Below are 71,729 nucleotides of genomic sequence, written 5' to 3' on the forward strand. Positions count from 1 at the left end.
GCCGCTGCCTGTGCTCTGCTTATTTCATGTCCCCTGTGGGGGCTGGGGGTAAGGGGAATGTTCCGAGGCCGAAAGACGCTGCTGCTCATCACCACCACCGCCTGAGAGGTGGCCGCCTCTGCTCTCCGGTATCGCTGCTGCAGCTTCTTCTTCTCCAGTAGGTGAGTCTTATTTCTGACTGCACAACAACAAGTGGGGGAGGGAAGGAGGAGAGAGGGAGGCTGCATGGAGAGGCGCAGGCCGCGGCCTCCGCTCTGGGCGCTAAGCTGGGCAAGAGCCTCGCAGCAGTGTGTGGATAGCGAGCTAGTTAAAATCCCACTGCACCACCGGTGGGAGCGGCACTGTGATCTGCCCGGTGCCAGCCCGTTACACGTCAAGGGGATCACCACCTCCTCCGCTGCCACCTGCCTTCATCTCTGCGCCTCTGCTGTCACATTCCCTCTGTGCTAGGCAATTGCATGACTAGCAATCCCTGACATGACCGGCTCCATTGTGACACCTGACAGCAAGTACCGACCTCTTTAGTGACCTGTGCAGAATACAGGCCTGCAGGGGTCACAGGGTATAGGTTGTCACCATGCCTGTGAAGATGTCCTCATTCCTCGTATTTCTATGATTCCAACGGATATGACATTTCAATTTAGGAGATTGCAATTCCCAATTCGATTGGCGTTTACAATCACCATCAACAGCAATGCGTGGCCGGGTACTGCTAGTATAAAATAAAATATAAAAAAATAAAAAGCAAAATAATAAATACATAGATTTCAAGCCATTAAAGATGAACAAATTGATTTGATAGGGCAGCACGGTGGCTCAGTGGTCAGCACTGCAGCCTTGCAGGGCTGGGGTCCTGGGTTCAAATCCCACCAAGGACAACATCTGCAAGCAGTTTGTATGTTCTCCCCGTGTTTGCGTGGGTTTCCTCCGGTTTTTTTGCACTCCAAGTCAATAACACTTCTGTGAAATCTACCTGTCCGGTTATGAAGCAACACTGATTGTGAATCAATTTCTTCTGCTGTTGTGCAAATGGGACAGACAACTGGTAGAAATGATCGGCAATTAGCAAGATACCCCCTATAAAGGAGCGGTTCTGCAGGTGGTGACCACAGGCCATTTCTCTGTTCTCATCCTTTTTGGCTGTTGGTTTGGTCACTTTTTCATTTTGCCATTGCTCTTACCCCTAGAAGTACAGTAGCATGAGGCGGTGTCTATAGTACAACTCACAAAAGTTGCTCAGGAAGTGCAGTTCATCCAGGATGGCACATCAGTGTGAGCTGTGGCAAGAAGGGTAGCTGTGTCTGTCAGCACAGTGTCCAGAGCATGGAGCAGATACCAGGTGCTGGTGCGGTTGGCCGTGGGTTCCTCCTAATGCAGGACAATGCCAGACCTCATGTGGCTGGAGTGTGTCAGCAGTTCCTGCATGATGAAGGCATTGAAGCTATGGACTGACCCGCCCGTTCCCCAGACCTGAATCCGATTGAGCCCATAATGGCGACGTTTCATTTTAGAGATGTGAAGAGGCTTGAAGAAGTATCACGCCTCTGAACCGAAACAATGCCATTATGGGCTAAATAAACCACTGTTTTTGCCACTGTGCTGCCTCCAATTGTGGCTATTTAGATAGATGATAGATAGAAGATAGATAGATAGATAGATAGATACTAGATAGATAGATAATAGATAGATGATTGATAGATAAATAGATGATAGATAGATGATAGATAGATAGATAATAGATAGATGATTGATAGATAGATGATAGATAATAGATAGATAGATGGATAGATATTAGGTAGATTAAATATACAATCGTTTCACCTTCTGTCCACACATTGTAACATCCTAACGAGCTGCATCACATGCAAAACTTCAGCTCTGCTACATTTCTATATGGTTTCTGTTATTTAGTTGCTTTTCCATATTAATTCTGTCACCCCCTTAAGCATCCTGTTTCATGTTTATTGTTATCTTTCTCCAGCACTTCAGAAATTAATAATTTAATGTTCTAATATCAGCTGTCATTTTAGCTCCGATCAGATTAATAATTCATCAGAATGTTATCAAGCAAATGGGGTTTGCAATTTTTTTTTCTGCATCTAAAGTCTCAACTGTGTCATTCTGATGCTCGGAAAAAAAATCTCTTTTTATTACTTAACTTTAAAGGCGTCTTAATTGCAGATTGTTCATTTTCAGCATCATAAAATGAATCTATTTTTATAGGGACTTCTAACAAGTGACCTGCGAAGTCTCCGGCGCTGATGTGTAGTACTTACTAAGTAATGAATATGATGGGCTGATACTTTATAAATTGACGGGAAGTTAATTACTTCTGTTTAGTACTTTCTGCGCATCAACTTGTGAGTGCAAAGTAAATGTGGCTTAAAGGAACAGCAAACTTGATGTATGTTTGCTGCACTATTTACACCCAACCCTTGTGATTGCAAAGGAATAACATTCACATCTCCAGTCTTCACTTTCCAGAATGCAACATTTCAAAATTAGAACATCCCCGAGGACCCCTGGCTAGAAGGGATCAATAACCCCCTAGTCTCATTCAGTGCCATCTTAAGATGGGTTTGTCCTTTTTGCAATACACCATTAAAATTGATGACTCTTCCCCAATAACCTATAGCGCACTGATAAGGTGTGAAAGCCACTTTTCCTTTTGACAATTGCATATCGTTAGTAACTTCAGATTTTTGCATATTTATAATTTGTTCTAGGTTGTAAAATGTTATTATCAGTGTGTCTCATTATTTGGGTATAATTGATGCTTCCCCCTTTAAGTCCCAGTAGTCTCCTATTATATGGGTGGCATCTTTGGAGGCTACTGGCAGAGACAAGCAAAGCTCCTGAAGTTTATTTCCTGCAGAATTGCTCTATTCAGCAGGTAGATTAGATTCCATCTGAATAAAAAATAAATTAAATGTGCCCCAACAAAGCCATTTTTCTCTCCAGACCCCAAAACATAATAAACTGAGTAAACGAAAGAGATTAAAAGAAGAAAAAAAAATAATAATCACCTGTCCTTGTCACCCACCTGATAACTTACGTAGCAGCACCCCCAGTCTTTGCATGGGTCTTCATTTGTTTAGGCATTGTGGTTTATGCAGTCATATGGGGGTGACAAATGTCATTGACATCAATATCATGCATGTCCCCCATGTGACCATGTGGACTTCACCAAGGGAACAACCAAAAACCCATTAGGAGGATTGGGGAACTGAGTCAGAGGCAGCGTAAGGAGTCATGTGAGGGTTTAGGAGAGGTGAGTATAACATTTTTTTTTTTATTACTTTAACCCCTTCCTGGCCTTCTAAACCATCCAACAAAATGGCAGTGGAAGGATGAAGACATATAAAATAGTCAGCAAAAACATTAACAGAGGCAAAACAACTGACGCTTGTGATAATCCATCTGCTTGTTTCTCAGTTCCCCACTCTGCTCCAGCTCAGCTCACAATCTGCTTTGGACACAATTTGTCTCACAGTCACCTCTCCATGGCAGCAACATCCTGCAGCAGCTCATCTGGTCCCACCATCAGTCCCCTAGCCATCTCTTACATACCACTCCTTTTCATACTCAGGAATCAGTTTCCAGATTCCTTTGGTGCACCTATCTTCTCTCTCTTTACAGGCAAATTCATTCTTCACAAAGAATAAAAATCCTCACTGCTCTCCTCTGCTGTGGCAGTCCTTACCCTTCAAATTGGATTTCTCTCTCATGAGGATGAGACGGTCTCCATCTTGAGCAAAGCCCACATGACTTCATCTCATGCCAGAGTTGCATTGCTCCTCTGTGGACCTAAACCCCAGGGTGGTCTACCTTATTTTTCAGTGCTTATTCACCCCTACTGCTAGCTAGCTATAGTGCTGGCATTGTTTCAGCACAACCTCCTCCCGTGCCTGTCTGCACCATCTATAAGTCTGACTCCTATGCTCTCTAAGACACTACAGGGGGACATAAGGATGCCTCTTATATCAGATAAGCAATTATCAGATAATACAATTCTAATCTATATAAGATAATCAGTCGGGATCAGGTCAGGGCACCCCCTGGAATATGTGTTCAGTGTGACTGGACTCGGTGAATAAATATCTTGCATCCTGTTTACCAAGATTGTATATTTCTATTTCCAAAAGCAAAGGATTCATACAGTAAACTCCAAACATGGCCGGGTGCCATTGACTAGTGACATCTTCCAATGTAACACATCATATCACAGGCTTCTAACTGGTTTCAGTAAAATCCTGATACAACATATTAGCATTTGACATAACACATCATATATCTGTGACACTAATGAAAGTCACATATGCTCTGGTTGCTACACACAATGCAGAAATTTACTGTCCTTTCACTGTAGACCTGCCAGACTATGCACATCATCTACATCCTGAGAAACAGAAGTAAATGTTGGACTTCTTCTGGAGCTTTCTTGTCAGTTGTTCCACAGGGATCTAGTGTGACTAAAAACACCACCACAGCTGTTTTAGTGATTTGCTGGTGCTACTAGCAAAAGGTTCCTGACCCTAGTGTTATACTCACCAGCCGCCATCTTCAGCTGTTTCCGGCGCTTCTCCGGTCCTGTGCCGCCATCTTGTGACCGCAACTTTTGACTGACCAAAAGTCAAAGGTAATGGTCAGAAGTTCTCAGTGTAAGTCTATGAGACCATTGTTCTGGCCTCGTTTTGGCTCTCATAGACCTACATTGAGATGTGACTTTCGGATCGGCCAGCAAACACTGGAGCGATCCAACAGGTCACAACCTACAAGAGACCATTCTGAGAGGCACCGGGAACAGCTGAAGATGGTGAGTGGAAAGTATAAGAGTCAGTGCAGGGAACTTAAAATGGTAGCACCACTCCAGCGCTGCAATAAAAAAAAATGCTGGAGTGGTGCTTTAAAGCAGCACTCCAGTGTTACAGATTATGAGACAACTCCTGGACATATTATACTGGTGTATGTACTAAATGCATTATTAATGGGTTGTGAGGGTTAAGGACAGTAACACCACAATTTTCTACATGTTTTGCGTAAAATGATAGGTGCAATTTAAATGTAACATTTCATAAAGGAAAATTCTGGTTAGATAAATGCCATGGTATTACTAATCCTCATGGGCTGTGGACACAAGTCTTCACCATCTAGTGACATATGAACCCTACATATCGTGCACTCTGGCAAAATTGCATATTTTTTGTTGAATGCGTTACTGGTCATTGCCAACTGCTTAAAGAAGCACTCCTCCTCCTCCCATCAAAGTTTCTATCCTATTAATATATTGCAGTCATCATATTATACAGCATTATGTATTTACAATTGCTAATTTTTCTCTTTTACCCAGTTATTTCTTCTCCTTTCTCTTCTCTATGTAGAAGCAGAAAGTCCCTTTTTCCTGCATGAGTCATCTCCGTTTTCAACTCCTGACCCAGCTGCTCCTCCTCCCCCTTGCAGTGACTTTTGCAGTGAATCATGAGTCATGCGGAAAAAAGACTTCCTGTTCCTACATAGAGCTTAGAAGGATTCAGATAGTCTTTTTCTAATCATGTGATGTCATAGACCTAATGGAAAAGAGAAGAATTAGCGGCCACCTGCTAGCTAGGCGAGACAGTGTGATACCAACCGGCACAGGAGGAGTTGCAGGGGGACGAGTTCAAATGCGGCACCCAGTCAGGTGCCTTTGATGACGAAGTTTCCGGATATAAAGGTCCTGGGCGCCAGACCGGAGATGACGCCAAGAGAGAGAGAGAGGTGCAGACATGGACCAGGGACGATGCAGAAGCCAGAGTGACAGGCCTCAGTGGAAAGAGTGTGCCAGCAGGGTTAAAACTCAAGAGCCAGATCTACGCCGATCAAGTTCCAAAGCCCATCCGATGCCAGCCGAGAGCCGGAGCCCAGCCGTATTTTTCCCCACACTGATAACAGCTGATTGGTGGGGGTGATAACAGCCAATCGGCGGGGGTGCCAGTTGTGAGACACCGGCTGATCAGACATTGATGACCTATCCTAAGGATAGGCCATCAATGTAAAAGTAGTGATTAACCGCTTTAACTGAGTGATGTTTATGCTATATGTGTCTATCTGTGGACAACTATTGGTTGTGATAGGTCCTTGTCTGTACAAACATATACACTCATAGTAAAATAAACTTTATAAGAATTCATCTCTGTTAATCTCACCTGGTGAGGTGGATACTCCAAGCCCAAGGTCCAGGTGGTCATACAGGTCACTGGCATCAGTACAGCAGACGGGTAATCCACACAGGACACCTATAGCAGAGGAACTGGAAGCTGCAGACAGGTATCTGAGGTACAGGAAGCCGCAGACAGCTGAGGTGCTGGAAGCCGCAGACAGGAGACATCCTGGAGAACTATGCACAGACAAACTAAAAGTCTTAATAATAAGACTCAGGTGTGTGTCTTATTGAGCCTTATATAGGTGCAGGCAGATGATCACAGTGGATTACACCGGACCTTCTGAAAAGTCTTACATAGAGCCCAATCTTATAAACTCATAGTAAAATAAACTTTATAAAGAATCCATCCCTGTTAGGCTTGTAGGGGGTCAGCCCCTGCTAACAACTAAATTACACTGTTACTTTAAGAGACAATGCTCCCCTCTGATTTTTGTGCACTTGGACTAGTCCTTTCTCCCCTGCAGCTTGCTGTGTGTTGGTTTGGACAAGAAGCAGGAAGTGCGAGTTCAGGAAGTGTCTGTCAGAGATTCTTTCTGCCCTGTGAGAGACTGGTGCCTGTGAGAGACTGGTGTCTGTGAGAGACAGGCAGGACAATAAGTGTGTCCTAACAAGGGAGAAGATAGTGCCCCGTTACCGCAGGATTGATCTCCAGGACCGTGTCACAAGGGAAGAGGCACATTGCACAGCCAGGCGTAGTTCTCCCCAAGCACCTGTAACCTGAGGAAGGAAACAACTCTATGGTACCAGTAATTCCTCAACATTGAAAGTGGGAACGAGACTTGCTCGGATCCAGAATGAAGACGGACTCGTTAACCTGAAGGAAAAGCTCAACACAGCAAACTCGGCTCAACTACATCAGGACCAAGCAGAAGCTAACAGACCTTTTCCTGCTCTGCAGAACTATGAGTGTGACACCGGTGTAGAGCAGATTTCTCTAGTTAGGGCACTGTAGTGGTGTGGCCTGATTATCGGAAGCCAGGTAGGAATTTAGCAGAAAGTAGTTTGAAGAAATTGTTTATACTATTTTTATTGAACTTTACATTGCCGTAGCTGGAGCGCAGCTTGTGTGACACGCTCCAGCTATCTCTCTTTGTATGTACTATTGCTGTTACCATTATAATAACCGTTAGTCTAATTTTCTTTCAAATAATCCTCTGTCTTTTAATAAAGCCTTTGTTTTGTTTTTGCCTACTCGTCTACTGTCCGTATTTGAGTCCTGCCCGGCAGTGTCATTCAGGCACCGCTACAGGCTCACCTGGTCAGGTGGATCCTTCAAGTCCAAGGTGAGGGTATACACAGGGGCCACTGGCATTGGTGCAGCATACTGGTAAGGCACAAAAAACACAGATGGCAGAGGTACTGGAAGCCGCAGGCACACAGGGAGCTGAGGTACTGGGAGTCACAAGCAGACAGGTAGCTGAGGAACTAGAAGCCGCAAGCAGAAAGCTGAGATACTGCAAGCTACAGGCAGACAGGTAGCTGAGGTACTGGAAGCTGCAAGCAGACAAAAGATGTCCTGGAGACCGCAGACAGCTAACTGTGCACAGACAAACTAAAAGTCTTAATACCTAGACACAGGTATGTATCTTGGTGAACTTTATATAGGTCCAGGCAGATGATCACATGGGATCACGCCAGGTCATCTGCAAAGCCTGACGTGGAGCACAACAGAGTTTAGCTGACCGGGATGAAGGAAGCAAAACCCGAATCCTGGACAGATGCATATGCATAACAATCTCATTTTGGGGTCCCAGAACCCAGATGTGTGAATAATGTTCTCCAATTGTCTTTTGAAATAGTTTTCTTCCTAATTAACACTAAAATACATATAAACAAAGGAAGGCTTATAAAAAGTGTTTGCATCCACCATTTAGGCACCCTCTTAATAAATGCTTTTTGGGAGATGGCTACCAACAAACTAAAAGAAGTTCAAACTCTGTTTTAATGTGTTTAGATTGAATCAACCAAATTTCCATTCCCATTCCCATTCACTCTGTGTGAGAACAGTAGACTCTTGGGTTTTGCCAATAATCTAGAAAAACATGAAACCTCTATGAAGACATATAATTAGTGATGGAGTCTCCAAAAGGAAAATTTACTTTGAATCTCAAACTTGAACTGAGTCCATGTAGAGAACCATAAGAATAATATTGGGTCCATGGAACATTATACAAAGTTTTATTGCGATTGGAGAATAGTAGAAGCAACTGATACTTTTTCTTAGATGCATTTAGAAGAAAAGGATTCATCACCTTATTAATATTAACAGCATTGCTTTCATCTTAATGCAATATCCCTTCTCTGTCAAAAGAGCAGGAAACATAGATAAACACTGTTGTGACTTTCCAGAACCTGAAAAGTTGCGACTTGTGCCAACCATACCCGGTGCCGACCTCAACAACAGGGGGGTGCCATAAATTAATGCAAAGGTGCTGCCATAGAAATTGAATAGTGACGTGGCCACTGATCTCTCCATTCAGGTATTTTTGGGTAATGTAAAGCCGGCCAAACACATTAGATGGCTGGTGGACGAATGATACTTTGGCCGATCGTTTGGCGGTCAGCCACCTTAGCCGACTGTCTCATACACTTGTTTGGCCGAGTGCTCCTGTGTTCTCTGTGATAAAGCTGCCAACCAACATGTTGTCCGGTGAGTTTTCTCTAGGAGAAAAATGCGATTGGCAGTCCAAAATTTGACATTCGCTGTTGATATCTCTCCCGACCATCAATCGGCCGGTGCCTCCATACACATTTGACAGTCGGCCAAACTAATGGGATAAAACCTAGGATAGAAACAAAATGAACATATACCATGCTATATGTTAGTAAAAAGCAATAGTGTATATAAATAACATAGGGTACTTAGTAGTGTTGAGAGAGCAATAAAATGCTCTGGTGCTCGAAGCTTGGGCCGAGCTCACCGTGATACTCGGGTGCTCGACCAGAGCAACGAGCCCAATGTTAGTCTATGGGAGACCCGAGCATTTTTGCGGCGGCACCTCCAGCAGTCTGTAGAAAGCCTAAAAAGTGCCCAAAACGATATTGACAGTGCTCAAATGACATTGGAACAGCATGGGGATCGCCCCAGGAAGCATTTATGACCCCCAGGTCACTGCTGTCAACAACGTGGTCAGAGGTATTAAGCCACTTTTACGGGCTCACAATAAAACGTTCAAAAACGAAACTGAAAGTGCTTTCCTGTGAAATATGTTAAGGAACATAATTTCCAGGGTAAAGACTTGTGTATAAGGTAAAATAAATAACCAAAAACAAAAATACTCCTCCACACCTTGGGCTATGTTCACAAGTAGCATATTTTATGCGTTTTTGCACTTTTGTATTGCTTTCAACCGTGACAAATGCATTCACCGGGAAATGTCATTTTAACATTTTACAACCTTATCTGCCCATGTGCTGTGTGACACATGCATATAGTGCTGAAAAGACATGGGAACAGCATGGGGAAGACCCCTGGAAACATCTCTGACACCCAGGTCACTGCCTAAAAGTGTGCCCATCAGAAGTGATTCTTGCCGCATCAGACTTGCAAGTCCTTGTCCCAGGGCAGTGTTCAATTGTGCCTCCCCCATTCCTTGCAATGCAAGCGCAAGTATGCAGCCTGCCACCCACCCACCCCCAGGCTGCAATGCCATACTACTTGCTTGCACTTGAAATTGGGCCTTTTAGGCATGTTGAGGCGGAATCTGGCCACCACGTCATGGCTGCGTCAGCGGCCTGGTATCCATACTCAGTCCCCAGCCGCCCGGCGGCCGGGTGTCTACGCCCGGTCCCCAGCCGCCAAGGGGTGGCCGGGTGTCCATACTCGGTCCCCAGCTGCCCCGCGGCCGGGTGCCCACACACGGTCCCCAGCCGCCTGGGGATGGCCGGGTGTCCATAAACAGTCCCCAGCCGCCCCTATTTGAAGGACAGCCTAACCACAAACACGTGGACAAGTGAATGTGGCCAGAGATGGTCCATCTGACTGACGCCGTCACACTGGGTTAATATTGTAGAAGCCGGGACACAGTTGGACACTGGGATGCAACACGTCCTCCAGACAAAGAGGATTGCGGGTCCTGTGTCAATCAGGCTTCAACACAAAGTTCAGAAGGTAGACAGCAGCAGTGGTCGGCCTCCTACACAATGAGTAAATTATTCATGATCATGAGGCCATCCATCTCCTCAGCTTTCTGTTCCTGGGAATGCAAGCGCATGTATGTAGTAGCGGCTAGGCCTGAGGTGGTCAGCGTTTTGGCGCATATCCTTCCTCCTCCGAGGATTGCCGGATGTTTTCCTGCTACTATCCCCGTTCTATGACTCTTGTTAAAACAAAGCTTCAGGTGATGACTGATGGATGAGGTGGTGGCAAAGGAGAAAGAGTAGGAGGAACAGGGACCATTCACATCAATATCAGGCCAGTCAACCACACATGTCTTGTAGGATATGTTTCTGTACCAAAAGGAGCGGTTTGGCTACACAGTTATAGGGCATACAGTGAGTGCAATGCCTACCAAAAATTTCGAGGCCCTCCAATGCCCATTGGAAAAGACATGGAGGTCAGAGGTAGTGTTGAGCCACCCCCGTAGTGTTCGAGTTCGGTTCGGTTCGTCGAACACCCGTGTGTTCGCCGAACTGTTCGTCGAACACCTTCGAACACCGTTAAAACCAATGGCAGGCAAACAAAAACACATAGAAACACATAGAAAACATCTTCAAAGGTGTCCAAAAGCTGACAAACTGCTCAGAAGACACAACTAACACATGGAAAAGTGACAAGTACATATAGTCATGCGAAAAGAAAAGAGGTGGAGGAGTAAAAGGAGAGGGAGACACAAATATAGGCATGTCATGCCCTTCTAAAATCCAAAAAGTGAGAAGCCGACACGTTCAGTCCGCTCCTGCCCGTGCCACCTCCGTGTCGCCGGGTTTGTGCCAGAGCCGCGGTGAACCCTGACGGCCAGCCCCCCTCTCCCAATACTGGTGCCTGTCCGCTGGTGGGTCGAGCGAGCCCCCCTGTGGTGGAGGCAGCTCTAAGCTTTTTAATTTAAATTGTCTCTCTAATTTGAATGAATACACTTTAAATCCATTTACAAGGATCTATTGGAGGGCAAGTCTCATGCCAGCAGCCGCGGTAATTCCAGCTCCAGTAGCGTCCACTAAAGCTGCTGCAGTTAAAAAGCTTTTATAAGGATCGAGCTCGGCTGTCCACCGCAAGGCATCCTACTGCCAGTCCCAGCCCCTATGCCTTGGGGTGCCTCCTGATGCTCTTCACTAAGTATCCCATGGTCCCGAAGCATTTCCTTTGAAAAAATTAAGTGTCTAAACTACAGGTGGTGTAGCTTGCTTAACAGCCGGGATAATCCGCTGACTAGCAGACACTGCTACTAGGCACAAAGTATTTCCTGGGCTAGATGCAGTTAAAAATTTGTAATTAGATACTCTCGTTGGATGCTGAGAAAGCATTCCATAGAGTCTCCTGGCACGCCATATATGATTCTCTTAAAAAGCTTGGGGTAGGGGTCTAGGGGACCCTTTTATAGCCAAAATCACGGCCCTGTATCGCAATACGTCACCTAGGCTGAAGATAAATGGAACTGTAGCACCCTGAGGGCTCGGTTGCTACAGACGTATTGCACCTCACCCAGAGGTGTGATATCTCACTCTCAGGTAAGGATGGAGTGTGGATCAGGACCCGACACCTGCATGCATTACACCACATTGCCGTGGGGCAGGGCGACCAATATGCCCCTGAGATGGGCACGACAGTCCCTGTCCCTGGCTGGAGTGGGGGGAGGGAACACTGAGGAAGGGGAACCCTGTAGTGCAGGAGCAGGGAGGAAGCAGTTCCTGGGTGCATTGAGAAGGGAGTATAAAAGGTGGGCACCATGTTAGTTCAGTGCAGAGAAGTCTGAGCAGAAGTGGCAGGGAGCAGGGGCTCTGCATGAGCTCTGCTCCGGAGGCGGGCCTAGTAACAGAGGCCCAGGCCTGGAAGAGGGAGAAGGAAGGAAGAGGAGCGGAGAAGGCTCCAGGAACGAGGAATGAAGGGATCCCAGGGGTGCGGACGGGCGAGTCGCCACCGCACGCCCGAATCCACCTGCGTGGAGGGGTCAGGCCAAAGGGGGAGACCGGTCCCCGAAACTAGTGGAGGCAGGAAACGACCCTCAGCTAGAAACCGGAGGCTCTGACATTTTATGTGGCGCAGCCCCTCGCTACACCCGCTAGGAAGGCACCACATAGGGTCATGGAAACTGGCGCCAAGTTTACCAAGAGGAGGCCCGAGGCAGCCGGACAGAAGTGTTGGTAAGAAAGGCCAGACAAAGGACACACAAAGGGGGTCCTGTGAAGTGCTCCAAAGTTATCTGGGAGTTGTCTGAGCCCCTCACCTGGTGAGCACAGTACGACGTGGGCAGCCGTTACCTGCAGACGTGGTCTGGATAATAAGAACTGTGAGTAAAGGCCCTGGACTGCATCACTGACTCCGTGTCGTTACTGCTGCTGCCCTGCACCATCACCCCCATCCTCCGCATACACTGCCCTGAGGCTCTACTCCTCCCTTGGGGAGTTATGCTACGCTCTGCTGCACCCACAACACCAGCCTCAGCGGTCTGCCCTGTAGCGGCGGTTCACTCTGACCGCAATCCACGGGTGGCGTAGTCGGACATTTAAACATCAAAACCACATAAATAGTTCCGCCACTGGTTTGACCGCCCTGAGCCACGGAACCGGGTCGCCGCCACGAAGACTACAACCACCAGCATCCACCAAAAAGGGTCCGGCTCCGGGTGTCCCAAGGCCCAGGGGGTGCGTCAGAACATTTTCATCACCTTTCACAATCACCAATGGGACAAGGCAGGGATGTCCTCTGTCCCCTCTCTTATACATCCTAGTGACGGAGCACCTGCTCTCATCAATTCGCCATAACCCCAATATTAGGTGGATTGAGGTGGGAGGCACCGAGTACAAGTGCTCTCTATTTGCTGATGATGTCCTAGTATATATCACTCAATCACATATATCCATCCCTGCTGTTATGGCTGAAATAGATCACTTTGTTACATGGTAAAATTTTAAAATCAATGCAGCGAAGTCTGAGGCCCTCGATGTCTCCCTCCCCAAATCCATATAGGATTCCATCCAGTCCAACTTTGCCTTTGCCTGGCCCTCACAGGGTATCAAATACTTAGGAATTCCTATTCATAGAGACCTCTCCCATCTATGTTATCTTAATTTTGGGCCCTTTATTGAACAATTCCATACAGACCACGGTTGGCAAGTTAGAACTGTAAGATTCACTACGTGAACCACTGGTGTTTTGTGGAAAAGCACATGTACACTGCGTTCCAAATTATTATGCAAAAAGTGTTTAGGAGTGATAAGGGAAGAATTTGTTTGTTTGTCAGTTAAACTCATTGATGGTGATGTGTGTCAGGGCTCTTTATATCACTGTAAGCAATTGCAGACACCTGTGCTAATTAGTTTGGCAGGTGTGTCCAATGAAAGGCAAGACTACTTAAGAAGGCTCTCTCACATTATTAAGCAGCCTACATTTTCTGCCAAAATGGGAAAGAAAAAGGATGTGTCGGCTGCTGAGAAGCAACAAATTGTGGAGTGTTTAGGTCAAGGCATGACTACAATCAACATTGTGCGATGATCAGGATGAAGTGTCTTGGCAATCAAGAAGTATGTAGCTGATTCACAGTACACACGTGTGCGTGCTGATAAGGGCAAATTGAGGACTCTTTCCTACAGGCAATTACGTCAGGTTGAAAGAGCAGCGGCAAAAAAGCCTTGTCATAGCAGCAGACAAGTTTTTGAAGCTGCTTGTGCCTCCAACGTCCCCCGAACAACAAGATGCAGGGTCCTTCAGAGGTTTGCAGCTGTGCATACGCCATCCTGTCGACCTCCTCTATCCACTTCACACAAGCAGAAACGGCTCCAGTGGGCCAAACATTACATGAAGACTGATTTCAAAACTGTTTTGTTCACGGATGAGTGCCGTGCAGCGCTCGATGGTCCAGATGGATGGAGTGGAGGATGGCTGGTTGATGGACACCCCACGCAAACACGGCTACAGCGCCAACAAGGAGGAGGTGGAGTAATGTTTTGGGCTGGAATCATGGGGAGAGAGATTGTCGGCCCCTTTAGGATCCCTGAAGGCGCTAAAGATGAACTCCATAATGTATGTGGATTTTCTCAAACAGCACTTCCTGCCATGGTTCAAGAAGAAGAACCGTGTATTTCACAGCAAGATCATTTTTCTGCATGATAATGCACCATCTCATGCTGCACATAAAACATCTGCATCTCTGGCTGATATGGGCATAAAAGGGGACAAACTTATGGTGTGACCCCCATGCTCCCCTGACCTCTACCCCATTCAGAACCTTTGGAGCATCATTAAAAGGAGTGTCTATGATGGCGGGAGGCAGTTCACATCTAAGCAACAGCTCTGGGAGGGTATTCTGTCCTCATGCAAAACAATTGAAGCAGAAACCATCCAAAACCTGACAAATTCAATGGACGAGAGAGTTCAGAAGCTCCTTTCGAACAAGGGGTCCTATGTGAAAATGTAACATCACCTAGAATAAAGTTTTGAGTTGAAAACTGTTTGATTTCAGTTTCTAACAACCTGCTAATGCTTATAATTTCAAAAATGACCATTTTTTTGGTCTTTATTAAAATGAAAAGGTTGATAGAAAAGTTTGGGGGATCTAAGAGTGTGGCATCCCAGTAGTCATGATTACTTAGAATTCTGACAATATGAGGGTCATGCTGCAGGTACTGCAGCAAGAAGGCACTTATGTGTCTTGCGCATCTCGGAGCCCCAAAATTATTTTCCGGGCAAGATGCAGCTAAAAATTATTTTTAATTTTAAATCTGGTGGAGCTTATTATAGATGGCCTAATAGGATCAGTGCTGCACACTGCTACAAAGCCCAAATTATTTTCCAGTCAAGATACAGATAAACATGATTAGTAATTTGAAAGCTTAAAACGGTTGGTAGGGTGATTTTAACCAATCATCAAGCTTTTACTCTCCCCAGGATGACACAGGGGTAGAAAAGTCGTTTCGGATCCATGATTTGTTCATCTTTATGAACGTGAGTCTGTCTACATTATCAGTGGAGAGCCGCGTGCGCTTATCTGTCAGCACACCACCAGCAGCGCTGAACACACGTTCAGACAGAACGCTGGCTGCGGGGCATGACAAGATCTCCAAGGCGTAAGTGGCTAGCTCCGGCCATTTATCCAGATTGGAAGCCCAAAAAGAGCAAGGGTCCAGTGACACAGTCGTGGCTTCAATGTTTACTTGGAGATACTCCTGTACCATCGTCTCTAGGCGTTGACTATGTGTCAGACTTCTTGTCTCCTGTGGCCTTGCAAAGGATGGGCTAAAAAAGTGGTGAAATGATTCCGAAAAATTGATGTTACCAGCAGATACTGTGGTTCTGTTACGGTTTGAGTGCTGAACACTTGAAGGTCCCACGGTTGGCAAGTTGGAACTGTGAGATTCACTACGTGCACCACTGGTGTTTTGTGGAAAAGCACATGTAAGATTCTGCAACAGTCTCTGCTGATACTCCTGCATGCATGCATCCCTTTCTATGGCAGGAATAATTTCGGCAAATTTACTTTTGTACCGGGGATCTAACAGTGTGGCAACCCAGTAGTCAGGATTATTTCTAATTCTCACAATTCGAGGGTCATGTTGCAGGTAGTGCAGCAAGAAGGCACTCATGTGTGTTGCGCATCCAGGAGCACCAAGTCCCTGTTGTGTTGGTGGCGAGGTAACAATCATGCTTCCTTCCTCTGTCCTCTCCCCCCAACCTCGCACAACAGAAATGTGATCAAGGTCTCCCTCATCTGATGAGTCTTCCATCAGTTCGTCCTCCACTTCTTCCTGGGCTCCTGCACCTTCCTCACTAGTTTGGCTGCTACCATGCGCCCTGGTAAAACCATCTCCCCCACCCTCACATGCCTGCCGCCTTGGTGCTGCCGACCGTCTGGACCTTGCAGATGTTAGCCCTTCCGCATACAACTCCTCCTCCTCTACTTCCTCCACCTCCTCTTGTGCCACCACCTGACTCCGAATTCTGTTTAACATGTGCTCCAGCATGTAAATCACCGGAATAGTCATGCTGATAATGGCATCATCAGCACTAAACATCTTCGTCGCCATTTCAAAACTGTGCAGAAGGGTGCATAGGTCCCTGATCTGAGACCACTCCTCCAGCGTGATTTGCCCCACCTCTGGATCTCGTTGGCCCAGGCTATACGTCAGAACGTATTGCACCAGGGCTTGTCGGTGCTGCCACAGTCGCTGCAACATGTGCAGAGTTGAATTCCACCGGGTAGGCACATCGCATTTTAGCCGGTGAAGTGGCAGGCCCAACGACTTCTGTAGAGATGTAAGTCGCTGAGCTGCGGGATGCGAACGGCGGAAGTGAGCACACAGCGACCGTGCCCTCTGCAGAAGGCCATCTAGTCTGGGATAGTGGGCTAAAAATTGCTGGACAACCAGGTTCAACACGTGAGCCATACAAGGCACGTGTGTGACATTGCCCCGGCGAAGGGCCGCACCCAGGTTTGCAGCATTGTCGCACACGGCCTTCCCTGGTTTCAGGTCCAGTGGAGACAGCCATTCATGAAATTGGTTCTCCAGAGCTGACCACAACTCCTCAGCTGTGTGACTCACATTTCCCAGACATTTCAAAGTAAAAACCGCCTGATGACGTTGAGCCCTACTGCCAGCATAGTAAGGAGGTGTGCAGGATCCCTTCTGCGCAGTTAGAAAGCTTGTGGCATGACCAGACAGGCTTTGGGTGCAGGTGGAAGACCAAGAGGAGGTTGAGGAGGCAGAAGCAGTGGAGGAACTTTGACATAAAGAGGATTGACGCACAACTCGTGGGGACGGCAAGACTTGGACAGCAGCCCCTTGTCCTGCTGTCACCATAGTTACCCAGTGCCCAGTCAGCGACATGTAACGCCCCTGTCCATGCCTACTCGTCCAAGTGTCTGTGGTGAAATGCACCCTGTCACACACAGAGTTTCTCAAAGAAGCGGTGATGTTGTGTGCGACATGCTGGTGGAGCGCAGGCACACCTTTCTTTGAGAAGTAGTGCCGACTGGGCATCTGGTACTGGGGCACTGCGACGGACATAAGGTCTCGAAAATCCTCTGTGTCCACCAGGCGGAAAGGCAGCATTTCTGTAGCCAAGAGCTTGCAGATGGTGAAATTCAACCTCTTAGCTTTCTCATGGCTAGGAGGAAATGGTCTTTTACTTGTCCACATCTGAGGGACCGAGGGCTGGCTATTGTGCTTAGACGGGGTTGATAAGGGTGTCCCCGGCAAACTGCCGGTCTGTGAGGAAGATGCAGGCGGACATGTTAGGTTGCCTTGATCCAAAGGTGGTGCTATCGATGTCGGACAGCGCTCAACACCAGCTGGTGTTACCACCTCCAAAGAAAATGATGACCTGCCAATCACGCTGGCTGTTGCGGGTAAAGAGGTGGCAGGTCTGCGCCCCAAAACAGGTGTGACTGCTGTCCCCCCAGTCACAGAGGATGAAGAGGCCGTGGATGCACAAGATATGGCAGACGGTGGTTGGCCCGGCCGGCTAGGCCGCATTGTAGCACACTGAGCTTCCCACTGCAACTTATGCTTCATGTCCATGTGCCGGTTCATGCATGAAGTACTCAAACTATGTATTTTTTGGCCTCTACTTAGCTTTTGCTGACAAATGTTACAGATAACACGAGTTGGGTCATCTTTATCGATCTGAAAAAATGCCCAGGCTATGCAAGGCTTAGCACCCATGCGACCTGAAGAGCCACCACGACTTGTGGTGAGAGGCAGAGTTGTGTTTGAGGATGCAGTTGTTGACGTGCTTCCAGTACTACGTCTCTGTCCAGGAAGGCGCAACCTGACCTCGTCGTCACTAGCATCTTCCTCCACCTCCTCTGCTGACCTCATCTCTTGGCTGACTGTGGGTTGACAGTAAGTGGGATCTCCAACCTCATCATCATCACCCTGTGTGTTATCACACCCGTCGTCCTCAGAGCCAACCTGTTCCTGCCCTGACAAAAAACTAAAGTTGTCGCTCCAATCAGGTATTTGAGTCTTGTCATCGTCTTCCTCATTGTCTCCACCAACAGGAGTTACAGTTTGGGAATGAGGGTCTACATTATGGTCAGAACCTTCTGCGTCTGGTCCTGGATCCGACTCATAAAGATTCTGGGCATCAGTGCAGATCATTTCCTCGTCTGGATTCACAGAAGCGCTGGAGTCGACCTCTGATTCCCAGGCTATAGTATGAGTAAACAGCTCTGCAGACTCAACCATCTGTTCTACCTCATACTCAGACGGGCAGCTGGAGATTTGGGAGCTGTGAGGAAGCAAGTGCGATTTGGGTGACACCTTTGAGGACTGGAGTATTTGTGATGTTGAAGTTGATGTGGAGGAGAGCCCACTTAAAGGAGCACTTGATATCCGTTGAAGCACCTGCTGTTTTTGTGCCTCATCTGGAATTTGTAGCGATTGGCGTGGCCGTAAGAAAGGGATCTTATCACATTGTCCGCTATAAGAAGTAGACATTTTAGTTTGGCTGGAAGATGGTCTTTCTTCTGCAGATGTTACTGTTGCTTTAACACCTACCCCACGGACACAACCTTTTTTCCCCTTCCCAACACGCCTATTCCCCTTTCCACCAGCAGCAGGCCTTTTTCCACTCATTTTGGTGGTTAACTAATTCACAACTCTGGAGTTGTTTGCACAAAAAAACAATGGATGGTAACCGAGCAGAGCTGAGTGGCCAAACTGTGGTATTAGGCCAAAACTATTGGCTGGGTTAGATGCAGAAAAAAATTATATTCAATTTGCAACCTGATGGAGGTCAGTATAGATGGACTAATAGAGAAAGTCCGACACACTGCTAGAAGGCCAAATATTTTTTCAGAGCTAGATGCATTCAAAAAATTATTTTGAATTTGCAACCTGATGGAGGTCAGTATAGGTGGACTAATAGAACAAGTCCCACACACTGCTAGAAGGCCAAATATTTTTTCAGAGCTAGATGCAGAAAAAAATTATATTCAGTTTGCAACCTGATGGAGGTCTGTATAGATGGATTAATAGAACAAGACCCACACACAGCTAGAAGCCCAATATTTTTTCAGAGGTAGATGCAGAAAAAAATATATTCAGTTTGCAACCTGATGGAGGTCAGTATAGATGGACTAATACAACAAGTCCCACACACAGCTAGAAGCCCAATATTTTTTCAGAGGTAGATGCAGAAAAAAATATATTCAGTTTGCAACCTGATGGAGGTCAGTATAGATGGACTAATACAACAAGTCCCACACACAGCTAGAAGCCCAAATATTTTTTCAGAGGTACTGTAGATGCAGATAAAAATTATTTTTAATTTGCAACCTGATGGAGGTCAGTATAGATGGACTAATAGAGAAAGTCCGACACACTACTAGAAGGTCAAATATTTTTTCAGAGCTAGTTGCAGAAAAAAATTATATTCAGTTTGCAACCTGATGGAGGTCAGTATAGATGGATTAATAGAACAAGACCCACACACAGCTAGAAGCCAAATATTTTTTCAGAGCTAGATGCAGAAAAAAATTAGATTCAGTTTGCAACCTGATGGAGGTCAGTATAGATGGATTAATAGAACAAGACCCACACACAGCTAGAAGCCAAATACTTTTTCAGAGCTAGATGCAGAAAAAAATTAGATTCAGTTTGCAACCTGATGGAGGTCAGTATAGATGGACTAATAGAATGATGCTATGCCCAAAAGATTTTACTTCACTAGGTGCAGTAAAAAAATTGGTATTCTATACACAGGTGGTATATCTTGCAACACAGATAGGCTACTCCACTGACTAACACACTCTGCAATAGGCCAAAAAGGATTAGCTTTGCTAGATTCAGCCAAATGCTGTGAAAAAAAACTTGCACAGCACTGGCACAGACCTGCCTGGCAAAAACAGATAGGAACTGATGTAACCTAGTCCTGAAAAGGACTCCAATTACAATTAGTCTTTACTCCCACAACCTATCTATTTAAGAGCACAGACCTGCCTGATAAAAGTCGTAGGAAATGCTGTAACCTAGTCCTTAAAAGGACTGCAATCACAACTATTCCCTACTCCCAAGCTATCTGTATATTTGTGCGAAAATTGGCTTGAAATTAACAAGGTATAGCGCACACAGCAACAGCGGTGCCGTCTAACACGCAGCTGCAGCAGTGAGAAAATGGTGGCGACGGGGAAAATGGCTTGGTCTTATAGGGCAAGGACATGTGACATACACTGCCAATGACACATGCCCTTGCTTGTGTGAAAAAAAGCACTTCGCTCCGTGTGTGCGCTGCTGATAGGCTGACAGATTGCACCTCCCCACTGTAAATGCGGGAAAGAGAAAAAAAAATGGAGATCTTCATTGTTCCTGCAGAGATCCATCCCCTGCCCCTCCCCCCACCCCGCTGTACACTCAAACTGCGTATTAACATTAATTTTCATCATTACTGAGAAAAAATCCAGTTATGATTTTGGTGCACGAACAGTTATCGAACATAACCTCGAACAGCCGAATTTTTCTCAAATTGTTCGTGTTCGCCGAACGGCTCGAACACCGCCCAAAACAGCTCGAATTTGAGATTGGCGAACAGTTCGAGTAGAATAACGCTCATCTCTATTAGGGAATAGTTGTGATTGCAGTCCTTTTAAGGACTAGGTTACAGCATTTCCTATGACTTTTATCAGGCAGGTCTGTGCTCTTAAATAGATAGATTGTGGGAGTAAAGTCTAATTGTAATTGCAGTCCTTTTCAGGACTAGGTTACATCAGTTCCTATCAGTTTTTGCCAGGCAGGTCTGTGCCAGTGCTGTGCAAGTTTTTTTCACAGCATTTGGCTGAATCTAGCAAAGCTAATCCTTTTTGGCCTATTGCAGAGTGTGTTAGTCAGTGGAGTAGCCTATCTGTGTTTCAAGATATACCACCTGTGTATAGAATACCAATTTTTTTACTGCACCTAGTGAAGTAAAATCTTTTGGGCATAGCATCATTCTATTAGTCCATCTATACTGACCTCCATCAGGTTGCAAATTTAATATAATTTTTTTCTGCATCTAGCTCTGAAAAAATATTTGGGCTTCTAGCAGTGTGTGGGACTTGTTCTATTAGGCCATCTATACTGACCTCCATCAGGTTGCAAACTGAATATAATTTTTTTCTGCATCTACCTCTGAAAAAATATTTGGGCTTCTAGCTGTGTTTGGGACTTGTTCTATTAGTCCATCTATACTGACCTCCATCAGGTTGCAAACTGAATATAATTTTTTTCTGCATCTAGCTCTGAAAAAATATTTGGCCTTCTAGCAGTGTGTGGGACTTTCTCTATTAGTCCATCTATACTGACCTCCATCAGGTTGCAAATTAAAAATAATTTTTTGTCTGCATCTAGCTCTGAAAAAATATTTGGCCTTCTAGCACTGTGTGGGACTTTCTCTATTAGTCCATCTATACTGACCTCCATCAGGTTGCAAACTGAATATATATTTTTTCTGCATCTACCTCTGAAAAAGTATTGGGCTTCTAGCTGTGTGTGGGACTTGTTCTATTAATCCATCTATACAGACCTCCATCAGGTTGCAAACTGAATATAATTTTTTCTGCATCTACCTCTGAAAAAATATTTGGGCTTCTAGCTGTGTGTGGGACTTGTTCTATTAATCCATCTATACAGACCTCCATCAGGTTGCAAACTGAATATATTTTTTTCTGCATCTACCTCTGAAAAAATATTTGGGCTTCTAGCTGTGTGTAGGACTTGTTCTATTAGTCCATCTATACTGACCTCCATCAGGTTGCAAACCGAATATAATTTTTTTCTGCATCTAGCTCTGAAAAAATATTTGGCCTTCTAGCAGTGTGTGGGACTTTCTCTATTAGTCCATCTATACTGACCTCCATCAGGTGGCAAATTAAAAATAATTTTTTGTCTGCATCTAGGTCTGAAAAAATATTTGGCCTTCTAGCAGTGTGTGGGACTTTCTCTATTAGTCCATCTATACTGACCTCCATCAGGCTGCAAATTAAAAATAATTTTTATCTGCATCTACCTCTGAAAAAATATTTGGCCTTCTAGCAGTGTGTGGGACTTTCTCTATTAGTCCATCTATACTGACCTACATCAGGTTGCAAATTCAAAATAATTTTTATCTGCATCTACCTCTGAAAAAATATTTGGCCTTCTAGCAGTGTGTGGGACTTTCTCTATTAGTCCATCTATACTGACCTCCATCAGGCTGCAAATTAAAAATAAATTTTATCTGCATCTACCTCTGAAAAAATATTTGGCCTTCTAGCAGTGTGTGGGACTTGCTCTATTAGTCCATCTATACTGACCTCCATCAGGTTGCAAACTGAATATAATTTTTTTCTGCATCTAGCTCTGAAAAAATATTTGGCCTTCTAGCAGTGTGTGGGACTTTCTCTATTAGTCCATCTATACTGACCTCCATCAGGTTGCAAATTAAAAATAATTTATATCTGCATCTAGCTCTGAAAAAATATTTGGCCTTCTAGCAGTGTGTGGGACTTTCTCTATTAGTCCATCTATACTGACCTCCATCAGGTTGCAAATTAAAAATAATTTTTTGTCTGCATCTAGCTCTGAAAAAATATTTGGCCTTCTAGCACTGTGTGGGACTTTCTCTATTAGTCCATCTATACTGACCTCCATCAGGTTGCAAACTGAATATATATTTTTTCTGCATCTACCTCTGAAAAAGTATTGGGCTTCTAGCTGTGTGTGGGACTTGTTCTATTAATCCATCTATACAGACCTCCATCAGGTTGCAAACTGAATATAATTTTTTCTGCATCTACCTCTGAAAAAATATTTGGGCTTCTAGCTGTGTGTGGGACTTGTTCTATTAATCCATCTATACAGACCTCCATCAGGTTGCAAACTGAATATATTTTTTTCTGCATCTACCTCTGAAAAAATATTTGGGCTTCTAGCTGTGTGTAGGACTTGTTCTATTAGTCCATCTATACTGACCTCCATCAGGTTGCAAACCGAATATAATTTTTTTCTGCATCTAGCTCTGAAAAAATATTTGGCCTTCTAGCAGTGTGTGGGACTTTCTCTATTAGTCCATCTATACTGACCTCCATCAGGTTGCAAATTAAAAATAATTTTTTGTCTGCATCTAGCTCTGAAAAAATATTTGGCCTTCTAGCAGTGTGTGGGACTTTCTCTATTAGTCCATCTATACTGACCTCCATCAGGTTGCAAATTCAAAATAATTTTTTGTCTGCATCTAGCTCTGAAAAAATATTTGGCCTTCTAGCAGTGTGTGGGACTTTCTCTATTAGTCCATCTATACTGACCTCCATCAGGCTGCAAATTAAAAATAATTTTTATCTGCATCTACCTCTGAAAAAATATTTGGCCTTCTAGCAGTGTGTGGGACTTTCTCTATTAGTCCATCTATACTGACCTCCATCAGGTTGCAAATTCAAAATAATTTTTATCTGCATCTACCTCTGAAAAAATATTTGGCCTTCTAGCAGTGTGTGGGACTTTCTCTATTAGTCCATCTATACTGACCTCCATCAGGCTGCAAATTAAAAATAAATTTTATCTGCATCTACCTCTGAAAAAATATTTGGCCTTCTAGCAGTGTGTGGGACTTGTTCTATTAGTCCATCTATACTGACCTCCATCAGGTTGCAAACTGAATATATTTTTTTTCTGCATCTACCTCTGAAAAAATATTGGGCTTCTAGCTGTGTGTGGGACTTGTTCTATTAATCCATCTATACAGACCTCCATCAGGTTGCAAACTGAATATAATTTTTTTCTGCATCTACCTCTGAAAAAATATTTGGGCTTCTAGCTGTGTGTGGGACTTGTTCTATTAGTCCATCTATACTGACCTCCATCAGGTTGCAAATTGAATATAATTTTTTTCTGCATCTAGCTCTGAAAAAATATTTGGCCTTCTAGCAGTGTGTGGGACTTTCTCTATTAGTCCATCTATACTGACCTCCATCAGGTTGCAAATTACAAATAATTTATATCTGCATCTAGCTCTGAAAAAATATTTGGCCTTCTAGCAGTGTGTGGGACTTTCTCTATTAGTCCATCTATACTGACCTCCATCAGGTTGCAAATTAAAAATAAATTTTTGTCTGAATCTAGCTCTTAAAAAATATTTGGCCTTCTAGCACTGTGTGGGACTTTATCTATTAGTCCATCTATACTGACCTCCATCAGGTTGCAAACTGAATATATTTTTTTTCTGCATCTACCTCTGAAAAAATATTGGGCTTCTAGCTGTGTGTGGGACTTGTTCTATTAATCCATCTATACAGACCTCCATCAGGTTGCAAACTGAATATAATTTTTTTCTGCATCTACCTCTGAAAAAATATTTGGGCTTCTAGCTGTGTGTGGGACTTGTTCTATTAATCCATCTATACAGACCTCCATCAGGTTGCAAACTAAATATAATTTTTTTCTGCATCTACCTCTGAAAAAATATTTGGGCTTCTAGCTGTGTGTGGGACTTGTTCTATTAGTCCATCTATACTGACCTCCATCAGGTTGCAAACTGAATATGATTTTTTTTTGCATCTAGCTCTGAAAAAATATTTGGCCTTCTAACAGTGTGTGGGACTTTCTCTATTAGTCCATCTATACTGACCTCCATCAGGTTGCAAATTAAAAATAATTTTTATCTGCATCTAGCTCTGAAAAAATATTTGGCCTTCTAGCAGTGTGTGGGACTTTCTCTATTAGTCCATCTATACTGACCTCCATCAGGTTGCAAATTAAAAATAATTTTTTGTCTGCATCTAGCTCTGAAAAAATATTTGGCCTTCTAGCAGTGTGTGGGACTTTCTCTATTAGTCCATCTATACTGACCTCCATCAGGTTGCAAATTCAAAATAATTTTTTGTCTGCATCTAGCTCTGAAAAAATATTTGGCCTTCTAGCAGTGTGTGGGACTTTCTCTATTAGTCCATCTATACTGACCTCCATCAGGCTGCAAATTAAAAATAATTTTTATCTGCATCTACCTCTGAAAAAATATTTGGCCTTTTAGCTGTGTGTGGGACTTGTTCTATTAGTCCATCTAAACTGACCTCCATCAGGTTGCAAACTAAATATAATTTTTTTCTGCATCTAGCTCTGAAAAAATATTTGGCCTTCTAGCAGTGTGTGGGACTTTCTCTATTAGTCCATCTATACTGACCTCCATCAGGTTGCAAATTAAAAATAATTTATATCTGCATCTAGCTCTGAAAAAATATTTGGCCTTCTAGCAGTGTGTGGGACTTTCTCTATTAGTCCATCTATACTGACCTCCATCAGGTTGCAAATTAAAAATAATTTTTTGTCTGCATCTAGCTCTGAAAAAATATTTGGCCTTCTAGCAGTGTGTGGGACTTTCTCTATTAGTCCATCTATACTGACCTCTATCAGGTTGCAAACTGAATATATTTTTTTTCTGCATCTACCTCTGAAAAAATATTTGGGCTTCTAGCTGTGTGTAGGACTTGTTCTATTAGTCCATCTATACTGACCTCCATCAGGTTGCAAACTGAATACAATTTTTTTCTGCATCTACCTCTGAAAAAATATTTGGGCTTCTAGCTGTGTGTGGGACTTGTTCTATTAGTCCATCTATACTGACCTCCATCAGGTTGCAAATTGAATATAATTTTTTTCTGCATCTAACCCAGCCAATAGTTTTGGCCTAATACCACAGTTTGGCCACTCAGCTCTGCTCGGTTCCCATCCATTGTTTTTTTGTGCAAACAACTCCAGAGTTGTGAATTAGTTAACCACCAAAATGAGTGGAAAAAGGCCTGCTGCTGGTGGAAAGGGGAATAGGCGTGTTGGGAAGGGGAAAAAAGGTTGTGTCCGTGGGGTAGGTGTTAAAGCAACAGTAACATCTGCAGAAGAAAGACCATCTTCCAGCCAAACTAAAATGTCTACTTCTTTTAGCGGACAATGTGATAAGATCCCTTTCTTACGGCCACGCCAATCGCTACAAATTCCAGATGAGGCACAAAAACAGCAGGTGCTTCAATGGATATCAAGTGCTCCTTTAAGTGGGCTCTCCTCCACATCAACTTCAACATCACAAATACTCCAGTCCTCAAAGGTGTCACCCCAATCGCACTTGCTTCCTCACAGCTCCCAAATCTCCAGCTGCCCGTCTGAGTATGAGGTAGAACAGATGGTTGAGTCTGCAGAGCTGTTTACTCATACTATAGCCTGGGAATCAGAGGTCGACTCCAGCGCTTCTGTGAATCCAGACGAGGAAATGATCTGCACTGATGCCCAGAATCTTTATGAGTCGGATCCAGGACCAGACGCAGAAGGTTCTGACCATAATGTAGACCCTCATTCCCAAACTGTAACTCCTGTTGGTGGAGACAATGAGGAAGACGATGATGAGACTCAAATACCTGATTGGAGCGACAACTTTAGTTTTTTGTCAGGGCAGGAACAGGTTGGCTCTGAGGACGACGGGTGTGATAACGCACAGGGGGATGATGATGAGGTTGGAGATCCCACTTACTGTCAACCCACAGTCAGCCAAGAGATGAGGTCAGCAGAGGAGGTGGAGGAAGATGCTAGTGACGACGAGGTCAGGTTGCGCCTTCCTGGACAGAGACGTAGTACTGGAAGCACGTCAACAACTGCATCCTCAATCACAACTCTGCCTCTCACCACAAGTCGTGGTGGCTCTTCAGGTCGCATGGGTGCTAAGCCTTGCATAGCCTGGGCATTTTTTCAGATCGATAAAGATGACCCAACTCGTGTTATCTGTAACATTTGTCAGCAAAAACTAAGTAGAGGCCAAAAAATACATAGTTTGAGTACTTCATGCATGAACCGGCACATGGACATGAAGCATAAGTTGCAGTGGGAAGGTCAGTGTGCTACAATGCGGCCTAGCCGGCCGGGCCAACCACCGTCTGCCATATCTTGTGCATCCGCGGCCTCTTCATCCTCTGTGACTGGGGGGACAGCAGTTACACCTGTTTTGGGGCGCAGACCTGCCACCTCTTTACCCGCAACAGCCAGCGTGATTGGCAGGTCATCATTTTCTTTGGAGGTGGTAACACCAGCTGGTGTTGAGCGCTGTCCGACATCGATAGCACCACCTTTGGATCAAGGCAACCTAACATGTCCGCCTGCATCTTCCTCACAGACCGCCAGTTTGCCGGGGACACCCTTATCAACCCCGTCTAAGCACAATAGCCAGCCCTCGGTCCCTCAGATGTGGACAAGTAAAAGACCATTTCCTCCTAGCCATGAGAAAGCTAAGAGGTTGAATTTCACCATCTGCAAGCTCTTGGCTACAGAAATGCTGCCTTTCCGCCTGGTGGACACAGAGGATTTTCGAGACCTTATGTCCGTCGCAGTGCCCCAGTACCAGATGCCCAGTTGACACTACTTCTCAAAGAAAGGTGTGCCTGCGCTCCACCAGCATGTCGCACACAACATCACCACTTCTTTGAGAAACTCTGTGTGTGACAGGGTGCATTTCACCACAGACACTTGGACGAGTAGGCATGGACAGGGGCGTTACATGTCGCTGACTGGGCACTGGGTAACTATGGTGACAGCAGGACAAGGGGCTGCTGTCCAAGTCTTGCCGTCCCCACGAGTTGTGCGTCAATCCTCTTTATGTCAAAGTTCCTCCACTGCTTCTGCCTCCTCAACCTCCTCTCGGTCTTCCACCTGCACCCAAAGCCTGTCTGGTCATGCCACAAGCTTTCTAACGCGCAGAAGGGATCCTGCACACCTCCTTACTATGCTGGCAGTAGGGCTCAACGTCATCAGGCGGTTTTTACTTTGAAATGTCTGGGAAATGTGAGTCACACAGCTGAGGAGTTGTGGTCAGCTCTGGAGAACCAATTTCATGAATGGTTGTCTCCACTGGACCTGAAACCAGGGAAGGCTGTGTGCGACAATGCTGCAAACCTGGGTGCGGCCCTTCGCCGGGGCAATGTCACACACGTGCCTTGTATGGCTCACGTGTTGAACCTGGTTGTCCAGCAATTTTTAGCCCACTATCCCAGACTAGATGGCCTTCTGCAGAGGGCACGGTCGCTGTGTGCTCACTTCCGCCGTTCGCATCCCGCAGCTCAGCGACTTACATCTCTACAGAAGTCGTTGGGCCTGCCACTTCACCGGCTAAAATGCGATGTGCCTACCCGGTGGAATTCAACTCTGCACATGTTGCAGCGACTGTGGCAGCACCGACAAGCCCTGGTGCAATACGTTCTGACGTATAGCCTGGGCCAACGAGATCCAGAGGTGGGGCAAATCACGCTGGGGGAGTGGTCTCAGATCAGGGACCTATGCACCCTTCTGCACAGTTTTGAAATGGCGACGAAGATGTTTAGTGCTGACGATGCCATTATCAGCATGACTATTCCGGTGATTTACATGCTGGAGCACATGTTAAACAGAATTCGGAGTCAGGTGGTGGCACAAGAGGAGGTGGAGAAAGTAGAGGAGGAGGAGTTGTATGCGGAAGGGCTAACATCTGCAAGGTCCAGACGGTCGGCAGCACCAAGGTGATGGTGCAGGGCAGCAGCAGTAACGACACAGAGTCAGTGATGCAGTCCAGGGCCTTTACTCACAGTTCTTATTATCCAGACCACGTCTGCAGGTAACGGCTGCCCACGTCGTACTGTGCTCACCAGGTGAGGGGCTCAGACAACTCCCAGATAACTTTGGAGCGCTTCACAGGACCCCCTTTGTGTGTCCTTTGTCTGGCCTTTCTTACCAACCCTTCTGTCCGGCTGCCTCGGGCCTCCTCTTGGTAAACTTGACGCCAGTTTCCCTGACCCTATATGGTGCCTTCCTAGCGGGTGTAGCGAGGGGCTGCGCCACATAAAATGTCACAGCCTCCGGTTTCTAGCTGAGGGTCGTTTCCTGCCTCCACTAGTTTCGGGGACCGGTCTCCCCCTTTGACCTGACCCCTCCACGCAGGTGGATTCGGGCGTGCGGTGGCGACTCGCCCATCCGCACCCCTGGGATCCCTTCATTCCTCGTTCCTGGAGCCTTCTCCGCTCCTCTTCCTTCCTTCTCCCTCTTCCAGGCCTGGGCCTCTGTTACTAGGCCCGCCTCCGGAGCAGAGCTCATGCAGAGCCCCTGCTCCCTGCCACTTCTGCTCAGACTTCTCTGCACTGAACTAAGATGGTGCCCACCTTTTATACTCCCTTTTCAATGCACCCAGGAACTGCTTCCTCCCTGCTCCTGCACTACAGGGTTCCCCTTACTCAGTGTTCCCTCCCCCCACTCCAGCCAGGGACAGGGACTGTCGTTCCCATCTCAGAGGCATATTGGTCACCCTGCCCCACGGCAATGTGGTGTAATTCATGCAGGTGTCGGGTCCTGATCCATACTCCGTCCTTACCTGAGAGTGAGATATCACACCTCTGGGTGAGGTGCAATACCTCTGTAGCAACCGAGCCCTTAGGGTGCTACAGTTCCATTTATCTTCAGCCTAGGTGACGTATTGTGATACAGGGCTGTGATTTTGGCTATAAAAGGGTCCCCTAGACCCCTACCCCAAGCTTTTTAAGAGAATCATATATGGCGTGCCAGGAGACTCTATGGAATGCTTTCTCAGCATCCAACGAGAGTATCTAATTACAAATTTTTAACTGCATCTAGCCCAGGAAATACTTTGTGCCTAGTAGCAGTGTCTGCTAGTCAGCGGATTATCCCGGCTGTTAAGCAAGCTACACCACCTGTAGTTTGGACACTTAATTTTTTCAAATGAAATGCTTCGGGACCACGGGATACTCAGTGAAGAGCATCAGGAGGCACCCCAAGGCATAGGGGCTGGGACTGGCAGTAGGATGCCTTGCGGTGGACAGCCGAGCTCGATCCTTATAAAAGCTTTTTAACTGCAGCAGCTTTAGTGGACGCTACTGGAGCTGGAATTATGTGGCTACTGGCATGAGACTTGCCCTCCAAAAGATCCTTGTAAATGGATTTAAAGTGTATTCATTCAAATTAGAGAGACAATTTAAATTAAAAAGCTTAGAGCTGCCTCCACCACAGGGGGGCTCGCTCGACCCACCAGCGGACAGGAACCAGTATTGGGAGAGGGGGGCTGGCCATCAGGGTTCACCGCGACTCTGGCACAAACCCGGCGACACGGAGGTGGCACGGGCAGGAGCGGACTGAACGTGTCGGCTTCTCACTTTTTGGATTTTAGAAGGGCATGACATGCCTATATCTGTGTCTTCCCCTCCTTTTACTCCTCCACCTCTTATCTTTTCGCATGACTATATGTACTTGTCACTTTTCCATGTGTTAGTTGTGTCTTCTGAGCAGTTTGTCAGCTTTTGGACACCTTTGAAGGTGTTTTCTATGTGTTTCTATGTGTTTTTGTTTGCCTGCCATTGGTTTTAACGGTGTTCGAAGGTGTTCGACGAACAGTTCGACGAACAGTTCGGCGAACACACGGGTGTTCGACGAACCGAACTAGAACACTACGGGGGTGGCTCAACACTAATCAAGACGGTTTTAATGCCCCTTGGAAGTGACATGGACGTCACAGTGGAATAAAAAGACAATATCAATGCCCCTTGGAAGAGTGGAGGAGATCACAGTAGCTTAACAAGATGGTTTTAAAGCCCCTTGGAAGAGTGGTGGAGGTCGCAGTAGCTTAACAAGACGGTTTTAATGTCCCTTCGAAGAGACGTGGAGTTCAGAGTGGTTAAACAAGATGGTTTTAATGCCCCTTGGAAGACACATGGAGGTCAGAGTGGTTTAACCAGACGGATTTAATGCACCTTGGAAGAGACGTGGAGTTCAGAGTAGTTTAACAAGACGGTTTTAATGCCCCTTCGAAGAGACGTGAAGGACAGAGTGGTCTAAAAGACAATTTTAAAGCCCCTGTGGAAGAGACGTGGAGGTCACAGTAGCTTAACAAGATGGATTTAATGCCCCTTGGAAGAGTGGTGGAGGTCGCAGTAGCTTAACAAGATGGTTTAAATGCCCCTTCGAAGAGACGTGGAGTACAGAGTGGTTTCACAAGACGGTTTTAATGCCCCTTGGAAGAGACGTGGAGGTCAGAGAGGTTTAACAAGACGGTTTTAATGCCCCTTGGAAGAAATGTGGAGTTCAGAGTGGTTTAACAAGACGGTTTTAATGCCCCTTGGAAGAGACGTGGAGGTCCGAGTGGTTTAACTAGACTGTTTTAATGCCCCTTGCAAGAGACGTGGAGGTCATAGTAGCTTAAGAATACGGTTTTAATGCTCGTTGGAAGAGACATGGAGGTCACAGTAACTTAACAAGACGGTTTTTATGCACCTTGGAAGAGTGGTGGAGGTCCCAGTAGCTTAACAAGATGGTTTTAATGCCCTTTGGAAGAGACTTGGAGTTCAGAGTGGTTTATCAAGACTGTTTTAATGCCCCTAGGAAGAGACGTGGACGTCACTGTGGAATAAAAAGACAATATCAAAGCCCCTTGGAAGAGTGGAGCAGGTCGCAGTAGCTTAACAAGACGGTTTTAAAGCCCCTTGGATGAGTGGTGGAAGTCGCAGTAGCTTAGCAAGACGGTTTTAATGCCCCTTCGAAGAGACGTGGAGTTCATACTTGTTTAACAAGGTGGTTTTAATGCACCTTGGAAGAGATGTGGAGGTCACAGTAACTTAACAAGACGGTTTTAAACCCCTTGGAAGAGTGGTGGAGGTCGCAGTAGCTTAACAAGATGGTTTTAATGCCCCTTCGAAGAGACATGGAGTAAAGAGTGGTTTCACAAAATGGTTTTAATGCCCCTTGGAAGAGACGTGGAGGTCAGAGAGATTTAACAAGACAGTTTTAATGCCCCTTGGAAGAGACGTGGAGTTCAGATCGGTTTAACAAGACGGTTTTAATGCCCATTGGAAGAGACGTGGAGGTCCGAGTGGTTTAACAAGACGGTTTTAATGCCCCTTGGAAGAGACATGGAGGTCACAGTAGCTTAATAAGACAGTTTTATTGCTCCTTGGAAGAGTGGTGGAGGTCGCAGTAGGTTAACAAGACGGTTTTAATGCCCCTTCGAAGAGACGTGGAGTTCAGAGTGGTTAAACATGACGGTTTTAATGCCCCTTGGAAGAGACGTGGAGGTCAGAGTGGTTTAACCAGACGGTGTTAATGCACCTTGGAAGAGACGTGGAGTTCAGAGTGGTTTAACAAGACGGTTTTAATGCACCTTCGAAGAGACGGGAAGGTCAGAGTGGTTTAAAAGATAGTTTTAAAGCCCCTTGGAAGAGACGTGGAGGTCCGAGTGGTTTAACAAGACGGTTTGAATGCCCCTTGGAAGACACGTGGAGGTCACAGTAGCTTAAGAAGACGATTTTAATGCTCCTTGGAAGAGTGGTGGAGGTCGCAATAGCTTAACAAGATGGTTTTAATGCCGCTTCGGAGAGACGTGGAGTTCAGAGTCGTTTAATAAGATGGTTTTAATGCTTCTTGGAAGAGAAGTGGAGGTCAGAGTGGTTTAACAAGACGGTTTTAAAGCCCCTCGAAAGAGACATAGAGTTCAGAGTGGATTAACAAGACGGTTTTAATGCCCCTTGGAAGAGACGTGGAGGTCAGAGTGGTTTAACAAGACGGTTTTAATGCCCCTTGGAAGAAACGTGGAGGTCACAGTAGCTTAACATGATGGTTTTAATGCCCCTTGGAAGAGACATGGAGTACAGAGTGGTTTAACAAGACGGTTTTAATGCCCCTTGGAAGAGACGTGGAGGTCCGAGTGGTTTAACTAGACTGTTTTAATGCCCCTTGCAAGAGACGTGGAGGTCATAGTAGCTTAAGAATACGGTTTTAATGCTCGTTGGAAGAGACATGGAGGTCACAGTAACTTAACAAGACGGTTTTAATGCACCTTGGAAGAGTGGTGGAGGTCCCAGTAGCTTAACAAGATGGTTTTAATGCCCTTTGGAAGAGACTTGGAGTTCAGAGTGGTTTATCAAGACTGTTTTAATGCCCCTAGGAAGAGACGTGGACGTCACTGTGGAATAAAAAGACAATATCAAAGCCCCTTGGAAGAGTGGAGCAGGTCGCAGTAGCTTAACAAGACGGTTTTAAAGCCCCTTGGATGAGTGGTGGAAGTCGCAGTAGCTTAGCAAGACGGTTTTAATGCCCCTTCGAAGAGACGTGGAGTTCATACTTGTTTAACAAGGTGGTTTTAATGCACCTTGGAAGAGATGTGGAGGTCACAGTAACTTAACAAGACGGTTTTAAACCCCTTGGAAGAGTGGTGGAGGTCGCAGTAGCTTAACAAGATGGTTTTAATGCCCCTTCGAAGAGACATGGAGTAAAGAGTGGTTTCACAAAATGGTTTTAATGCCCCTTGGAAGAGACGTGGAGGTCAGAGAGATTTAACAAGACAGTTTTAATGCCCCTTGGAAGAGACGTGGAGTTCAGATCGGTTTAACAAGACGGTTTTAATGCCCCTTGGAAGAGACGTGGAGGTCCGAGTGGTTTAACAAGACGGTTTTAATGCCCCTTGGAAGAGACATGGAGGTCACAGTAACTTAATAAGACGGTTTTATTGCTCCTTGGAAGAGTGGTGGAGGTCGCAGTAGGTTAACAAGACGGTTTTAATGCCCCTTCGAAGAGACGTGGAGTTCAGAGTGGTTAAACATGACGGTTTTAATGCCCCTTGGAAGAGACGTGGAGGTCAGAGTGGTTTAACCAGACGGTGTTAATGCACCTTGGAAGAGACGTGGAGTTCAGAGTGGTTTAACAAGACGGTTTTAATGCACCTTCGAAGAGACGGGAAGGTCAGAGTGGTTTAAAAGATAGTTTTAAAGCCCCTTGGAAGAGACGTGGAGGTCCGAGTGGTTTAACAAGACGGTTTGAATGCCCCTTGGAAGACACGTGGAGGTCACAGTAGCTTAAGAAGACGATTTTAATGCTCCTTGGAAGAGTGGTGGAGGTCGCAATAGCTTAACAAGATGGTTTTAATGCCGCTTCGGAGAGACGTGGAGTTCAGAGTCGTTTAATAAGATGGTTTTAATGCTTCTTGGAAGAGAAGTGGAGGTCAGAGTGGTTTAACAAGACGGTTTTAAAGCCCCTCGAAAGAGACATAGAGTTCAGAGTGGATTAACAAGACGGTTTTAATGCCCCTTGGAAGAGACGTGGAGGTCAGAGTGGTTTAACAAGACGGTTTTAATGCCCCTTGGAAGAAACGTGGAGGTCACAGTAGCTTAACATGATGGTTTTAATGCCCCTTGGAAGAGACATGGAGTACAGAGTGGTTTAACAAGACGGTTTTAATGCCCCTTGGAAGAGACGTGGAGGTCCGAGTGGTTTAACTAGACTGTTTTAATGCCCCTTGCAAGAGACGTGGAGGTCATAGTAGCTTAAGAATACGGTTTTAATGCTCGTTGGAAGAGACATGGAGGTCACAGTAACTTAACAAGACGGTTTTAATGCACCTTGGAAGAGTGGTGGAGGTCCCAGTAGCTTAACAAGATGGTTTTAATGCCCTTTGGAAGAGACTTGGAGTTCAGAGTGGTTTATCAAGACTGTTTTAATGCCCCTAGGAAGAGACGTGGACGTCACTGTGGAATAAAAAGACAATATCAAAGCCCCTTGGAAGAGTGGAGCAGGTCGCAGTAGCTTAACAAGACGGTTTTAAAGCCCCTTGGATGAGTGGTGGAAGTCGCAGTAGCTTAGCAAGACGGTTTTAATGCCCCTTCGAAGAGACGTGGAGTTCATACTTGTTTAACAAGGTGGTTTTAATGCACCTTGGAAGAGATGTGGAGGTCACAGTAACTTAACAAGACGGTTTTAAACCCCTTGGAAGAGTGGTGGAGGTCGCAGTAGCTTAACAAGATGGTTTTAATGCCCCTTCGAAGAGACATGGAGTAAAGAGTGGTTTCACAAAATGGTTTTAATGCCCCTTGGAAGAGACGTGGAGGTCAGAGAGATTTAACAAGACAGTTTTAATGCCCCTTGGAAGAGACGTGGAGTTCAGATCGGTTTAACAAGACGGTTTTAATGCCCCTTGGAAGAGACGTGGAGGTCCGAGTGGTTTAACAAGACGGTTTTAATGCCCCTTGGAAGAGACATGGAGGTCACAGTAACTTAATAAGACGGTTTTATTGCTCCTTGGAAGAGTGGTGGAGGTCGCAGTAGGTTAACAAGACGGTTTTAATGCCCCTTCGAAGAGACGTGGAGTTCAGAGTGGTTAAACATGACGGTTTTAATGCCCCTTGGAAGAGACGTGGAGGTCAGAGTGGTTTAACCAGACGGTGTTAATGCACCTTGGAAGAGACGTGGAGTTCAGAGTGGTTTAACAAGACGGTTTTAATGCACCTTCGAAGAGACGGGAAGGTCAGAGTGGTTTAAAAGATAGTTTTAAAGCCCCTTGGAAGAGACGTGGAGGTCCGAGTGGTTTAACAAGACGGTTTGAATGCCCCTTGGAAGACACGTGGAGGTCACAGTAGCTTAAGAAGACGATTTTAATGCTCCTTGGAAGAGTGGTGGAGGTCGCAATAGCTTAACAAGATGGTTTTAATGCCGCTTCGGAGAGACGTGGAGTTCAGAGTCGTTAAATAAGATGGTTTTAATGCTTCTTGGAAGAGAAGTGGAGGTCAGAGTGGTTTAACAAGACGGTTTTAAAGCCCCTCGAAAGAGACATAGAGTTCAGAGTGGATTAACAAGACGGTTTTAATGCCCCTTGGAAGAGACGTGGAGGTCAGAGTGGTTTAACAAGACGGTTTTAATGCCCCTTGGAAGAAACGTGGAGGTCACAGTAGCTTAACATGATGGTTTTAATGCCCCTTGGAAGAGACATGGAGTACAGAGTTGTTTAACAAGACGGTTTTATTGCCCCTTGGAAGAGACGTGGAGGTCACAGTAGCTTAACATGATGGTTTTAGTGCCCCTTGGAAGAGTGGTGGAGGTCGCAGTAGCTTAACAAGACGGTTTTAATTCCCCTTGGAAGAGAGGTGGAGGTCGCAGTAGCTTAACAAGACGGTTTTAATGCCCCTTCGAAGAAAAGGGCAGTTCAGAGTCGTTTAACATGACGGTTTTAATGCCCCTTGGAAGAGACGTGGAGATCAGACTGGTTTAACAAGACAGTTTTAATGCCCCTTGGTAGAGACGTGGAGGTCAGAATGGTTTAAAAAGACGGTTTTAATGCCCCTTGGAAGTGACGTGGAGATCACAGTAGCTTAAAAAGACGGCTTTAATGCCCCTTGGGAGAGACGTGGAAGTCGCAGTAGCTTAACAAGACGGTTTTAAAGCCCATTAGAAGATTAGTGGAGGTCGCAGTAGCTTAACAAGATGGTTTTAATGCCCCTTCGGAGAGACGTGGAGTTCAGAGTGGTTTAACAAGATGGTTTTAATGCCGCTTGGAAGAGACTTGGAGTTCAGAGTGGTTTATCAAGACGGTTTTAATGCCCCTTGGAAGAAACGTGGAGGTCACAGTGGAATAAAAAGACAATATCAATGCCCCTTGGAAGAGTAGTGGAGGTCGCAGTAGCTTAAAAAGACGGTTTTAATGCCCCTTTGAAGAGTAGTGGAGTTCGCAGTAGCATAACAAGACGGTTTTAATGCCCCTTCGGAGAGACGTGGAGATCAGAGTGGTTTAACAAGATGGTTTTAATGCTTCTTGGAAGAGACATGGAGTACAGAGTGGTTTAACAAGACGATTTTAATGCCCCTTGAAAGAGACGTGGAGGTCAGAGTGGTTTAACAAGACGGTTTTATTGACCCTTGGAAGAGTGGTGGAGGTCGCAGTAGCTTAACAAGACGGTTTAAATGCCCCTTTGAAGAGTGGTGGAGGTCGCAGTAGCTTAACAAGACGGTTTTAATGCCCCTTGGAAGAGATGTGGAGTTCAGAGTGGTTTAACACGACGGTTTTAATGCCCCTTGGAAGAGACGTGGAGGTCACAGTAGCTTAAGAAGATGGTTTTAAAGCCCCTTGGAAGAGTGGTGGAGGTCGCAGTAGCTTAACAAGACGGTTTTAATGCCCCTTCAAAGAGACGTGGAGTTCAGAGTCGTTTAACAAGACAGTTTTAATGCCCCTTGGAAGAGACGTGGAGGTCACAGTAGCTTAGCAAGACAGATTTAATGCCCCTTGGAAGAGTGGTGGAGGTCGCAGTAGCTTAACAAGACGGTTTTAATGCCCCTTGGAAGAGACTTGGAGTTCAGAGTGGTTTATCAAGACCTTTTTTAATGCCCCTTGGAAGTGACATGGACGTCACAGTGGAATAAAAGACAATATCAATGCCCCTTGGAAGAGTGGAGGAGGTCACAGTAGCTTAACAAGACGGTTTTAAAGACCCTTGGAAGAGTGGTGGAGGTCGCAGTAGCTTAGCAAGACGGTTTTAATGCCCCTTCGAAGAGACGTGGAATTCAGACTGGTTTAACAAGATGGTTTTATTGCCCCTTGGAAGAGACGTGGAGGTCACAGTAGCTTAACAAGACAGTTTTAAAGCCCCTTGGAAGAGTGGTGGAGGTCGCAGTAGATTAACAAGACGGTTTTATTGCCCCTTGGAAGAGACGTGGAGGTCACAGTAGCTTAACAAGACAGTTTTAAAGCCCCTTGGAAGAGTAGTGGAGGTCGCAGTAGATTAACAAGACCGTTTTAATGACCCTTCGAAGAGACGTGGAGTTCAGAGTGGTTAAACAAGATGGTTTTAATGCCCCTTGGAAGAGACGTGAAGGTCAGAGTGGGTTAACCAGAAGGTTTTAATGCACCTTGGAAGAGATGTGGAGTTCAGAGTAGTTTAACAAGACGGATTTAATGCCCCTTCAAAGAGACGTGAAGGTCAGAGTGGTTTAAAAGATGGTTTTAAAGCCCCTTGGAAGAGACGTGGAGGTCACAGTAGCTTAACAAGATGGTTTTAATGCCCTTTGGAAGAGTGGGGGAGGTTGCAGTAGCTTAACAAGACGGTTTTAATGCCCCTTTGAAGAGACGTGGAGTACAGAGTGGATTCACAAGATGGTTTTAATGCCCCTTGGAAGAGACGTGGAGGTCAGAGAGGTTTAACAAGACAGTTTTAATGCACCTTGGAAGAGACGTGGAGTTCATAGTGGTTTAACAAGACAGTTTTAATGCCCCTTGGAAGAGACGTGGAGGTCCGAGAGGTTTAACAAGACTGTTTTAATGCCCCTTGGAAGAGACGTGTAGGTTTCAGTAGCTTAAGAGTACGGTTTTAATGCTCCTTGGAAGAGTGGTGGAGGTCGCAGTAGCTTAACAAGACGGTTTCAATGCCCCTTCGTAGAGACATGGAGTTCAGAGAGGTTTAACAAGACGGTTTTAATGCCCTTGTAAGAGACATGGAGGTCACAGTAGCTTAACGAGACGGTTTTAATGCCCCTTGGAAGAGTGGTGGAGGTCCCAGTAGCTTAACAAGACGGTTTTAATGCCCTTTGGAAGAGACTTGGAGTTCAGAGTGGTTTATCAAGACGGTTTTAATGCCCCTAGGAAGAGACGTGGACGTAACAGTGGAATAAAAAGACAATTTCAATGCCCCTTGGAGGAGTGGAGGAGGTTGCAGTAGCTTAGCAAGATGGTTTTAAAGCCCCATCAAAGAGACGTGGAGTTCAGAGTCGTTTAACAAGACAGTTTTAATGCCCCTTGGATGAGACGTGGAGTTCAGAGAGGTTTAACAAGACGGTTTTAATGCCCCTTGAAAGAGACATGGAGGTCACAGTAGCTTAACAAGACGGTTTTAGTGCACCTTGGAAGAGTTGTGGAGGTCGCAGTAGCTTAACAAGACGGTTTTAATACCGCTTCGGAGAGACGTGGAGTTCAGAGTGGTTTAACAAGATGGTTTTAATGCTTCTTGGAAGAGAAGTGGAGGTCAGAGTGGTTTAACAAGACAGTTTTAATGCCCCTTGCAAGAGACATGGAGTTCAGAGTGGTTTAACAAGACGGTTTTATGCCCCTTGGAAAAGACGTGGAGGTCACAGTAGCTTAACATGATGGTTTTAATGCCCCTTGGAAGAGTGGTGGAGGTCACAGTAGCTTAACAAGACGGTTTTAATGCCCCTTCGAAGAAACCTGCAGTTCAGAGTGGTTTAACAAGACTGTTTTAATGTCCCTTGGAAGAGATGTGGAGATCAGAGTAGTTTAACAAGACAGTTTTAATGCCCCTTGGTAGAAACTTGGAGGTCAGATTGGTTTAACAAGACGGTTTTAATGCCCCTTGGAAGAGACGTGGAAGTCCGAGTGGTTTAACAAGACGGTTTTAATGCCCCTTGGAAGAGACGTGGAGGTCACAGTAGCTTAACAAGATGGTTTTAATGCCCCTTCGAAGAGACATGGAGTAAAGAGTGGTTTCACAAGATGGTTTTAATGCCCCTTGGAAGAGACGTGGAGGTCAGAGAGATTTAACAAGACAGTTTTAATGCCCCTTGGAAGAGACGTGGAGTTCAGATCGGTTTAAAAAAACGGTTTTAATGCCCCTTGGAAGAGACGTGAAGGTCCGAGTGGTTTAACAAGATGGTTTTAATACCACTTGGAAGAGACGTGGAGGTAACAGTAGCTTAATAAGACGGTTTTATTTCTCCATGGAAGAGTGGTGGAGGTCGCAGTAGCTTAACAAGACGGTTTTAATGCCCCTTCGAAGAGACGTGAAGTTCAGAGTGGTTAAACAAGACGGTTTTAATGACCCTTGGAAGAGACGTGGAGGTCAGAGTGGTTTAACCAGACGGTTTTAATGCACCTTGGAAGAGACGTGGAGTTCAGAGTAGTTTAACAAGACGGTTTTAATGCCCCTTCGAAGAGACGTGAAGGTCAGAGTGGTTTAAAAGACGGCTTTAAAGCCTCTTGCAAGAGACGTTGAGGTTACAGTAGCTTAACAAGATGGTTTTAATGCCCCTTGGAAGAGTGGTGGAGGTTGCAGTAGCTTAAAAAGATGGTTTTAATGCCCCTTCGAAGAGACATGGAGTAAAGAGTGTTTTCAAAAGACGGTTTTAATGCCCCTTGGAAGAGACGTTGAGGTCAGAGAGATTTAACAAGACGGTTTTAATGCCCCTTGGAAGAGACATGGAGTTCAGATTGGTTTAACAAGACGGTTTTAATGCCCCTTGGAAGAGACGTGGAGGTCCGAGTGGTTTAACAATACGGTTTGAATGCCCCTTGGAAGACACGTGGAAGTCACAGTAGCTTAAGAAGACAGTTTTAATGCTCCTTGGAAGAGTGGTGGAGGTCGCAATAGCTTAACAAGATGGTTTTAATGCCGCTTCGGAGAGACGTGGAGTTCAGAGTCGTTTAATAAGATGGTTTTAATGCTTCTTGGAAGAGAAGTGGAGGTCAGAGTGGTTTAACAAGACGGTTTTAAAGCCCCTTGGAAGAGACATAGAGTTCAGAGTGGTTTAACAAGACGGTTTTAATGCCCCTTGGAAGAGACGTGGAGGTCAGAGTGGTTTAAAAAGACGGTTTTAATGCCCCTTGGAAGAAACGTGGAGGTCACAGTAGCTTAACATGATGGTTTTAATGCCCCTTGGAAGAGACATGGAGTAGAGAGTGTTTTAACAAGACGCTTTTATTGCCCCTTGGAAGAGACGTGGAGGTCACAGTAGCTTAACATGATGGTTTTAATGCCCCTTGGAAGAGTGGTGGAGGTCACAGTAGCTTAACAAGTTGGTTTTAATTCCCCTTGGAAGAGAGGTGGAGGTCGCAGTAGCTTAACAAGACGGTTTTAATGCCCCTTCGAAGAAACGTGCAGTTCAGAGTGGTTTAACATGACGGTTTTAATGCCCCTTGGAAGAGACGTGGAGATCAGACTGGTTTAACAAGACAGTTTTAATGCCCCTTGGTAGAGACGTGGAGGTCAGAATGGTTTAACAAGACGGTTTTAATGACCCTTGGAAGTGACGAGGAGGTCACAGTAGCTTAAAAAGACGGCTTTAATGCCCCTTGGAAGAGACGTGGAGGTCGCAGTAGCTTAGCAAGATGGTTTTAAAGCCCATTAGAAGAGTGGTGGAGGTCGCAGTAACTTAACAAGATGGTTTTAATGCCCCTTCGGAGAGACGTGGAGTTCAGAGTGGTTTAACAAGATGGTTTTAATGCCGCTTGGAAGAGACTTGGAGTTCAGAGTGGTTTAACAAGACGGTTTTAATGCCCCTTTGAAGAAACGTGGAGGTCACAGTGGAATAAAAAGACAATATCAATGCCCCTTGGAAGAGTGGTGGAGGACGCAGTAGCTTAACAAGACGGTTTTAATGCCCCTTTGAAGAGTAGTGGAGGTCGCAGTAGCTTAACAAGATGGTTTTAATGCCCCTTCGGAGAGACGTGGAGATCAGAGTGGTTTAACAAGATGGTTTTAATGCTTCTTGGAAGAGACGTGGAGGTCAGAGTTGTTTAACAAGACGGTTTTAATGCCCCTTGAAAGAGACATGGAGTACAGAGTGGTTTAACAAGACGATTTTAACGCCCTTTGAAAGAGACGTGGAGGTCAGAGTGGTTTAACAAGACGGTTTTATTGCCCCTTGAAAGTGTGGTGGAGGTCGCAGTAGCTTAACAAGATGGTTTTAATGCCCCTTTGAAGAGTGGTGGAGGTCGCAGTAGCTTAACAAGATGGTTTTAATGCCCCTTGGAAGAGATGTGGAGTTCAGAGTGGTTTAACAAGACGGTTTTAATGCCCCTTGGAAGAGACGTGGAGGTCAGAGTGGTTTAACAAGACGGATTTAATGCCCCTTGGAAGAAACGTGGAGGTCACAGTAGCTTAACATGAAGGTTTTAATGCCCCTTGGAAGAGACATGGAGTACAGAGTGGTTTAACAAGACGGTTTTATTGCCCCTTGGAAGAGACGTGGAGGTCGCAGTAGCTTAACAAGACGGTTTTAAAGCCCATTAGAAGATTGGTGGAGGTCACAGTAGCTTAACAAGACGGTTTTAATGCTCCTTGGAAGAGTGGTGGAGGTCGCAATAGCTTAACTAGATGGTTTTAATGCCTCTTCGGAGAGACGTGGAGTTCAGAGTCGTTTAATAAGATGGTTTTAATGCTTCTTGGAAGATAAGTGGAGGTCAGAGTGGTTTAACAAGACGGTTTTAAAGCCCCTTCGAAGAGACATAGAGTTCAGAGTGGTTTAACAAGACGGTTTTAATGCCCCTTGGAAGAGACATGGAGTTCAGATTGGTTTAACAAGACGGTTTTAATGCCCCTTGGAAGAGACGTGGAGGTCCGAGTGGTTTAACAATACGGTTTGAATGCCCCTTGGAAGACACGTGGAGGTCACAGTAGCTTAAGAAGACGGTTTTAATGCTCCTTGGAAGAGTGGTGGAGGTCGCAATAGCTTAACAAGATGGTTTTAATGCCGCTTCGGAGAGACGTGGAGTTCAGAGTCGTTTAATAAGATGGTTTTAATGCTTCTTGGAAGAGAAGTGGAGGTCAGAGTGGTTTAACAAGACGGTTTTAAAGCCCCTTGGAAGAGACATAGAGTTCAGAGTGGTTTAACAAGACGGTTTTAATGCCCCTTGGAAGAGACGTGGAGGTCAGAGTGGTTTAAAAAGACGGTTTTAATGCCCCTTGGAAGAAACGTGGAGGTCACAGTAGCTTAACATGATGGTTTTAATGCCCCTTGGAAGAGACATGGAGTAGAGAGTGTTTTAACAAGACGGTTTTATTGCCCCTTGGAAGAGACGTGGAGGTCACAGTAGCTTAACATGATGGTTTTAATGCCCCTTGGAAGAGTGGTGGAGGTCACAGTAGCTTAACAAGATGGTTTTAATTCCCCTTGGAAGAGAGGTGGAGGTCGCAGTAGCTTAACAAGACGGTTTTAATGCCCCTTCGAAGAAACGTGCAGTTCAGAGTGGTTTAACATGACGGTTTTAATGCCCCTTGGAAGAGACGTGGAGATCAGACTGGTTTAACAAGACAGTTTTAATGCCCCTTTGTAGAGACGTGGAGGTCAGAATGGTTTAACAAGACGGTTTTAATGCCCCTTGGAAGTGACGAGGAGGTCACAGTAGCTTAAAAAGACGGCTTTAATGCCCCTTGGAAGAGACGTGGAGGTCGCAGTAGCTTAGCAAGATGGTTTTAAAGCCCATTAGAGGAGTGGTGGAGGTCGCAGTAACTTAACAAGATGGTTTTAATGCCCCTTCGGAGAGACGTGGAGTTCAGAGTGGTTTAACAAGATGGTTTTAATGCCGCTTGGAAGAGACTTGGAGTTCAGAGTGGTTTAACAAGACGGTTTTAATGCCCCTTTGAAGAAACGTGGAGGTCACAGTGGAATAAAAAGACAATATCAATGCCCCTTGGAAGAGTGGTGGAGGACGCAGTAGCTTAACAAGACGGTTTTAATGCCCCTTTGAAGAGTAGTGGAGGTCGCAGTAGCTTAACAAGATGGTTTTAATGCCCCTTCGGAGAGACGTGGAGATCAGAGTGGTTTAACAAGATGGTTTTAATGCTTCTTGGAAGAGACGTGGAGGTCAGAGTTGTTTAACAAGACGGTTTTAATGCCCCTTGAAAGAGACATGGAGTACAGAGTGGTTTAACAAGACGATTTTAACGCCCTTTGAAAGAGACGTGGAGGTCAGCGTGGTTTAACAAGACGGTTTTATTGCCCCTTGAAAGTGTGGTGGAGGTCGCAGTAGCTTAACAAGATGGTTTTAATGCCCCTTTGAAGAGTGGTGGAGGTTGCAGTAGCTTAACAAGACGGTTTTAATGCCCCTTGGAAGAGATGTGGAGTTCAGAGTGGTTTAACAAGACGGTTTTAATGCCCCTTGGAAGAGACGTGGAGGTCAGAGTGGTTTAACAAGACGGATTTAATGCCCCTTGGAAGAAACGTGGAGGTCACAGTAGCTTAACATGAAGGTTTTAATGCCCCTTGGAAGAGACATGGAGTACAGAGTGGTTTAACAAGACGGTTTTATTGCCCCTTGGAAGAGACGTGGAGGTCACAGTAGCTTAACATGATGGTTTTAATGCCCCTTGGAACAGTGGTGGAGGTCGCAGTAGCTTAACAAGATGGTTTTAATTCCCCTTGGAAGAGACGTGGAGGTCGCAGTAGCTTAACAGGACGGTTTTAATGCCCCTTCGAAGAAACGTGCAGTTCAGAGTGGTTTAACATGACGGTTTTAATGCCCCTTGGAAGAGACGTGGAGATCAGACTGGTTTAACAAGACAGTTTTAATGCCCCTTGGTAGAGACGTGGAGGTCAGAATGGTTTAACAAGACGGTTTTAATGCCCCTTGGAAGTGACAAGGAGGTCACAGTAGCTTAAAAAGACAGCTTTAATGCCCCTTGGAAGAGACGTGGAGGTCGCAGTAGCTTAACAAGACGGTTTTAAAGCCCATTAGAAGATTGGTGGAGGTCACAGTAGCTTAACAAGACGGTTTTAATGCTCCTTGGAAGAGTGGTGGAGGTCGCAATAGCTTAACTAGTTGGTTTTAATGCCGCTTCGGAGAGACGTGGAGTTCAGAGTCGTTTAATAAGATGGTTTTAATGCTTCTTGGAAGATAAGTGGAGGTCAGAGTGGTTTAACAAGACGGTTTTAAAGCCCCTTGGAAGAGACATAGAGTTCAGAGTGGTTTAACAAGACGGTTTTAATGCCCCTTGGAAGAGACGTGGAGGTCAGAGTGGTTTAACAAGACGGTTTTAATGCCCCTTGGAAGAAACGTGGAGGTCACAGTAGCTTAACATGATGGTTTTAATGCCCCTTGGAAGAGACATGGAGTACAGAGTGGTTTAACAAGATGGTTTTATTGCCCCTTGGAAGAGACGTGGAGGTCACAGTAGCTTAACATGATGGTTTTAATGCCCCTTGGAAGAGTGGTGGAGGTTGCAGTAGCTTAACAAGACGGTTTTAATTCCCCTTGGAAGAGACGTGGAGGTCGCAGTAGCTTAACAAGACGGTTTTAATGCCCCTTCGAAGAAACGTGCAGTTTAGAGTGGTTTAACATGACGGTTTTAATGCCACTTGGAAGAGACGTGGAGATCAGACTGGTTTAACAAGACAGTTTTAATGCCCCTTGGTAGAGACGTGGAGGTCAGAATGGTTTAACAAGACGGTTTTAATGCCCCTTGGAAGTGACGTGGAGGTCACAGTAGCTTAAAAAGACGGCTTTAATGCCCCTTGGAAGAGACGTGGAGGTCGCACTAGCTTAACAAGACGGTTTTAAAGCCCATTAGAAAAGTGGTGGAGGTCGCAGTAGCTTAACAAGATGGTTTTAATGCCCCTTCGGAGAGACGTGGAGTTCAGAGTGGTTTAACAAGACGGTTTTAATGACGCTTGGAAGAGACTTGGAGTTCAGAGTGTTTTAACAAGACGGTTTTAATGCCCCTTGGAAGAAACGTGGAGGTCACAGTGGAATAAAAAGACAATATCAATGCCCCTTGGAAGAGTGGTGGAGGTCGCAGTAGCTTAACAAGACGGTTTTAATGCCCCTTTGAAGAGTAGTGGAGGTCGCAGTAGCTTAATAAGACGGTTTTAATGCCCCTTCGGAGAGACGTGGAGATCAGAGTGGTTTAACATGATGATTTTAATGCTTCTTGGAAGAGACGTGGAGGTCAGAGTTGTTTACCAAGACGGTTTTAATGCCCCTTGGAAGAGTGGTGGAGGTCGCAGTAGCTGAACAAGACGGTTTTAATGCCACTTTGAAGAGTGGTGGAGGTCGCAGTAGCTTAACAAGACGGTTTTAATGCCCCTTGGAAGAGATGTGGAGTTCAGAGTGGTTTAACACGACGGTTTTAATGCCCCTTGGAAGGGACGTGGAGGTCACAGTAGCTTAACAAGATGGTTTTAAAGCACCTTGGAAGAGTGGTGGAGGTCGCAGTAGCTTAAAAAGACTGTTTTTACGCCCCTTCGAAGAGACGGGAAGTTCAGAGTGGTTTCACAAGACAGTTTTAATGCCCCTTGGATGAGACGTGGAGGTCAGAGAGGTTTAACAAGACGGTTTTAATGCCCCTTGGAAGAGACATGGAGGTCACAGTAGCTTAACAAGATGGTTTTAGTGCCCCTTGGAAGAGTGGTAGAGGTCGCAGTAGCTTAACAAGACGGTTTTAATGCCCCTTCAAAGAGACGTGGAGTTCAGAGTCGTTTAACAAGACAGTTTTAATGCACCTTGGAAGAGACGTGGAGGTAACAGTAGCTTAGCAAGACAGTTTTAATGCCCCTTTGAAGAGTGGTGCAGGTCGCAGTAGCTTAACAAGAAGGTTTTAATGCCCCTTGGAAGAGACTTGGAGTTCAGAGTGGTTTATCAAGACGGTTTTAATGCCCCTTGGTAGTGACATGGACGTCACAGTGGAATAAAAAGACAATATCAATGCCCCTTGGAAGAGTGGAGGAGGTCACAGTAGCTTAACGAGACGGTTTTAAAGCCCCTTGGAAGAGTGGTGGAGGTCGCAGTAGCTTAGCAAGACGGTTTTAATGCCCCTTCGAAGAGACGTGGAATTCAGACTGGTTTAACAAGACGGTTTTATTGCCCCTTGGAAGAGACGTGGAGGGCACCGTAGCTTAACGAGACAGTTTTAAAGCCGCTTGGAAGAGTGGTGGAGGTCGCAGTAGATTAACAACACGGTTTTATTGCCCCTAGGAAGAGACGTGGAGGTCACAGTAGCTTAACAAGACAGTTTTAAAGCCCCTTGGAAGAGTGGTGGAGGTCGCAGTAGATTAACAAGACGGTTTTAATGACCCTTCGAAGAGACGTGGAGTTCAGAGTGGTTAAACAAGATGGTTTTAATGCTTCTTGGAAGAGACGTGAAGGTCAGAGTGGTTTAACCAGAAGGTTTTAATGCACCTTGGAAGAGACGTGGAGTTCAGAGTAGTTTAACAAGACGGATTTAATGCCCCTTCAAAGAGACGTGAAGGTCAGAGTGGTTTAAAAGACGGTTTTAAAGCCCCTTGGAAGAGACGTGTAGGTCACAGTAGCTTAACAAGATGGTTTTAATGCCCTTTGGAAGAGTGGGGGACTTTGCAGTAGCTTAACAAGATGGTTTTAATGCCCCTTCGAAGAGACGTGGAGTACAGAGTGGATTCACAAGATGGTTTTAATGCCCCTTGGAAGAGACGTGGAGGTCAGAGAGGTTTAACAAGACGGTTTTAATGCACCTTGGAAGAGACGTGGAGTTCAGAGTGGTTTAACAAGACGGTTTTAATGCCCCTTGGAAGAGACGTGGAGGTCCGAGTGGTTTCACAAGACTGTTTTAATGCCCCTTGGAAGAGACGTGGAGGTCAGAGAGGTTTAACAAGACGGTTTTAATGCACCTTGGAAGAGACGTGGAGTTCAGAGTGGTTTAACAAGACGGTTTTAATGCCCCTTGGAAGAGACGTGGAGGTCCGAGTGGTTTCACAAGACTGTTTTAATGCCCCTTGGAAGAGACATGGAGGTCACAGTCGCTTAAGAGTACGGTTTTAATGCTCCTTGGAAGAGTGGTGGAGGTCGCAGTCGCTTAACAAGACGGTTTCAATGCCCCTTCGTAGAGACATGGAGTTCAGAGAGGTTTAACAAGACGGTTTTAATGCCCTTGTAAGAGACATGGAGGTCACAGTAGCTTAACGAGACGGTTTTAATGCCCCTTGGAAGAGTGGTGGAGGTCCCAGTAGCTTAACAAGACGGTTTTAATGCCCTTTGGAAGAGACTTGGAGTTCAGAGTGGTTTATCAAGACGGTTTTAATGCCCCTAGGAAGAGACGTGAACGTAACAGTGGAATAAGAAGACAATATCAATGCCCCTATGAGGAGTGGAGGAGGTTGCAGTAGCTTAACAAGACGGTTTTAAAGCCCCTTGGAAGAGTGGTGGAGGTCGCAGTAGCTTAGCAAGACGCTTTTAATGCCCCTTCGAAGAGACGTGGAGTTCAGACTTGTTTAACAAGGTGGTTTTAATGCCCCTTGGAAGAGACCTGGAGGTTACAGTAGCTGAACAAGACTGTTTTAAAACCCCTTGGAAGAGTGGTGGAGGTCGCAGTAGCTTAACAAGACGGTTTTAATGCCCCTTCGAAGAGACGTTGAGTGCAGAGTGGTTAAACAAGATGGTTTTAATGCCCCTTGTAAGAGACGTGAAGGTCAGAGTGGTTTAACCAGTCGGTTTTAATACACCTTGGAAGAGACGTGGAGTTCAGAGTAGTTTAACAAGACGGTTTTAATGCCCCTTTGAAGAGACGTGAAGGTCAAAGTGGTTTAAAAGACGGTTTTAAAGCATCTTGTAAGAGACGTGGAGGTCACAGTAGCTTAACAAGATGGTTTTAATGCCCCTTGGAAGAGTGGTGGAGGTTGCAGTAGCTTAACAAGACGGTTTTAATGCCCCTTCGTAGAGACGTAGAGTAAAGAGTGGTTTCACAAGACGGTTTTAATGGCCCTTGGAAGAGACATGGAGATCAGTGAGATTTAACAAGATGGTTTTAATGCCCCTTGGAAGAGACGTGGTGTTCAGATTGGTTTAACAAGACGGTTTTAATGCCCCTTGGAAGAGACGTTGAGGTCCGAGAGGTTTAACAATACGGTTTTAATGCCCCTTGGAAGAGACATGGAGGTCACAGTAGCTTAAGAAGACGGTTTTAATGCTCCTTGGAAGAGTGGTGGAGGTCGCAGTAGCTTAACAAGACGGTTTTAATACCGCTTCAGAGAGACGTTGAGTTCAGAGTGGTTTAACAAGATGGTTTTAATGCTTCTTGGAAGAGAAGTGGAGGTCAGAGTGGTTTAACAAGACAGTTTTAATGCCCCTTGGAAGAGACATGGAGTTCAGAGTGGTTTAACAAGACGGTTTTATGCCCCTTGGAAAAGACGTGGAGGTCACTGTAGCTTAACCTGATGGTTTTAATGCCCCTTGGAAGAGTGGTGGAGGTCACAGTAGCTTAACAAGATGGTTTTAATTCCCCTTGGAAGAGACGTGGAGGTCGCAGTAGCTTAACAAGACGGTTTTAATGCCCCTTCGAAGAAACCTGCAGTTCAGAGTGGTTTAACAAGACGGTTTTAATGTCCCTTGGAAGAGATGTGGAGATCAGAGTAGTTTAACAAGACAGTTTTAATGCCCCTTGGTAGAGACTTGGAGGTCAGATTGGTTTAACAAGACGGCTTTAATGCCCCTTGGAAGAGACCTGGAGGTCGCAGTAGCTTAACAAGACGGTTTCAATGTCCCTTGGAAGAGTGGTGGAGGTCGCAGGAGCTTAACAAGATGGTTTTAATGCCCCTTCGGAGAGACCTGGAGTTCAGAGTGGTATAACAGGATGGTTTTAATGCTTCTTGGAAGAGACGTGGAGGTCAGAGTGGTTTAACAAATGGTTTTAATGCCCCTTGGAAGAGACATGGGGTTCAGAGTGATTTAAGAAGACGGTTTTAATGCCCCTTGGAAGAGACGTGGAGGTCAGAGTGGTTTAACAAGACGGGTTTATTGCCCCTTGGAAGAGTGGAGGAGGTCGAAGTAGCTTTACAAGATGGATTTAATGCCCCTTGGAAGAGACGTGGAGGTCACAGTAGCTTAAGAAGATGTTTTTAAAGCCCCTTGGAAGAGTGGTGGAGGTCGCAGTAGCTTAACGAGACTGTTTTAATGCCCCTTCGAAGAGACGTGGAGTTCAGAGTGGTTTCACAAGACAGTTTTAATGCCCCTTGGATGAGACGTGGAGGTCAGAGAGGTCTAACAAGACGGTTTTAGTGCCCCTTGGAAGAGGGGTGGAGGTCGCAGTAGCTTAACAAGACGGTTTTAATGCCCCTTCAAAGAGACGTGGAGTTTAGCGTGGTTTAACAAGACGATTTTAATGCCCCTTGGAAGAGACGTGGAGGTCACAGTAGCTTAACAAGACAGTTTTAATGCCCCTTGGAAGAGTGGTGGAGGTCGCAGTAGCTTAACAAGACGGTTTTAATTCCCCTTGGAAGAGACTTGGAGTTCAGAGTGGTTTATCAAGACGGTTTTCATGCCCCTTGGAAGTGACATGGACGTCACAGTGGAATAAAAAGACAATATCAATGCCCCTTGGAAGAGTGGATGAGGTCACAGTATCTTAACGAGACGGTTTTTAAGCCCCTTGAAAGAGTGGTTGAGGTCGCAGTAGCTTAGCAAGACGGTTTTTATGCCCCTTTGAAGAGACGTGGAATTCAGACTGGTTTAACAAGACGGTTTTAATGCCCCTTGGAGATGACGTGGAGGTCACAGTAGCTTAACAAGACGGTTTTAAAGCCCCTTGGAAGAGTGGTGGAGGTCACAGTAGCTTAACAAGACGGTTTTAATGCCCCTTCGAAAAGACGTGGAGTACAGAGTGGATTCACAAGATGGTTTTAATGCCCCTTGGAAGAGACGTGGAGGTCAGAGACGTTTAACAAGACGGTTTTAATGCCCCTTGGAAGAGACGTGGAGTTCAGAGTGGTTTAACAAGACAGTTTTAATGCCCCTTGGAAGAGACGTGGAGGTCCGAGTGGTTTAACAAGACTGTTTTAATGCCCCTTGGTAGAGACGTGGAGGTCACAGTAGCTTAAGAATACTGTTTTAATGCTCCTTGGAAGAGTGGTGGAGGTAGCAGAAGCTTAACAAAACGGTTTTAATGCCCCTTCGTAGAGACGTGGAGTTCAGAGAGGTTAACAAGACGGTTTTAATGCCCCTTGTAAGAGACTTGGAGGTCACAGTAGCTTAACAAGACGGTTTTAATGATCTTTGGAAGAGACTTGGAGTTCAGAGTGGTTTATCAAGATAGTTTTAATGCCCGTAGGAAGAGACGTGGACGTCACAGTGGAATAAAAAGACAATATCAATGCCCCTTGGAAGAGTGGAGGAGGTCGCAGTAGCTTAACAAGACGGTTTAAAGCCCCTTGGAAGAGTGATGGAGGTCGCAGTAGCTTAGCAAGACGGTTTTAATGCCCCTTCGAAGAGACGTGGAGTTCAGACTTGTTTAACAAGGTGGTTTTAATGCCACTTGGAAGAGAAGTGGAGGTCACAGTAGCATAACAAGACGGTTTTAAAGCCCCTTGGAAGAGACGTGGAGGTCGCAGTAGCTTAACAAGACGGTTTTAATGCCCCTTTGAAGAGACGTGGAGTTCAGAGTGGTTAAACAAGACGGTTTTAATTCCCCTTAGAAGAGACGTGGAGGTCAGAGTGGTTTAACCAGACGGTTTTAATGCACCTTGGAAGAGAAGTGGAGTTCAGAGTAGTTTAACAAGACGGTTTTAATGCCCCTTCGAAGAGACGTGAAGGTCAGAGTGGTTTAAAAGACGGTCACAGTAGCTTAACAAGATGGTTTTAATGCCCCTTTTAAGAGAGGTGGAGTAAAGAGTGGTTTCACAAGAGGGTTTTAGTGCCCCTTGGAAGAGACGTGGAGGTCAGAGAAATTTAACAAGACGGTTTTAATGCCCCTTGGAAGAGACATGGAGTTCAGATTGGTTTAACAAGACGGATTTAATGCCCCTTGGAAGAGACGTGGAGGTCGCAGTGGTTGAACAAGACGGTTTTAATGCCCCTTGGATGAGACGAGGAGGTCACAGTAGCTTAAGAAGACGATTTTAATGCTCCTTGGAAGAGTGATGGAGGATCGCAGTAGCTTAACAAGGCTGTTTTAATGACCCTTCGGAGAGACGTGGAGTTCAGAGTGGTTTAAAAAGATGGTTTTAATGCTTCTTGGAAGAGAAGTGGAGGTCAGAGTTGTTTAACAAGACGGTTTTAATGCCCCTTGGAAGCAACATGGAGTTCAGAGGGGTTTAACAAGACAGTTTAATGCCCCTTGGAAGAGACGTGGAGGTCAGAGTGGTTTGACAAGACGGTTTTATTGCCTCTTGCAAGAGACGTGGAGGTGACAGTAGTTAAAAACATGATGGTTTTAATGCCCATTGGAAGAGTGGTGAAGGTCGCAGTAGCTTAACAAGACGGTTTTAATTCCCCTTGGAAGAGACGTGGAGGTCGCAGTAGCTTAACAAGACGGTTTTAATGCCCCTTCGAAGAAACGTGCAGTTCAGAGAGGCTTAACAAGACGGTTTTAATGCCCCTTGGAAGAGACGTGGAGATCAGAGAGGTTTAACAAGACAGTTTTAATGCCCCTTGGAAGAGACGTGGAGGTCAGAGTGGTTTAACAAGACGGTTTTAATGCCCCTTGGAAGAGACGTGGAGGTCGCAGTAGCTTAACAAGATGGTTTTAATGCCCCTTGGAAGAGTGGTGGAGGTCGAAGTATCTTAACAAGATGGTTTTAATGCCCCTTCGGAGAGACGTGGAGTTCAGAGTGGTTTAACAAAATGGTTTGAATGCCCCTTAGAAGAGACATGGAGGTCACAGTGGAATAAAAAGACAATATCAATGCCCCTTGGAAGAGTGGTGGAGGTCGCAGTAGCTTAACAAGACGGTTTTAATACCCCTTCGAAGAGTGGTGGAGGTCGCAGTAGCTTAACAAGACGGTTTTAATGCCCCTTCGGAGAGACGTGGAGTTCAGAGTGGTTTAACAAGATGGTTTTAACGTTTCTTGGAAGAGACGTGGAGGTCAGAGTGGTTTAACAAGACGGTTTTAATGCCCCTTGGAAGAGAGATGGAGTTCAGAGTGGTTTAACAAGACGGTTTTAATGCCCCTTGGAAGAGACGTGGCGGTCAGAGTGCTTTAACAAGACGGTTTTATTGCCCCTTGGAAGAGACGTGGAGGTCACAGTAGCTTAACAAAATGGTTTTAATGCCCCTTGGAAGAGTGGTGGAGGTCGCAGTAGCTTAACAAGACGGTTTTAATGCCCCTTGGAAGAGATGTGGAGTCCAGAGTGGTTTAGCAAGATGGTTTTAATGCCCCTTGGAAGAGACCTGGAGGTCACAGTAGCTTAAGAAGATGGTTTTGAAGCCCCTTGGAAGAGGGGTGGAGGTCGCAGTAGCTTAACAAGACTATTTTAATGCCCCTTCGAAGAGACGTGGAGTTCAGCGTGGTTTCACAAGACAGTTTTAATGCCCCTTGAATGAGACGTGGAGGTCAGAGAGGAATAACAAGACAGTTTTAATGCCCCTTGGAAAAGACGTGGAGGTCACAGTAGCTTAACAAGACGGTTTTAGTGCCCCTTGGAAGAGTGGTGGAGGTCGCAGTAGCTTAACAAGACGGTTTTAAAGCCCCTTCAAAGAGACGTGGAGTTCAGAGTGGTTTAACAAGACGGTTTTAATACCCCTTGGAAGAGACGTGGAGGTCACAGTAGCTTAACAAGACAGTTTTAATGCCCCTTGGAAGAGTGGTGGAGGTCGCAGAAGCTTAACAAGATGGTTTTAATGCCCCTTGGAAGAGACTTTGAGTTCAGAGTGGTTTATCAAGACGGTTTTAATGCCCCTTGGAAGTGACATGGACGTCACAGTGGAATAAAAAGACAATATCAATGCCCCTTGGAAGAGTGGAGGAGGTCACAGTAGCTTAATGAGACGGTTTTGAAACCCCTTGGAAGAGTGGTGGAGGTCGCAGTAGCTTAGCAAGACGGTTTTAATGCCCCTTCGAAGAGACGTGAAATTCAGACTGGTTTAACTAGATGGTTTCAATGCCCCTTGGAAGAGACGTGGAATTCACAGTAGCTTAACAAGATGGTTTTAAAGCCCCTGGGAAGAGTGGTGGAGGTCGCAGTAGCTTAACAAGATGATTTTAATGACCCTTCGAAGAGACGTGGAGTTCAGAGTGGTTAAACAAGATGGTTTTAATGCCCCTTGGAAGAGACGTGGAGGTCAGAGTGGTTTAACCAGACGGTTTTAATGCACCTTGGAAGAGACATGGAGTTCAGAGTAGTTTAACAAGACGGTTTTAATGCCACTTCGATGAGACGTGAAGGTCAGAGTGGTTTAAAAGACGGTTTTAAAGCCCCTTGGAAGAGACTTGGAGGTCACAGCAGCTTAACAAGATGGTTTTAATGCCCCTTGGAAGAGTGGTGGAGGTTGCAGTAGCTTAACAAGATGGTTTTAATGCCCCTTCGAAGAGTCGTGGAGTAAAGAGAGGTTTCACAAGACGGTTTTAATGCCCCTTGGAAGAGACGTGGAGGTCAGAGAGATTTAACAAGATGGTTTTAATGCCCCTTGGAAGAGACGTGGAGTTCAGATTGGTTTAACAAGACGGTTTTAATGCCCCTTGGAAGAGACGTGGAGGTCCGAGTGGTTTAACAAGACGGTTTTAATGCCCCTTGGAAGAGACGTGGAGGTCACAGTAGCTTAAGTAGACAGTTTTAATGCTCCTTGGAAGAGTGGTGGAGGTCGCAGTAGCTTAACAAGACTGTTTTAATGCCGCTTCAGAGAGACGTGGAGTTCAGAGTGGTTTAACAAGATGGTTTTAATGCTTCTTGGAAGAGAAGTGGAGGTCAGAGTGGTTTAACAAGACGGTTTTAATGCCCCTTGGAAGAGACATGGAGCTCAGAGTGGTTTAACAAGACGGTTTTATTGCCCCTTGGAAAAGACGTGGAGGTCACAGAAGCTTAACATGATGGCTTTAATGCCCCATGGAAGAGTGGTGGAAGTTGCAGTAGCTTAACAAGACGGTTTTAATTCCCCTTGGAAAATATGTGGAGGTCGCAGTAGCTTAATAAGACGGTTTTAATGCCCCTTCGAAGAAACGTGCAGTTCATTGTGGTTTAATAAGACGGTTTTAATGTACCTTGGAAGAGACGTTGAGATCAGAGTGGTTTAACAAGACAGTTTTAATGCCCCTTGGTAGAAACGTGGAGGTCAGAGTGGTTTAACAAGAAGGTTTTAATGCCCCTTGGAAGAGACGTGGAGGTCACAGTAGCTTATAAAGACGGCTTTAATGCCCCTTGGAAGAGTGGTGGAGGTCGCAGTAGCTTAACAAGATGGTTTTAATGCCCCTTCGGAGAGACGTGGAGTTCAGAGTGGTTTAACAAATGGTTTTAATGCCCCTTGGAAGAGACTTGGAGTTCAGAGTGGTTTAACAAGACGGTTTTAATGCCCCTTGGAAGAGACGTGGAGGTCACAGTGGAATAAAAAGACATTATCAATGCCCCTTGGAAGAGTGGTGGAGGTCGCAGTAGCTTAACAAGACGGTTTTAATGCCCCTTTGAAGAGTGGTGGAGGTCGCAGTAGCTTAATAAGATGGTTTTAATTCCCCTTCGGAGAGACGTGGAGTTCAGAGTGGTTTAACAAGATGGTTTTAATGCTTCTTGGAAGAGACATGGAGGTCAGAGTGGTTAAACAAGACGGTTTTAATGCCCCTTGGAAGAGACATGGAGTTCAGAGTGGTTTAGCAAGACGGTTTTAATGCCCCTTGGAAGAGACGTGGAGGTCAGAGTGGTTTAACAAGACGGTTTTATTGCCGCTTGGAAGAGTGGTGGAGGTCGCAATAGCTTAACAAGACGGTTTTAATGCCCCTTTGAAGAGTGGTGGAAGTCGCAGTAGCTTAACAAGACTGTTTTAATGCCCCTTTGAAGAGACGTGGAGGTCACAGTAGCTTAGGAAGATGATTTTAAAGCCCCTTGGAAGAGTGGTGGAGGTAGCAGTTGCTTAACAAGACGGTTTTAATGCCCCTTGGAAGAGATGTGGAGTTCAGAGTGGTTTAATGAGACGGTTTTAATGCCCCTTGGAAGAGACGTGGAGGTCATAGTAGCTTAAGAAGATGGTTTTAAAGCCCCTTGGAAGAGTGGTGGAGGTCGCAGTAGCTTAAAAAGACTATTTTAATGCCCCTTCGAATAGAATTGGAGTTCAGAGTGGTTTCACAAGACAGTTTTAATGCCCATTGGATGAGACGTGGAGGTCAGAGAGGTTTAACAAGACGGTTTTAATGCCCCTTGGAAAAAACATGGAGTTCAGAGTGGTTTAACAAGACGGTTTTAATGCCCCTTGGAAGAGACGTGGAGGTCAGAGCGGTTTAACAAGATGGTTTTAATGCCCCTTGGCAGAGACATGGAGATCACAGTAGCTTAACAAGCCGGTTTTAGTACCCATTGGAAGAGTGGTGGAGGTCGCAGTAGCTTAACAAGATAGTTTTAATGCCCCTTCAAAGAGACGTGGAGTTCAGAGTGGTTTAACAAGATGTTTTTAATGCCCCTTGGAAGTGACATGGACGTCACAGTGGAATAAAAAGACAATATCAATGCCCCTTGGAAGAGTGGACAAGGTCACAGTAGCTTAACGAGACGGTTTTAATCCCCTTGGAAGAGTGGTGGAGGTGGCAGTAGCATAGCAAGACGGTTTTAATGCCCCTTCGAAGAGACGTGGAATTCAGACTGGTTTAACAAGATGGTTTTAATGCCCCTTGGAAGAGACGTGGAGGTCACAGTAGCTTAACAAGATGGTTTTAAAGCCCCTTGGAAGAGTGGTGGAGGTCGCACTAGCTTAACATGACGGTTTTAATGACCCTTAGAAAAGACGTGGAGTTCAGAGTGGTTAAACAATATGGTTTTAATGCCCCTTGGAAGAGACGTGGATGTCAGAGTGGTTTAACCAGACGGTTTAAATGCACCTTGGAAGAGACGTGGAGTTCAGTGTAGTTTAACAAGACGGTTTTAATGCCCCTTCGATGGGACGTGAAGGTCAGAGTGGTTTAAAAGATGATTTTAAAGCCCCTTGGAAGAGACGTGGAGGTCACAGTAGCTTAAAAAGGTGGTTTTAATGCCCCTTGGAAGAGTGGTGGAGGTCGCAGTAGCTTAATAAGACGGTTTTAATGCCCCTTCGAAAAGACGTGGAGTACAGAGTGGTTTCACAAGATGGTTTTAATGCCGCTTGGAAGAGACGTGGTGGTCAGAGAGGTTTAACAAGACGGTTTTAATGCCCCTTGGAAGAGACGTGGAGTTCAGAGTGGTTTAACAAGACGGTTTTAATGCCCCTTGGAAGAGACGTGGGGGTCAGAGTGGTTTAACAAGACTGTTTTAATGCCCCTTGGAAGAGACGTGGAGGTCACAGTAACTAAAGAATACGGTTTTAATGCTCCTTGGAAGAGTGGTGGAGGTCGCAGTAGCTTAACAAGACTGTTTTAATGCCCCTTCGTAGAGACGTGGAGTTCAGAGTGGTTTAACAAGACGGTTTTAATGCCCCTTGGAAGAGACGTGGAGGTCAGAGTGGTTTAACCAGATGGATTTAATGCCCCTTGGAAGAGTGGTGGAGGTCCCAGTAGCTTAACAAGACGGTTTTAATGTCCTTTGGAAGAGACTTGGAGTTCAGAGTGGTTTATCACGACGGTTTTAATGCCCCTAGGAAGAGACGTGGACGTCACAGTGGAATAAAAAGACAATATCAATGCCCCTTGGAAGAGTGGAGGAGGTCGCAGTAGCTTAACAAGACGGTTTTAAAGCCCCTTGGAAGAGTGGTGGAGGTCGCAGTAGCTTAGCAAGACGGTTTTAATGCCCCTTCGATGAGACGTGGAGTTCAGACTTGTTTAACAAGGTGGTTTTAATGCCCCTTGGAAGAGACGTGGAGGTCACAGTAGCTTAACAAGATGGTTTTAAAGCCCCTTGGAGGAGTGGCGGAGGTGGCAGTAGCTTAACAAGACGGTTTTAATGCCCCTTCGAAGAGACGTGAAGTTCAGAGTGGTTAAACAAGACGGTTTTAATGCCCCTTGGAAGAGAAGTGGAGGTCAGAGTGGTTTAACCAGAAGGTTTTAATGCACCTTGGAAGAGACGTGGAGTTCAGAGTAGTTTAACAAGATGGTTTTAATGCTCCTTCGAAGAGACGTGAAGGTCAGAGTGGTTTAAAAGATGTTTTTAATGCCCCTTGGAAGAGTAGTGGAGGTTGCAGTAGCTTAACAAGACGGTTTTAATGCCCCTTTCAAAGAGACGTGGAGGTCACAGTAGCTTAACATGATGGTTTTAATGCCCCTTGGAAGAGACGTGGAGTTCAGAGTGGTTTAACATTTCGGTTTTAATGCCCCTTGGAAGAGACGTGGAGGTCATAGTAGCTTAAGAAGATGGTTTTAAAGCCCCTTGGAAGAGTGGTGGAGGTCGCAGTAGCTTAAAAAGACTATTTTAATGCCCCTTCGAATAGAATTGGAGTTCAGAGTGGTTTCACAAGACAGTTTTAATGCCCATTGGATGAGACGTGGAGGTCAGAGAGGTTTAACAAGACGGTTTTAATGCCCCTTGGAAAAAACGTGGAGTTCAGAGTGGTTTAACAAGACGGTTTTAATGCCCCTTGGAAGAGACGTGGAGGTCAGAGCGGTTTAACAAGATGGTTTTAATGCCCCTTGGCAGAGACATGGAGATCACAGTAGCTTAACAAGCCGGTTTTAGTACCCATTGGAAGAGTGGTGGAGGTCGCAGTAGCTTAACAAGATGGTTTTAATGCCCCTTCAAAGAGACGTGGAGTTCAGAGTGGTTTAACAAGATGTTTTTAATGCCCCTTGGAAGTGACATGGACGTCACAGTGGAATAAAAAGACAATATCAATGCCCCTTGGAAGAGTGGACGAGGTCACAGTAGCTTAACGAGACGGTTTTAATCCCCTTGGAAGAGTGGTGGAGGTGGCAGTAGCATAGCAAGACGGTTTTAATGCCCCTTCGAAGAGACGTGGAATTCAGACTGGTTTAACAAGATGGTTTTAATGCCCCTTGGAAGAGACGTGGAGGTCACAGTAGCTTAACAAGATGGTTTTAAAGCCCCTTGGAAGAGTGGTGGAGGTCGCACTAGCTTAACATGACGGTTTTAATGACCCTTAGAAAAGACGTGGAGTTCAGAGTGGTTAAACAATATGGTTTTAATGCCCCTTGGAAGAGACGTGGATGTCAGAGTGGTTTAACCAGACGGTTTAAATGCACCTTGGAAGAGACGTGGAGTTCAGTGTAGTTTAACAAGACGGTTTTAATGCCCCTTCGATGGGACGTGAAGGTCAGAGTGGTTTAAAAGATGATTTTAAAGCCCCTTGGAAGAGACGTGGAGGTCACAGTAGCTTAAAAAGGTGGTTTTAATGCCCCTTGGAAGAGTGGTGGAGGTCGCAGTAGCTTAATAAGACGGTTTTAATGCCCCTTCGAAAAGACGTGGAGTACAGAGTGGTTTCACAAGATGGTTTTAATGCCGCTTGGAAGAGACGTGGTGGTCAGAGAGGTTTAACAAGACGGTTTTAATGCCCCTTGGAAGAGACGTGGAGTTCAGAGTGGTTTAACAAGACGGTTTTAATGCCCCTTGGAAGAGACGTGGGGGTCAGAGTGGTTTAACAAGACTGTTTTAATGCCCCTTGGAAGAGACGTGGAGGTCGCAGTAGCTTAACAAGACTGTTTTAATGCCCCTTCGTAGAGACGTGGAGTTCAGAGTGGTTTAACAAGACGGTTTTAATGCCCCTTGGAAGAGACGTGGAGGTCAGAGTGGTTTAACCAGATGGATTTAATGCCCCTTGGAAGAGTGGTGGAGGTCCCAGTAGCTTAACAAGACGGTTTTAATGTCCTTTGGAAGAGACTTGGAGTTCAGAGTGGTTTATCACGACGGTTTTAATGCCCCTAGGAAGAGACGTGGACGTCACAGTGGAATAAAAAGACAATATCAATGCCCCTTGGAAGAGTGGAGGAGGTCGCAGTAGCTTAACAAGACGGTTTTAAAGCCCCTTGGAAGAGTGGTGGAGGTCGCAGTAGCTTAGCAAGACGGTTTTACTGCCCCTTCGATGAGACGTGGAGTTCAGACTTGTTTAACAAGGTGGTTTTAATGCCCCTTGGAAGAGACGTGGAGGTCACAGTAGCTTAACAAGATGGTTTTAAAGCCCCTTGGAGGAGTGGCGGAGGTGGCAGTAGCTTAACAAGACGGTTTTAATGCCCCTTCGAAGAGACGTGAAGTTCAGAGTGGTTAAACAAGACGGTTTTAATGCCCCTTGGAAGAGAAGTGGAGGTCAGAGTGGTTTAACCAGAAGGTTTTAATGCACCTTGGAAGAGACGTGGAGTTCAGAGTAGTTTAACAAGATGGTTTTAATGCTCCTTCGAAGAGACGTGAAGGTCAGAGTGGTTTAAAAGATGTTTTTAATGCCCCTTGGAAGAGTGGTGGAGGTTGCAGTAGCTTAACAAGACGGTTTTAATGCCCCTTTCAAAGAGACGTGGAGGTCACAGTAGCTTAACATGATGGTTTTAATGCCCCTTGGAAGAGACGTGGAGTTCAGAGTGGTTTAACATTTCGGTTTTAATGCCCCTTGGAAGAGACGTGGAGGTCCGTGTGGTTTAAAAGATGCTTTTAATGCTCCTTGGAAGAGTGGTGGAGGTTGCAGTAGCTTAACAAGATGGTTTTAATGCCCCTTCGAAGAGACGTGGAGTAAAGAGTGGTTTCACAAGACGGTTTTAATGCCCCTTGGAAGAGACGTGGAGGTCAGAGTAGTTTAACAAGATGGTTTTAATGCTCCTTCGAAGAGACGTGAAGGTCAGAGTGGTTTAAAAGATGGTTTTAATGCCCCTTGGAAGAGTGGTGGAGGTCGCAGTAGCTTATCAAGACGGTTTTAATGCCCCTTCGAAGAGACGTGGAGTAAAGAGTGGTTTCACAAGACGGTTTTAATGCCCCTTGGAAGAGACGTGGAGGTCAGAGAGATTTAACAAGACAGTTTTAATGCCCCTTGGAAGAGACGTGGAGTACAGAGTGGTTTAACAAGACGGTTTTAATGCCCCTTGGAAGAGAAATGGAAGTCCGAGTTGTTTAATAACACCGTTTTAGTGCCCCCTGGAAGAGACGTGGAGGTCACAGTAGCTTAACATGATGGTTTTAATGCAGCTTGGAAGAGTGGTGGAGGTCGCAGTAGCTTAACAAGACGGTTTTAATGCCCCTTGGAAGAGATGTGGAGTTCAGAGTGGTTTAACAAGACGGTTTTAATGGCCCTTGGAAGAGACGTGGAGGCACAGCAGCTTAAGAAGATGGTTTTAAAGCCCCCTGGAAGAGTGGTGGAGGTCGCAGTAGCTTAACAAGACTGTTTTAATGCCCCTTCGAAGAGACGTGGAGTTCAGAGTGGTTTCACAAGACGGTTTTAATGCCCCTTGGATGAGACGTGGAGGTCAGTGAGGTTGAACAAGACCGTTTTAATGCCCCTTGGAAAGGACGTGGAGTTCAGAGTGGTTTAACAAGACAGTTTTAATACCCCTTGGAAGAGATGTGGAGGTCAGAGTGGTTTAACAAGACGGTTTTAATGCCCCTTGGAAGAGACGTGGAGGTCATAGTAGCTTAAGAAGATGGTTTTAAAGCCCCTTGGAAGAGTGGTGGAGGTCGCAGTAGCTTAAAAAGACTATTTTAATGCCCCTTCGAATAGAATTGGAGTTCAGAGTGGTTTCACAAGACAGTTTTAATGCCCATTGGATGAGACGTGGAGGTCAGAGAGGTTTAACAAGACGGTTTTAATGCCCCTTGGAAAAAACGTGGAGTTCAGAGTGGTTTAACAAGACGGTTTTAATGCCCCTTGGAAGAGACGTGGAGGTCAGAGCGGTTTAACAAGATGGTTTTAATGCCCCTTGGCAGAGACATGGAGATCACAGTAGCTTAACAAGCCGGTTTTAGTACCCATTGGAAGAGTGGTGGAGGTCGCAGTAGCTTAACAAGATGGTTTTAATGCCCCTTCAAAGAGACGTGGAGTTCAGAGTGGTTTAACAAGATGTTTTTAATGCCCCTTGGAAGTGACATGGACGTCACAGTGGAATAAAAAGACAATATCAATGCCCCTTGGAAGAGTGGACGAGGTCACAGTAGCTTAACGAGACGGTTTTAATCCCCTTGGAAGAGTGGTGGAGGTGGCAGTAGCATAGCAAGACGGTTTTAATGCCCCTTCGAAGAGACGTGGAATTCAGACTGGTTTAACAAGATGGTTTTAATGCCCCTTGGAAGAGACGTGGAGGTCACAGTAGCTTAACAAGATGGTTTTAAAGCCCCTTGGAAGAGTGGTGGAGGTCGCACTAGCTTAACATGACGGTTTTAATGACCCTTAGAAAAGACGTGGAGTTCAGAGTGGTTAAACAATATGGTTTTAATGCCCCTTGGAAGAGACGTGGATGTCAGAGTGGTTTAACCAGACGGTTTAAATGCACCTTGGAAGAGACGTGGAGTTCAGTGTAGTTTAACAAGACGGTTTTAATGCCCCTTCGATGGGACGTGAAGGTCAGAGTGGTTTAAAAGATGATTTTAAAGCCCCTTGGAAGAGACGTGGAGGTCACAGTAGCTTAAAAAGGTGGTTTTAATGCCCCTTGGAAGAGTGGTGGAGGTCGCAGTAGCTTAATAAGACGGTTTTAATGCCCCTTCGAAAAGACGTGGAGTACAGAGTGGTTTCACAAGATGGTTTTAATGCCGCTTGGAAGAGACGTGGTGGTCAGAGAGGTTTAACAAGACGGTTTTAATGCCCCTTGGAAGAGACGTGGAGTTCAGAGTGGTTTAACAAGACGGTTTTAATGCCCCTTGGAAGAGACGTGGGGGTCAGAGTGGTTTAACAAGACTGTTTTAATGCCCCTTGGAAGAGACGTGGAGGTCACAGTAACTAAAGAATACGGTTTTAATGCTCCTTGGAAGAGTGGTGGAGGTCGCAGTAGCTTAACAAGACTGTTTTAATGCCCCTTCGTAGAGACGTGGAGTTCAGAGTGGTTTAACAAGACGGTTTTAATGCCCCTTGGAAGAGACGTGGAGGTCAGAGTGGTTTAACCAGATGGATTTAATGCCCCTTGGAAGAGTGGTGGAGGTCCCAGTAGCTTAACAAGACGGTTTTAATGTCCTTTGGAAGAGACTTGGAGTTCAGAGTGGTTTATCACGACGGTTTTAATGCCCCTAGGAAGAGACGTGGACGTCACAGTGGAATAAAAAGACAATATCAATGCCCCTTGGAAGAGTGGAGGAGGTCGCAGTAGCTTAACAAGACGGTTTTAAAGCCCCTTGGAAGAGTGGTGGAGGTCGCAGTAGCTTAGCAAGACGGTTTTACTGCCCCTTCGATGAGACGTGGAGTTCAGACTTGTTTAACAAGGTGGTTTTAATGCCCCTTGGAAGAGACGTGGAGGTCACAGTAGCTTAACAAGATGGTTTTAAAGCCCCTTGGAGGAGTGGCGGAGGTGGCAGTAGCTTAACAAGACGGTTTTAATGCCCCTTCGAAGAGACGTGAAGTTCAGAGTGGTTAAACAAGACGGTTTTAATGCCCCTTGGAAGAGAAGTGGAGGTCAGAGTGGTTTAACCAGAAGGTTTTAATGCACCTTGGAAGAGACGTGGAGTTCAGAGTAGTTTAACAAGATGGTTTTAATGCTCCTTCGAAGAGACGTGAAGGTCAGAGTGGTTTAAAAGATGTTTTTAATGCCCCTTGGAAGAGTGGTGGAGGTTGCAGTAGCTTAACAAGACGGTTTTAATGCCCCTTTCAAAGAGACGTGGAGGTCACAGTAGCTTAACATGATGGTTTTAATGCCCCTTGGAAGAGACGTGGAGTTCAGAGTGGTTTAACATTTCGGTTTTAATGCCCCTTGGAAGAGACGTGGAGGTCCGTGTGGTTTAAAAGATGCTTTTAATGCTCCTTGGAAGAGTGGTGGAGGTTGCAGTAGCTTAACAAGATGGTTTTAATGCCCCTTCGAAGAGACGTGGAGTAAAGAGTGGTTTCACAAGACGGTTTTAATGCCCCTTGGAAGAGACGTGGAGGTCAGAGTAGTTTAACAAGATGGTTTTAATGCTCCTTCGAAGAGACGTGAAGGTCAGAGTGGTTTAAAAGATGGTTTTAATGCCCCTTGGAAGAGTGGTGGAGGTCGCAGTAGCTTATCAAGACGGTTTTAATGCCCCTTCGAAGAGACGTGGAGTAAAGAGTGGTTTCACAAGACGGTTTTAATGCCCCTTGGAAGAGACGTGGAGGTCAGAGAGATTTAACAAGACAGTTTTAATGCCCCTTGGAAGAGACGTGGAGTACAGAGTGGTTTAACAAGACGGTTTTAATGCCCCTTGGAAGAGAAATGGAAGTCCGAGTTGTTTAATAACACCGTTTTAGTGCCCCCTGGAAGAGACGTGGAGGTCACAGTAGCTTAACATGATGGTTTTAATGCAGCTTGGAAGAGTGGTGGAGGTCGCAGTAGCTTAACAAGACGGTTTTAATGCCCCTTGGAAGAGATGTGGAGTTCAGAGTGGTTTAACAAGACGGTTTTAATGGCCCTTGGAAGAGACGTGGAGGCACAGCAGCTTAAGAAGATGGTTTTAAAGCCCCCTGGAAGAGTGGTGGAGGTCGCAGTAGCTTAACAAGACTGTTTTAATGCCCCTTCGAAGAGACGTGGAGTTCAGAGTGGTTTCACAAGACGGTTTTAATGCCCCTTGGATGAGACGTGGAGGTCAGTGAGGTTGAACAAGACCGTTTTAATGCCCCTTGGAAAGGACGTGGAGTTCAGAGTGGTTTAACAAGACAGTTTTAATACCCCTTGGAAGAGATGTGGAGGTCAGAGTGGTTTAACAAGACGGTTTTAATGCCCCTTGGAAGAGAAATGGAGGTCACAGTAGCTTAACAAGATGGTTTTAGTGCCCCTTGGTAGAGTGGAGGAGGTCGCAGTAGCTTAACAAGACGGTTTTAATGCCCCTTCAAACTGACGTGGAGTTCAGAGGAGTTTAACAAGACGGTTTTAATGCCCCTTGGAAGAGACGTGGAGTTCAGACTGGTTTCACAAGTCGGTTTTAATGCCCCCTGGATGAGACGTGGAGGTCAGTGAGGTTTATCAATTCCCTTTGGAAGAGAGGAGGAGGTCGCAGTAGCTTAACAAGACGGTTTTAATGCCCCTTCGAAGAGACGTGGAGTTGAGACTGGTTTCACAAGACGGTTTTAATGCCCCTTGGATGAGACGTGGAGGTCAGTGAGGTTTAACAAGACCGTTTTAATGCCCCTTGGAAAGGACGTGGAGTTAAGTGTGGTTTAACAAGACGGTTTTATTACCCCTTAGAAGAGACGTGGAGGTCAGAGTGGTTTAACAAGACGGTTTTAATGCCCCTTGGAAGAGACATGGAGGTCACAGTAGCTTAACAAGATGGTGTTAGTGCCCCTTGGTAGAGTGGAGGAGGTCGCAGTAGCTTAACAAGACGGTTTTAATGCCCCTTCAAACTGACGTGGAGTTCAGAGTAGTTTAGCAAGATGGTTTTAATGCCCGTTGGAAGAGACGTGGAGGTCACAGTAGCTTAACAAGACAATTTTAATGCCCCTTGGAAGAGAGGTGGAGGTCAGAGTGGTTTAACAAGACGGTTTTAATGCCCCTTGGAAGAGACTTGGAGTTCAGAGTGGTTTAACAAGACGGTTTTAATGACCCTTGGAAGAGACGTGGAGGTCACAGTGGCATAAAAAGACAATATCAATGCCCTTTGGAAGAGAGGAGGAGGTCGCAGTAGCTTAACAAGACAGTTTTAATGCCCCTTTGAAGAGTGGTGGAGGTCGCAGTAGCTTAACTAGACGGTTTTAATGCCCCTTCGGAGAGACGTGGAGTTCAGAGTGGTTTAACAAGATGGTTTTAATGCTTCTTGGAAGAGACGTGTAGGTCAGAGTGGTTTAACAAGACAGTTTTAATGCCCCTTGGAAGAGACGTGGAGGTCAGAGTGGTTTAACAAGGCGGTTTTATTGCCCCTTGGAAGAGACGTGGAGGTCACAGTAGCTTAACAACATGGTTTTAATGCCCCTTGGAAGAGACATGGATGTCACAGTAGCTTAACAAGATGGTTTTATTGCCCCTTGGAAGAGTGGTGGAGGTCGCAGTAGCTTAACAAGACGGTTTTAATTCCCCTTCAAAGAGACGTGGAGTTCAGAGTTGTTTAACAAGACGGTTTTAATGCCCCTTGGATGAGACGTGGAGGTCACAGTAGCTTAACAAGACAGTTTTAATGCCCCTTGGAAGATTGGTGGAGGTCGCAGTCGCTTAACAAGACGGTTTTAATGCCCCTTGGAAGAGACTTGGAGTTCTGAGTGGTTTATCAAGACAGTTTTAATGCCCCTTGGAAGTGACATGGACGTCACAGTGGAATAAAAAGACAATATCAATGCCCCTTGGAAGAGTGGTGGAGGAAGCAGGAGCTTAAAAAGACGGTTTTAATGCCCCTTGGAAGAGACGTGGAGGTCACAGTAGCTTAACAAGATGGTTTTAAAGCCCCTTGGAAGAGTGGTGGAGGTCGCGGTAGCTTAACAGGACAGTTTTAATGCCCCTTCGAAGAGACGTGGAGTTCAGAGTGGTTAAACAAGATGGTTTTAATGCCCCTTTGGAAGAGACGTGGAGGTCAGAGTGGTTTAACCAGACGGTTTTAATGCACATTGGAAGAGACGTGGAGTTCAGAGTAGTTTAGCACGACGGTTTTAATGCCCCTTGGAAGAGACGTGGAGGTCTCAGTAGCTTAAGAATACAGTTTTAATGCTCCTTAGTAGATTGGTAGAGGTCGCAGTAGCTTAACAAGACGGTTTTAGTGCCCCTTGGAAGAGTGGTGGAGGTCGCAGTAGCTTAACAAGAAGGTTTTATTGCCCCTTCGAAGAGATGTGGAGTACAGAGTGGTTTCAAAAGACGGTTTTAATGCCCCTTAGAAGAGATGTGGAGTTCAGAGTGGTTTAACAAGATGGTTTTAATGCCCCTTGGAAGAGACGTGGAGGTCCGAGTTGTTTAACAAGACTGTTTTAATGCCCCTTGGAAGAGACGTGGAGGTCACAGTAGCTTAAGAATACGGTTTTAATGCTAGTTAGTAGAGTGGTAGAGGTCGCAGTAGCTTAACAAGACGGTTTTAGTGCCCCTTGGAAGAGTGGTGGAGGTCGCAGTAGCTTAACAAGACGGTTTTAATGCCCCTTCAAAGAGACGTTGAGTTCAGAGTGGTTTAACAAGACGGTTTTAATGCCCCTTGGAAGAGACTTGGAGGTCACAGTAGCTTAACAAGACAGTTTTAATGCCCCTTGGAAGAGTGGTGGAGGTCAGAGTGGTTTAACAAGATGGTTTTAATGCCCCTTGCAAGAGACGTGGAGGTCACAGAGGAATAAAAAGACAATATCTATGCCCCTTGGAAGAGTGGTGGAGGTCACAGTAGCTTAACAAGACGGTTTTAAAGCCCCTTTGAAGAGGGATGGAGGTCGCAGTAGCTTAACATGACGGTTTTAATGTCCCTTCGGAGAGACGTGGAGTTCAGAGTGGTTTAACAAGATGGTTTTAATGCTTCTTGGAAGAGACATGGAGATCAGAGTGGTTTAAAAAGATGGTTTTAATGCCCCTTGGAAGAGACATGGAGTTCAGAGTGGTTTAACAAGACGGTTTTAATGCCCCTTGGAAGAATCGTTGAGGTCAGAGTGTTTTAACAAGACGGTTTAATTGCCCCTTGGAAGAGACGTGGAGGTAACAGTAGCTTAACAAGATGGTTTTAATGCCCCTTGGAAGAGACATGGAGGTCACAGTAGCTTAAAAAGACGGTTTTAGTGCCCCTTGGAAGAGTGTTGGAGGTCATAGTAGCTTAACAAGACGGTTTTAATGCCCCTTCAAAGAGACGTGGAGTTCAGAGTAGTTTAACAAGACGGTTTTAATGCCCATTGGAAGAGACGTGGAGGTCAGAGTGGTTTAACAAGTCGGTTTTATTGCCCCTTGGAAGAGACGTGTAGGTCACAGTAGCTTAACAAGATGGTTTTAATGCCCCTTGGAAGAGACATGGAGGTCACAGTAGCTTAACAAGGCGGTTTTAGTGCCCCTTGGAAGAGTGGTGGAGGTCGCAGTAGCTTAACAAGACGGTTTTAATGCCCCTTCAAAGAGACATGGAGTTCAGAGTGGTTTAACAAGACGGTTTTAATGCACCTTGGAAGAGACGTGGAGTTCAGAGTAGTTTAACACGACGGTTTTAATGCCCCTTCGAAGAGACGTGAAGGTCAGAATGGTTTAAAAGATGGTTTTAAAGCCCCTTGGAAGAGACGTGGAGGTCACAGTAGCTTAACAAGATGGTTTTAATACCCCTTGGAAGAGACATGGAGGTCACAGTAGCTTAACAAGATGGTTTTAGTGCCCCTTGGAAGAGTGTTGGAGGTCATAGTAGCTTAACAAGACGATTATAATGCCCCTTCAAAGAGACGTGGAGTTCAGAGTGGCTTAACAAGACTGTTTTAATGCCCATTGGAAGAGTGGTGGAGGTCAGAGTGGTTTAACAAGACGGTTTTAATGCCCCTTGGAAGAGACGTGGAGGTAACAGTAGCTTAACAAGATGGTTTTAATGCCCCTTGGAAGAGACATGGAGGTCACAGTAGCTTAAAAAGACGGTTTTAGTGCCCTTGGAAGAGTGTTGGAGGTCATAGTAGCTTAATAAGACGGTTTTAATGCCCCTTCAAAGAGACGTGGAGTTCAGAGTGGTTTAACAAGACGGTTTTAATGCCCCTTGGAAGAGACGTGGAGGTCAGAGTGGTTTAACAAGTCGGTTTTATTGCCCCTTGGAAGAGACGTGTAGGTCACAGTAGCTTAACAAGATGGTTTTAATGCCCCTTGGAAGAGACATGGAGGTCACTGTAGCTTAACAAGGCGGTTTTAGTGCCCCTTGGAAGAGTGGTGGAGGTCGCAGTAGATTAACAAGACGGTTTTAATGCCCCTTCAAAGAGACATGGAGTTCAGAGTGGTTTAACAAGACGGTTTTAATGCACCTTGGAAGAGACGTGGAGTTCAGAGTAGTTTAACACGACGGTTTTAATGCCCCTTCGAAGAGACGTGAAGGTCAGAATGGTTTAAAAGATGGTTTTAAAGCCCCTTGGAAGAGACGTGGAGGTCACAGTAGCTTAACAAGATCGTTTTAATGCCTCTTGGAAGAGACATGGAGGTCACAGTAGCTTAACAGGACGGTTTTAGTGCCCCTTGGAAGAGTGGTGGAAGTCGCAGTAGCTTAAAAAAGACGGTTTTAATGCCCCTTCAAAGAGACGTGGAGTTCAGAGTGGCTTAACAAGACGTTTTAATGCCCCTTGGAAGAGTGGTGGAGGTCAGAGTGGTTTAACAAGACGGTTTTAATGCCCCTTGGAAGAGACTTGGAGCTCAGAGTGGTTTAACAAGACGGTTTTAATGCCCCTTGGAAGAGACGTGGGGGTCACAGTGGAATAAAAAGACAATATCAATGCCCCATGGAAGAATGGTGGAGGTCGCAGTAGCTTAACAAGATGGTTTTAATGCCCCTTTGAAGAGTGATGGAGGTCGCAGTAGCTTAACAAGACGGTTTTAATGCCCCGTCGGAGAGACGTGGAGTTCAGAGTGGTTTAACAAGATGGTTTTAATGCTTCTTGGAAGACACGTGGAGGTCAGAGTGGTTTAACAAGACGGTTGTAATGCCCCTTGGAAGAGACATGGAGTTCAGAGTGGTTTAACAAGACTGTTTTAATGCCCCCTAGAAGAGACATGGAGGTCACAGTAGCTTAACAAGATGGTTTTAATGCCCCTTGGAAGAGTGGTGGAGGTGGCAGTAGCTTAACAAGACGGTTTTACTGCCCCTTCGAAGAGACGTGGAGTTCAGAGTGGTTAAACAAGACGGTTTTAATGCCCCTTGGAAGAGAAGTGGAGGTCAGAGTGGTTTAACCAGACGGTTTTAATGCACCTTGGAAGAGACGTGGAGTTCAGAGTAGCTTAACAAGACGGTTTTAATGCCCCTTTCGGAGAGACGTGGAGGTCACAGTAGCTTAACATGATGGTTTTAATGCCCCTTGGAAGAGACGTGGAGTTCAGAGTGGTTTAACATTTCGGTTTTAATGCCCCTTGGAAGAGACGTGGAGGTCCGAGTGGTTTAACAAGACTGTTTTAATGCTCCTTGGAAGAGACGTGGAGGTCACAGTAGCTAAAGAATACGGTTTTCATGCTCCTTGGAAGAGTGGTGGAGGTCGCAGAAGCTTAACAAGACTGTTTTAATGCCCCTTCGTAGAGACGTGGAGTTCAGAGTGGTTTAAAAAGACGGCTTTAATGCCCCTTGGAAGAGACGTGGAGGTCAGAGTGGTTTAACCAGACGGTTTTAATGCCCCTTGGAAGAGTGGTGGAGGTCCCAGTAGCTTAACAAGATGGTTTTAATGCCCTTTCGAAGAGACTTGGAGTTCATAGTGGTTTATCAAGACGGTTTTAATGCCCCTAGGAAGAGACGTGGACGTCACAGTGGAATAAAAAGACAATATCAGTGCCCCTTGGAAGAGTGGAGGAGGTCGCAGTAGCTTAACAAGACGGTTTTAAAGCCCCTTGGAAGAGTGGTGGAGGTCGCAGTAGCTTATCAAGACAGTTTTAATGCCCCTTTGAAGAGAAGTGGAATTCAGACTGGTTTAACAAGACGGTTTTAATGCCCCTTGGAAGAGACGTGGAGGTCACAGTAGCTTAACAAGATGGTTTTAAAGCCCCTTGGAAGAGTGGTGGAGGTTGCAGTAGCTTATCAAGACAGTTTTAATGCCCCTTTGAAGAGACGTGGAGTTCAGAGTGGTTAAACAAGACGGTTTTAATGCCCCTTGGAAGAGAAGTGGAGGTCAGAGTGGTTTAACCAGACGGTTTTAATGCACCTTCGTAGAGACGTGGAGTACAGAGTAGTTTAGCACTACGGTTTTAATGCCCCTTCGAAGAGACGTGGAGTTCAGAGTGGTTTAACAAGATGCTTTTAATGCCCCTTGGAAGAGACGTGGAGGTCCGAGTGGTTTAACAAGACTGTTTTAATGCCCCTTGGAAGAGACGTGGAGGTCTCAGTACCTTAAGAATACGGTTTTAATGCTCCTTAGTAGAGTGGTAGAGGTCGCAGTAGCTTAACAAGACCGTTTTAGTGCCCCTTGGAAGAGTGGTGGAGGTCGCAGTAGCTTAACAAGACGGTTTTATTGCCCCTTCGAAGAGACGTGGAGTTCAGAGTGGTTTAACAAGATGGTTTAAATGCCCCTTGGAAGAGACGTGGAGGTCCGAGTGGTTTAACAAGACTGTTTTAATGCCCCTTGGAAGAGACATGGAGGTCACAGTAGCTTAAGAATACGGTTTTAATGCTCCTTAGTAGAGTGGTAGAGGTCGCAGTAGCTTAACAAGACGGTTTTATTGCCCCTTGGAAGATTGGTGGAGGTCGCAGTAGCTTAACAAGACGGTTTTAATGACCCTTCAAAGTGACGTTGAGTTCAGAGTGGTTTAACAAGACGGTTTTAATGCCCCTTGGAAGAGACTTGGAGGTCACAGAGGAATAAAAAGACAATATCTATGCCCCTTGTAAGAGTGGTGGAGGTCGCAGTAGCTTAACAAGACGGTTTTAATGCCCCTTTGAAGAGGGATGGAGGTCGCAGTAGCTTAACAAGATGGTTTTAATGTCCCTTCGGAGAGACGTGGAGTTCAGAGTGGTTTAACAAGATAGTTTTAATGCTTCTTGGAAGAGACGTGGAGGTCAGAGTGGTTTAACAAGATGGTTTTAATGCCCTTTGGAAGAGACATGGAGTTCAGAGTGGTTTAACAAGACTGTTTTAATGCCCATTGGAAGAGTGGTGGAGGTCAGAGTGGTTTAACAAGACGGTTTTAATGCCCCTTGGAAGAGACGTGGAGGTAACAGTAGCTTAACAAGATGGTTTTAATGCCCCTTGGAAGAGACATGGAGGTCACAGTAGCTTAAAAAGACGGTTTTAGTGCCCTTGGAAGAGTGTTGGAGGTCATAGTAGCTTAACAAGACGGTTTTAATGCCCCTTCAAAGAGACGTGGAGTTCAGAGTGGTTTAACAAGACGGTTTTAATGCCCCTTGGAAGAGACGTGGAGGTCAGAGTGGTTTAACAAGTCGGTTTTATTGCCCCTTGGAAGAGACGTGTAG

Source organism: Phyllobates terribilis, unplaced genomic scaffold (genome assembly GCF_046119375.1).
Source record: "Phyllobates terribilis strain yellow unplaced genomic scaffold, ASM4611937v1 Scaffold_9__5_contigs__length_417890890, whole genome shotgun sequence".
Lineage (NCBI taxonomy): Eukaryota > Metazoa > Chordata > Amphibia > Anura > Dendrobatidae > Phyllobates > Phyllobates terribilis.